The sequence below is a fragment of the Grammomys surdaster genome, unplaced genomic scaffold (assembly GCF_004785775.1).
Source record: "Grammomys surdaster isolate TR1022 unplaced genomic scaffold, NIH_TR_1.0 137, whole genome shotgun sequence".
Lineage (NCBI taxonomy): Eukaryota > Metazoa > Chordata > Mammalia > Rodentia > Muridae > Grammomys > Grammomys surdaster.
This window is the reverse complement of record NW_021604595.1, coordinates 1,579,125-1,651,213: the sequence shown is the minus strand read 5'-3', so window position 1 is coordinate 1,651,213 and position 72,089 is coordinate 1,579,125. Positions and strand designations below refer to the sequence as shown.

The window sequence follows — 72,089 nt, the reverse complement described above, 5'->3', positions numbered from 1 at the left end:
CCACAGACACAGTCTCCGGCTTTGCCTTGGGTGCTTTGGGAAGACTAAGGTATTTCACAGCATAGAGGAGCATGGTGGGGCGGGACACTGGGACAATTCCCAGATGAGGTAAACACTGAGATTAAAGAACTCTAACAATAGATGAATAAAAACAAGGCTGGATTTAGTGAGTCATGCCAATACTCAAGAGGTAGAGGCAGAGGCAGGATGCTCTCTGTGACTTTGAGGCTTGCCAGGAGTACATACTAAAACTCTGCCTCAAAACAAAAAGCTGAGAAAGTACGGCTCTTAGAAATTCGTCACCAGAATGACCCTCTGGCTTCATTTTATTTTGAACCTTGTCTTCCTATGGAGGGGCAAAAATTTATTTGGTCTTCGCAGAACAAAGGAACAAAAGAGCTCACATTTAGTGGTCCTGTGTCCAGAAAACCAGTCCTTCTGTCAAGCGAGCACATGTGGTCCCTTGTGATCTTCTCACTCTTCACAGGACTTGGCTTGGAATGTCCTCTAGAAAAGACCCGTTTCAGCCTTGGGCTGCTGTCTGTCCCCGTGTTCCCGTTCCTGCTTCGGTATGCTCAAGGGTCCCTAACTTCGAGGGGGTTTGGGAGGACTGCAAAGTGTTTCTAGTCAGCCCTGAATGAAGGCCTGGCTGCTGTGTTCAGACCTCTAACTTCAGCTCTGACAAAGGCCCTTCTAAAGCAGCATTTCTCATTAGCCCAAAGGTTTATTTTGCAGGCAGCTTTTCCCCATGACTCAGTTTCTGGCCCACAGCCAGGAGGCCTTGTGTCAGAATTCCTGCAGAGGAGGCCTTGGGCCTTGGGCCTTGGTCTGACCTCCCTCCCAGTCCTGCAGAAGGCAGTTTGCCTGTACCCTTTCCTAAGCGAGGTTAGGGAACTGGCATTCTTGTGCCTTCAAATTAAAATGATGTCAACATTTTAAATCACTAGACCCAAAGAAGAAAATAAAAAATTATGTGACTATCACAGATCTATCTCCTCCGTGTGTTTTAAATATAGAAAGCAGGAAGTCAAACATCTGGCAAGCGAGGCTGTGTGCTGGATGTGTGGTGGCCAGAAAAACCAAGAAGAAAAAAAAAAAAGCATTAGTCAGAGTCCAGAAAAATGATGGTTTACTTTTACTGAGTAATATTTAGAGACAGGGACTGAGGAAGGATGGGAGGCAGCTGTTACAACACAGATTGGTTTTTTTTTTTCTTTCCTAAATTCAATCCTTCAGAAATTCTCAAGAAAAGGAAAACTTAAGAAATAAATTTCAATTTATTTAAAGATATTTTAGAGTATAAAATAAAATAGACCAAGCCTCCTATTTTAAAAACACAGCAAATCGCAGAGGTTCACTGGAGATCCACAACCAGGTGCCAGAACTCAGTTAGAAGGCCTACTTACTTTTAATTTAAAACAACAACAGCAGGAGGAAGAGGAAGAGGAAGAGGAAGAGGAAGAGGAGATGGCCCAGTTGGGAAAATAGGCCCAGGAAAGCAAAAGGATTTAAGTTCAGATCTTCTAGCACCCATACAGGAAACAAACAAGCAAGCAAACAAACAAAAACAACCAGACCTGGCACTGTGTGACTGTCACTCCAGTGCTCGAGGGAAGAGACAGTAGATTCCGGGGACTAGGTGGCCAACCTGTCTAGCCATACTGGTGAGCTTCAGGTTCAGGGAGAGGAGAGTGACTGAGGAGGATACCTGGTATCAACTTCGAGCCTCCACAAGTGCACACTTAGGCGTGTACACACATGGGGGAGGGGTGCAGAGGCAGGACTTCAAAAATTTTAAATGATAAAAAAAATCGAGCAGGATTCACCGTACCAGGTATAGTTGAAGGTATCAAGAAACCTGAATTCTGAGATTGCCAGTGGGGAACATAATGGCCCAATCATTCTGGAACATAGTTTTAAGAGCCATGGAAACACTGTATCATCCAGCTATTGCTAAATATCTATCCAAGAAGAGAAACAAAGCGGGACACGTGGCTACAAAGACTTGAACTCAGGTGCTCATGACATCTGGAAACACTAGAAGCAATGCCAATGTCATGAGCCTGTGAGTGGATAAACGGTTATGGAGTGAGCTGGCATGGTGACACACACCGGTGACACACACACCAGTAAACCCCAGCAGTCAGGAGGCAGATGGGTCTCTTACAGTTCAAGGCCACCCTCGAACTACATAGTGAGTTTTAGGGCAGCCAGGGCTACATAGAGAGACTAGTTAAAAAAAAACTAAAATAAATAAATAAATAGATAGATAGATAAATAAATAAATAAATAAATGTGGGCTATCCACTGGGGGACAATATTATTCATCAATAAAAGGAATAAGCTGCAGGTACTTATGATAACAGGAATGAACTTTAGCCAAATGATGCTGAAACAGAAACCTGACAGAAAAAGAGAACATTGTTCCTGATTCAGCTTAAGTAAAGGTGCAGCCAATCCACCGTCAGGTCTGTGGCTTCCTGATCTGGGGAGGGAGATTCCGCTCTTGTCTCAGGAGGGTCTTAGGGTCCTGGAGATATCCCATATGCTGACTGTGATACTGGTTTCAAGGATGTATACATAGATCAAAGCTCACTGAATTAAGGCTGGAGATGTACTTCATTGAATGATCACATTTGGTGTGTACAGCAGGCCCTGGGCTGGATCCCTGGTAACACGTCCTCATACACACACACACACACACACACACACACACACACACACACACTCTTACCAAATTGCCAAGGATTGTGCGTTAATTCTAACTCACTAAAGCTGTTAAAATGAATAATATTTATAAGTGAGGAAAAAACCGTTCTATCCCAGGACCACACACACGCTAACATATTCTGGAAGGAGGATCATTCAAGGGGTCATGGGATGTCAAAGTTGTCTAAGCTTGTCTGGTCTTTTGCTTTTCCATATACATTTCAAAATCAGTTTTTTCAACTTTTCGAAGATAAGACTGCTGGGCTTTGCTCAGTACTACACTGAACTATAAACCAGTGAGGGTGTGACATTTTGCTAGTCTCAAGTCTTCCCACTTAGAAATAAGGTGCGTCGTTCACTTAGCTAATAGCTGTCTAGTTTATGTTGTGGTTTATCATAGTTTCCAGTTACAATCAGAGTAAAGTGAACCGTGACCCTCACCAGAGCATGCTACCCTTAATTTCATCTGCAGGACCTGGATGGGACCTCATGTGGAAGATAGGGCTCTCCAGATATATTTAAGCATCTTGGAAGCATCATTCTAGGTTACCCAGATGGCCCTACCGCCATAGAGCTCGTGTGTGAGGACGAGGGGAAGAGGCCAGGAGAGAGAGAGACAGGGCCATGGAGAAGACAGGTGTGAAGATCATGGCTATGGAAACATACGGGAGCTAATCAGTATTTTAGCAACAAGCCAAACACTGAGGACGATGGGAGCCAAGGAAAGTGAGAAGGCTTCTGAAGGGACTACAGCCCTCCTAACACGCTACTCAGACTCACAAACTAAGCAGAGTCCTGAGAGAACTCATTCCTGGTAAGTCACGAGGTTTGATAGCTTGTAGCAACTAAGAGGGCTCATACAACAAGCTGTTGATAGCTCCTGAGGTTCATGTCCTGGTATCTTGGCTTTCAGATGCTAGGGTAAGTGGCATTGTCTTTGCAATGTCAAGTTTGGATTGCTGATGTTTGGAAAGGCAGATACAGTGGTGTCTCAGAATTCCTGAGGCTTAGGTGGCTTCAGGCCACCCTGGGCTTTAGAAGGTGATACTCTCTAAAAATCAGAGAAAGGAGGAAGAAAAAGAGGAAGTAAGAGAAATGAGGAGGAGGAAGAAGGAAGGTGGAAAGACAACTGCTAAACTCATTTTTAAACTTTTGTTTGTGGGATACAGATTCTTTTCTCATACAATATATCTTTCTAATTTACTTACTTACTTACTTACTTACTTACTTACTTACTTACTATTTTTTCAAGACAGGGTTTCTCTGTGTGGCCCCATCTGTCCTGAAACTCGAGCTGTAGATCACACTAACCTAGAGATCCACCTGCCTCTACCTCCCAAGTGCTGAGATGAGCACCACCACATTTTGATTACAGTTTCCCTCCTCCCTCCATAAACATTTTAAAAAATTGCAGTATCTCCTTGGCATCACCAGATCTCCTGTGCACGTTGGCATCACTATTCTGTGATGGTTTGTTCACGTCAGGATAAAAATCAGGTCTACACAGGATCTTTCTGATCTGCAGATTCCTCTCTCATTTTCTCTTGCGACTTGTTTATCGAAGGAAATTGGTCCTTAAGCCTGTAGTTTCCCATTGAGTGGATACCTATACACTGTCTTCAATACAATTTCCTGTCCCCTGATAAACTTGATAAACGTGACTCAGGCATAGGGCCTTCAGGAATTCATAATGTCTTTTGTGTACATGTTTGTGTGTCGGATTTGTACATGGGTGTGCATGGATATCTGGAAGGTCTTGAGTTTATATTTGGGTCCCTCTGCCCGACATGTTGAGGCAGGGGCTCCTGATGAGCCCAGAACTTTCTGTTTTTGCTAGCCACACTAGCCAGTTTGTCTGGGGACCTCCTATCTCTACTCTCTGAAGAGCTGGAATTATAGGTGGCACGCACACGCATACACACACACACACACACACACACACACACACACACACACACGCACTCAAGACCTAACAAGATACTCACTTCTGGTACGAGTTGCTTTCAACAAATCTGGTGGCTATCCGGCTTCATTTTCCTTGTAAATGTCAGGGATTTTGTCTGGTTATCTAATTTTTTTCCTTTTTCCTTTGAAATCCAGTAATTAAAAAGAAAATTTTTTTTGAACTCTTATTGGTTCTTTGTGAACTTCACCATCATGTACTGCCTCAACTCCCCACCCTGTCCATACCTACAGCAGCAGGTGGGAGACAGGGCTAGCCCTCCTGCTTTCATGACCCCATGGCCAGCTCTCCTTCCTGCTGCAGGCGGTGAGAGGAAAAGGGGGAGGAGGGAAGAGGGTATCTCTCCCTAGTCCACACCACCACAGGGAGACTAGTGCTAGGACCAGCTCTCCCAGACTTGTATCCTCCGGGCCTGCTCACCCTCAGCTCCTGAAATGCTTTGCTCTCCCAAGTCCTCCAGCTGGCTAGGGGCTGAGACGTCTCTCAGATTCTCAGGCCTCTAGGCCCAGGTCTCCCATGAAACCCAGGTGAGGGGCGGGGCCTGTTCAGCACAGCTCTCAGACATCGACTTGTTTCTAGTGACAGCTCAGACCAAGGACACCTACCTGTCCTTTGGTGGTAGCAGATCCATACTGCTGCAGGGTTGTGGGCTCAGACTTGGACCCCAGTGTCAGCACAGACCAGGACCCCACCATGGTCCTAGGTGGCATCACCGGCTACTCACATCAGGTTGTTCCTCTCCAGCTCTGCCTCTCTTAGTTGTGCCCACATACTTTGGTTTCTCTTTTCTCTTCCATTTCTCCACCTCTTACTTGTTTCTCTTAGCAGCACCCGAGGTCTCTGAGTGTCTGGGTTTGTTTCAGGAATGATCTCAGGAGTGCTATGGCCCCCTCATGCATTATGGCACCAGACAGGAATCATCTTGATATGGTCTGCCCCTTTCAGTAACCTGGGTGGCACCAGACTGGTGGTCATCTTAGGCTCGCTCCCTGTCTTGGTCCCATTGGGCCAGTCTGGTGGATGTGTCAGACCTGCTCTTCCTGCCCACTCAAGTGGCCATCTGTCTTGGGCTCACTCCTGCTGTGGGACCCTTGGTCCCAAGTGGGGTTCTTCTAGTCTCTGGCTTGCTTCCCATCCTGTGAGTCTGTCCAGACCTGCTGGCATTTAAGTGGTGGTTGTATCAGGCTAGCTCCCTGCCTGGGCTCCCTGGTGCCAGACTGGTGATAGTCTCAGGCTCAATTTTTTAAAAAGGAATGTTAGGCTACTAATTACTCAGATGTCCATAGGTCAGAACACCAAGTGTAGACATAGCCTTTCTCCTCTCTGCCACCTGCTGACGCACATGTGACACAGCAGCCATATCTGTAGTGCCTCTAGGGGCGGCAGTAATTTTTCTAGAATATTCCTCATTGTTAGTCAAATGGGTGGAGTGATTTTTTTTTTTTAAAGTAAGAATACAGTTTTAAGTTGCATTTCACCAGATAAGAATTTTTTTTTTAAAGTTATCTTGCTTGGTGGAAGGTTTTTCTTGGGTTAGTTTTGAAATTTTATAGAGATCCTCTACTGTTATGCATCCCTGAGACTTCAGTGTGTGTGTGTGTGTGTGTGTGTGTGTGTGTGTGTGTATACACGTCACATGTGTGTAGATCAGAGGATAATCTCTGGTGTTGTTCTTCAGTCACCGTCTACCTTTTGTCTGAGACAATTTTTTTGTCTCTTCCTGGCTTGGAAGTCGCTGATTAGCCTAAGCTGGCTGGCCACTGAGACCCGGGGAATCCACCCCTCTCTGCCTCCCCAGCACTAGGACTGAGAATAGACACCACCATGCCCAGCCAGCCTTTTGACATAGGTTCAGGAAAATGAGCTCAGGCCCTTGTACTTTCATAGCAAGCACGAATTGAGCTCTCTCCCAAGCCCCATTCCGAGGACTTCACATTTCTTTGAGGTAATTGTAAGGCTCAAACTGTTTCTGGAATCCTAAGATAGCATGTGAACTTTTCGTTCTCATGAATATATAGGGGGGGCTCTCCAGCTGCAGCAAGGCATGTGACACTCTAACAGATCGCACGAGACGGCAGCTAGCTGTGAGAATCCAGCTGTCTTTTCTTAAATAAGAGACTTGGAAAATAATTTTAAGTCATGCTGTTGTCAGCGTCCCATTGCTGGGAAAAAATATATATCTGACAGGATCATTTTAAAGAAAGAAAGATTTATGGGACAAAAGGTCCATAGTTGAAAGGTTTCTATCTCTGGGGACTTGGCCTCACTAGCTGTGTCTGTCACAGCACAGTGCCACAATCTGGAGAGTGGAGGAGGATCTGTTCACCTTGTGTACAGGATGCAGAGACTGAGGAGGCAGATGGACTCTAGCTAGAATCCCGATTGATTATCTCTCCCAGAGACACGCCCCCAGTGCTCTAGCTCTTCCAGAGACACGCCCCCAGTGACCTAACTTCCTTCCATCAAGCTGTACTTCCTAAAAGTTCCCTCAGCCCCCAACAGGGCCTCGGCTGGGGATGAGGTCCTCCACAAATGGGATGGCTGCAGCCATAACCAGTGAGGTTGAGAGGCAGAGGCTGAAGATGAGCTTGAGCAGCAGCCGGAGGCCTGCAGGCATCCAGTTCCTTTCCAAACTACCTCCCCAAGCTTTTCCAACAGCTTGGAAGGTCTCTGAACTGCCTCTTAGCCATTCACACGGGGTTCTGATGAATAGCACGACTAGCATCAGGCTTCCTTCTGGACACATAAAGCTTATCAAGGGTATCTGGTGTGGCTCTCTGTGCTCTGCTTCCCTCTTATGAATTCTGTTTTAAATTATTTCTTCTCCTGCTTTACTAAAAGTAGCTAAGAGAAGACAGGCAGCCATCCAGAACACTTTGGGGCTTGGAGATTTCTTTGACAGAAGGACTCTGCCAAATATACTAGTCCATAATCCCTACATTCTGACTTCTAGAAATGTCTAGAACAGGCTCCGTGCTAGAGTGCTCGGAGATGTTAATATTAGTAGCCAAGCTTGGAATAAAAGCCCCATGCTTAACGACGTTCAGCTCTCAAGAGAAATCAGGACCACTTTACAAATTTCAGTCCACAAAACTGGTGTCACTTATGAATTTAGTTTACTTGCTAAAGTCACACACTGTGAAAAGATACAAGTATCTTCTGTTTCTGGTGGGGCCCACTTACCATATGACCACTAAGAATGAGTTAAGGCTACACCATCAATCATGGCGACACCACTCCAGAACTATTGCAGGTCTTCAATAACCCAGCTCCAGGCTACCTATGCACTTTGACTTGCCATGGCGACATCCTATGGTGCCAGTTTCTTAATAACTAATGAATCATTTTACCTCTGTCCAGGCTGAGAAGTCAGGCTAAGGGGCTGGCCCCTTGTGGGAGGGCTGACTTCTGCTACCAAGATGGACATTTCAACCTGGGGGTGGGTCTTGGGGGGAGGACATGGTGTCTTCACGTGGCAGAGAGGAAAGTAGGTTAGACTACTTTGGTGGTGGCAGGATCTGGTCATGAGGACAGGGCCTCATGATGCAAGCAGCTTCCCAGAGGCTCTCTCTCAGCACGGTTGCTATGAAGATTTAGTCCCTATCACATGAATTTGGTACCCATTTGGACCATGGTACCTTGGCCCTTGGATAAAGGGACTCATGGTTTCCATGTGGCACACAGCCCAGCACAGAACAGGCACAACCAAGTCCCTTACATTTGTAAAGGAAGCCAGTGTGCAAGTGTAGGATGCTCTTTAGAATGACAGTCATCTAAGTTAGACCTTACCAAAACCCAGGGGATAGCTCCCTGCCAGTCACAGGAACATTTAATATTAGGTTGAACCACACTGAACGCCCAATTTGACCATTTCTTCCCTACAGAAATGGTCCCTCTACATGAATCTGCAATCAAAAGCCTGGGTGTTTTTAAATGTTTTCTTTTGGGGTTTGGAGAGATGGCTCAGAGGTTAAGAGTGCTGGCTGCTCTTCCAGAGGACCCCAGTTTACTTCCCAGCATCCATGTTGGCTCACGACTGTCTGTAACTCCTATTCCAGGGATCTGACACCTTCATACAGACAGACATACATGCAGGCAAGACACCGATGTACTTAAAAATGAATTTTAAAAAGATTGTTTAAATTTTTTTCTCTGATGTGTGTGATGTCTGTGCATGGGTTCTGGGTGCATGTGCATGCCTGAGGCTGCTGTTGATAGTCTTCCTTGATCACTGCTCACTTTGAGGAAGGGTCTCTCAAGTGAACCCACAGCTAGCAGATACAGCTAGTTTGCCTAGCTAGCTTGGTTGGGTGGGTCCTATCCCTACCTTGTGAGCACTGGAAGCTCAGAGGCCTGTATGCCCACCCTGGGTTTATATAGTCTAGGGAACTTCAACTTTGGTCCTTATGCTTACTTACATGGCAAGAGCTTTAGCCATTGGATATTTCCCAAACGCCTGTTTTTAAAAAGGAATTAAATGAAAAAAAAATCACAATAAATCAAAGAGTAGAGGGCTGCAGAGTTGGCCCAGCAGTTAAAATAGATTACTGCTCATATAGAGGACCTGAGTTTGGATTTCAGCCCCCATACAATGGTTCAGAGACTTCTACAACCACACTTCAAGATCTAAGGTCTCTTCTTACCTCTATAGGTACTGAACTTACATGTGTAAGCACATGTGTGTGCATGCGAGACACACACACACACGCACACAAGTAAAATCTTATTTAAAATATGGTAGGGACACTTGCCTAGTATGTACACAGGCCTGGGTTTGATTCCCAACACTGCACACACCAGGTATAATCTTAGTCCTTGGGAGGTGTGGAAATAAGCCATGTCTGCAAGGACTGACTGACTGGTTAGTACTGCAGAACTGTAGAGAGATCACAATGTTGCATGTCCAGGGGCTAATTATCTTATCTTGGGCTAAGTTCTGGCCCTCTGGAACAGCTGGTCCTTGTTCCACCTGTGTTGGAACCTAAATCTTGTGACAACAGATAAAAGCCTTTTTAATCTATTAACTTAGCAGACTACTAGCATGCAACAACCCAGAAGCAAAGAGTGCCATCACCTAGAATCTTGGGCCTATAGAAAAGTTCCCCATCTTGTTGTGCCTGCCTTTCTGATGTACCCACCAGTATACATTAAATGTATGGTTTTGTTTTTGTTCTTTAAAACATCATTAAACTGCTTCCCCATTAGAGCACAGAATTTGGAGTGACTTGTCTGTGTTCCTGGGCCATGGTCACTCTCATGTGCTCCAGAATCAACCACGCCTTTTATTCCTTTGAGGTGGATGTCTGAGGTGAGGTGATTGATTGGAAGGCCATCCTCAACAATGTAGAGGATTCAAAGCCATCCCTGAATACTGGACGCTCTCTCCCACCCATTCCATGTGTCCACCCATCAGAGACAAACTGCAGGCTAATGGTTTGGTTATGCAAGTAAAGATGAGTTAAGTGTGAGTCACTGTGGATACACAAAACTTAATTACAAGAGGTGTCAGGATATTTCAATCTTCTTGGCCCCTCACCCTTCTTGCCCTCCTGAAGTCGGGCCACAGGGGAGGTAAGGCACACCTCCAGGTCCTTCTCTATCTCCTTAGGAAACCATCTCCTTTCCTGTAATGATCCCTGTGTCTCTGGACAACTCATTGTAAACGGGCACAAGACCCTGGAAATGTCAGCATCTGCCTGCCTTCTAGACGCCTATCTGTGCCTGTAATAATAACACAGCATATTCACAAAAAACTGGAAAGCTAGCTGAATATACGATCCAGTAAATCAGCACAGAGTATGAGTTATGCACAGAGACAAATTCTGCATCAGGAGTGGCAATTCTTCCCAGAGGGCAGTTAGTGAGTCTCGGAAGCAGCGGAAACCGACAGTATCGAGAATCACCTGCTTCGCTTGGTGAGAGTGGTAGGCTGGATGGAGACCTGCACACGGTGCTGGCTCTGCCTTTTCCTGTGTGTGCTGTTTCCACACTTGTGGAAAATAGGCACTTTTTAATGGAATCCAGGACTCTCAGTGCCCAAGGGGCTCTGGTGTCATGAGGGTACTCTAGACTGGAATGGTCCACCAGTCAAGAGCTTGCAGGCTACAGTGTGGGCAGGAAGCGCACAGTGGGAGTCTGCCTTACTTGGTGTCTTCATCACTTGGTGTTCCCAATGCTGTTCAGGATGCTAAGAGGAATGATGTACTTCCTGTCCTCGGTGAGAAGAGCACACTCAGTATGGGGTGCTCTCAATTGCTTTCTTAAGCCAAATTTGCAACCTTAAAATTTCTTCAATATGTGATGTCTTCATCCTTTTGGCTAGAAAAAAGTTTTTATTCATTTAGATAGAGGAAAGCTAGAATCTTGTCTGCCTGGATTTTGCTTTAAAAACTGTTCCTCTTAGACCCTGCTCTCTCTCCATCATGGCCCACTACACCTGAAGGTGAGCACAGCTAGTTAACTCAGCTGCTAGTTCAGTTGAGAGCAACTCCTTACCTGTATCCCAGGAGAATGCATGATAGTGAAGAACCACAAGACGGGGCAATGGCTGGTTCTTTTCACCTTTATTCAAATAAGCACAATACCTGCACAGAACCTGACCGTGTCTTCTCAGACCACTGTATTTGGATTTTCTGACATGCAATGGTGTCAGCACATGACTGCTGCAGAACTTAAAACAAGTGTTGCAAACGCACAGGCGCAGCTGGCTGTAAGGAGGGAGGGTGGTGAAGGTCCGTGGTGTCACTTGTCATTCAAGGCTGACAAGAGGTGAAGACAAGCATTCCCTTTGAACACCAGCTCTTAGAATGTACACAGGACACAGAATGCAAGGACTTCCTGTTGTTAGGCTAGGCACTTAAAAAAATACTTCAGGACTGGGTACGCTGGTTCATTAACCGCCACCTTATTTCTTTTCCCAAGAAGAAAATTCAAAGTGAAGGAAACTGCACTTGGCCTTTGTCATCAGAGTTGAGGCTAATGATCAAAACAGTTTTGGGGACACTAGACTGTAATTCAGAAAGGCATGGGTTAGAGAAACTTCATTTGTTCTAATTTAATCTTGCTTGTTTCCTAAAATTCTGAGAATCAAAGAGTTACTTCTTTAGTTTGAATTGGTCTAGTTATCACCTTTGTCAAGAAAACTATTACAGCATGGGCTCTGCTACACCTATGTATTGATTTAGTTTAAATAAGGCCTCAATTGCTGATTACTAGTTTAATCTAAAGGAACAAGTTTGGCCAGTCACCTGTCCTTATTTGAAGCCAGTTAGGGTGAGTGCAACCTGGGGTCAAAGTCAACTTAAAAATTATAACCCTTACAGCAAACCAGCCACTGTTTGCGGGCGCCAGAGGTCAAAGCAGGCCCGGGCAAGTGGGCTTGTAAAGGGCAGCTTGGAGCTGGGCACAGGCCAGGCAGTAACGCCGGCCAGCACTCCTAACAGAAAGTGGCCAGCCTGACTTGCTCCAGCTCTGAGCGGCCTGTGCAGGATGGCCGTACTGCCCCCAGAAAGCAGGGCTGGCTAGCAGCCTGCCCCCAGCACTGCTCTCCTTTCTGCACAGTCCCTGGAAGGACAAAGGCCACTTCTGCTCCTTAGCAGCTGCTCACACTGGCCCTTCTGCTCTGTTTCTCTGCACAGCAGTGAGCTGGCTCAGCAGCAGGTTGGGGAAGCAGAATAAGGTTTCTGGGTTGAGAGCTGTTCCCTCCCCTGACAGCCAAAGGAGGATTGTCTGTAAGCCTGACAAAGAGCAGGCTTCCTTTCTACAGGTACAAAACCCCAACCTCTCCAGTCAGTCTAGTAAAGTAAACCGAATCACCAAATCACTGAAAATAATAGCCTTTGAAAGATTTTGCCACATCTGTGAAAAAGAAAAGAAAAACAAAAAGCTTCAAAATTTTTAAAAGTCATTTCAAATGTATTAACAGCCTTCTTAGTAACAAATATAAAACAGTTTAAGACACTTGGTGACTATCTTAGGTCATATCTCTGAGGGAGGGGAGACATGTCTTGGGATGGATACATAGCGAAGTTTTACTACTAAAATGATCTATTTGGTAAAAACGCCACAAAGAGTTTTGTCAAAAAAAAATAATAACTGGTTTGAAAGGGTTATATTTTTTTCTCCAAAATGTCAAAAAGAGTAAGGACACAGATATACTTAAAATGTCAACACAACGATATCAATTCAGTAAATAAATAAAATGGCACCAACTTTATGGCAACTTTTCAAGACACAGCTCAAAGATATTTTAAAATAAATAACAAAAAAACAAACAGTCACTCTCAGCACAGGAGACAGAACTGACGAGGGACGGAGGCAAGGAAGCACAGCCAGCTTTGGTCCACGCAGAGCAGAAGCGCCGCCCTTAGGAGGGAGGGATGCTTAAGCTGGATGCTTGTCCAGAGAAGGAAGCCTCAGAGGAGGCCAGGCCTCAGGCTGTCTTTTGCCATTTTTCTCTTTTCTTCCAACGTGTGCTTAAATATTTTTTTCAAGGTGTCGTAAACTATTGGTCCATTTTCAGAATCAAAATTAACCTGGTGACAAAGAAAATAAAATTAAGACACTGTAGTAAAAAAAAAAATCTAATGAGTTTGTTTGCAAAGAAAAGGATTTGGAAAAAAATAACAATAAAGATTTATATAAAATACATATAGCTAAACATATATGCTAAGTTTCATGCATTCTAGCTGGAAGACTATATTACAGCTGTCAACCACACCCATACTAACCTTTGACTGAAAACTCATTCGATGTCATGCCTGGAGTTTACTACAATCCAGGCAGGAGACACCAGGGACGTCAGCAGTGCTGTGAGGCTGGGACCAACCACTGATGCTGCACAGGAAGTTTCCTTGTAAAGGAGGCACACCATGTCCAGAAGCCCTAAGGCTGCACTGGACTACGAGACCCAAACAGTGTGGCTTTCCACCTGTCACTATGTAGCTCTGTCCTTTATCTAATGTTTGTGGCAATGGTCCTCAACCTTCCTAATGCTGCAACCCTTGAATACAGTTCCTCATGTTGTGATGACCCTAGCCACACAATTATTTCATTGCTACTTCATTTCTGTAATTTTACCACTGCTGGGAAGGCATGGTTTACACACCTGGGGCCTCTGCCACACCTCTCGCTCTCTACTCAGGAGTGATGGTACAGGACAGAGAACCCTGCACTGTCCAGAGGAAGGTATGTCCTACTGAGAGGGAATCAGGGTCCTGGCACAGTTTCTCCCCTCTACAAACTTCTCCTTCTTAGACAAATTATAAAAAGGAAAAGGCTGTTCACTTCCTCAGCAACAGAAAGGATGCAGGATGCTGTTCTACTTGTCTGCCAGTGTCTTGCTGATGGTGTCCACAAGGCTCATAGGTCAGAAATAAACAACTGCATTTCTCCTAGAAGCATGTATTTCATATTTTTGTGGGTACTAACTTGGTAATTTGGACGTTTAACTCTGCTTAGATGATTCTTGTTTAAACCCAAGGTGGAACTGGCTGGATATACAAATACCTCGGACTCCTATAAACAGGATTTAAAAAGACTTGCTGAATACCCAGCTGTTTCCCTCTTTGCTCCCACATTATCCTTCAACAACCTGACAGGTCAGCTTTGTCCTGATACCACTGCTAGGAAAGTCTGTAACTACTTACAAAGCACATTTGCATTACAGGGAAGGGAAGTCGACCTTTGGATCCCTGACTTAGAGGGGGTGTGACTGGTGTGGAGGACACAGGGACTCACCTTTGTGAAAGCTTTAATGGCGTGTGTAAGGCAAGCTTCCTCCAGCTCCACCGGAAGCGTCTGCAGGCTCACGATGCAGTGCAGCACACAGAGGATGGTCTGGTACTGCCCCTGTGGACACAGTCATCATTACAGATGGCTCTAGGGGACCAAGTGCATGAGTTTCGCAGTAGGATCAAGTCTGATCTCACTTAGATACCGGCCATAAACCTCGAGCAAGCCACTCGCTCTACCGTGCCTTGTCAGTAAAAGGGGTCCTTCATCTCCAAGTACTATCAAGATGGACAGGGGTGAAGGTGGAATTACTTCCCCAAGGGGTTGGTCACAGCTGCCCAGCAAGGTTAATCTCTTTCCTTCTCTACTATCTCTTGCTTTATCTCTGTCATTTAACCACTGAGAAAATATCCTAAGAAAAGGATTCTACACACAGAAAAAAGCCTTACCTTACAAGATATACACATAAGGCTGGGAAGATGGCTCAGGTAAAGAACTTTCTGTGCAAGCCTGAAGACTGGAATTCAGATTTCTAGAACCCATGCAAAAAGCCTGATGGGCATGAGGGGCCTGGCTATAAACACAGCCAGGGAGGTGGAGATATGGCCCAGTGGTTAGGAACATGTGCTGCTCTTGCAAAGGACCCGAGTTCAGCTCCCAGAACCCACAGCATGTGGCTCACAAGGCTTGTAACTCCAGCTCCAAGGGAATTGGATGCCCTCTCCTGGCCTCTGTGAGCATTGCATGCAAATATATAAACTTGCATACAGACCATACACACAAAATTGGGGGATAAAAGAAAAGAAAACCCACTGAATTAGACATAAATAGAAAATTCATTCTGTTGGTAATGGATTTTTTGCACATGTGTGAAGCTTATATCGAGGCCTTAATTAACTTCATTAGCTGGTCCAATTGCTACTTTACCTTCTCTAGTAAAAACAGGGCTTCAGCAGCATCTGCTTGTCTGTGGACCAGCATGTCCACATCCTCTTTGGTGATTACAGGCTCTTTCAGTTGCTCCACCCAAGACCACATCAAACTGCACAAGATGAAAGGGTCTCTCTCACCACATATTCGTTCCCAGGCTCCCTCTCGGGAATTCAGTTCTTTCTACAAAGGAAGAGAGAGAGAGGGATGGATCTGGGGAAAGAGAGGTGTATGGACCCTAACTAGAGGATCCTTAAGCATGTAAGAGTGAAGGCTCGGCTCTGAGGTGCAATGTGGACCTTCCCTGGGGCCTGCACCTCTAGATAAAGGTGCTTGAAGCCACTGCAGTATGCAGCCCTTACTGATTCAGAGACCATAGAAGTAGTTCAAGACGGTGCCTTCTTTCTTGAATACACATAAATAAATAATTAAACTCATATTTGAATTGTCTCCAGATATTTGGGAGTGTTTACACAGCTTCTCATTTGATTTTAAACTTCCCAGATCTCAGGGTGATGGGCGTGTTACCTGCTCTATAGGATTCTGACAGGCACTTGGAAAAACACATACCACATTTACTGGCTTTAATGCAATATTCTGTGTGTGTATTCATAGTTTGGGTTAAAAGGTTTAGCTAAGATCCCAGACTAACTTATACATGGTCTCTTATTTTTAATCTGCCATTTTACTTCATTTGCAGTTAGATTTCTGTTTTGTTTACCAGATGCCGGAGAAAGAAGACTTGATCTTGAACTACTTCTATGGTCTCTGAATCAGTCAGGGCTGCGCAGTACAGTGGCTCTTCTCTCAGTAGTTAGCTAGCCCTGTTTGTGGCAGGGTTGACCCTGGGCTTGGGGAAGCTCCTGTGGGTTTGTGTGTGTGTGTGTGTATGTGTGTGTGTGTCTGTCAGACTCAAGCCAGGAGGTACTGGTCTTTAATGAATCACACTGCCAGCCTCACATGAGATCTTAAGCTTACCTTATAAAAAAAATGAGTTAAAACTTTTCTGAGATCAGATTTATGTTTTGTTAAATTGAATAAAAATTTTCAATTGTAAAAAACCAAGTAGTTATTAACCCCCATTTAGTTGTCCAGTAAATGCTTGCAGCATGTACCACAATGTGACAGAAACAGTAACACAGGACTTATGTCTAACCTCACAGCAATCCCACAGGGAGGCTCCTCACAGATAACACCGAGATGGAAACAAGCTCATGGCCTGAGAACGGTGGGGAAGTACTCCACTAGCTTGCCTTACCCCACGGCCTATGGCACAGGAACCTGCCAGTGCTGGGCTTCCTATTCTCTCCCACACTTGGAGCGGTCCATACTCTGGCCTATCTCACACACTGTGTACAGTACAAAATAGCCTTTAATCTAAGCTTATGGATATATGAGGAGATAAACTGGGCCAAACAAAAACTGTCTTGTGAAATAAGCAGTGCCCCGTGATGCTGGCTGGAGCTTCCCGCTGAGGCATAGGTGTGACGAGAGACGGACTAACCAAGCTGTACTCTAGCTCTCCCACGCCAACCATGGCCTCCAGGAAGCCGCTTGACCTCTGGAGTCCTTAGTTTCCTCTTCTGTGACACGGAGTTCACGGAGGTAACAAGGAGTCTATAAACAGTCCACCTGAGTCTAGGGTTACTGAAGCACATGGCGTATTCACAAATGGGCTAGCACAGGCACACACAGCGTCACGCTGCTCAAGTCATGGTCATTTTACCACTGCCCAGAGTTGGATTTTTAGGGACTCAATGTTCTGAAATAAATCTAAGAAGGTAAGAAAGTAAAAGGCTCGTGGCTCCAGAAAATGTTTTTATACATGAAACAACCTGTCTCAGACCAAACCTGTATCGTGTGGCTATTGTTTGAGACAGGGACCTGGGTCTCTCGCTGCAGATCACAGAACTTGTAAAGATTCGACTGCTCCTGTCTCACGGGCCTTGATTAAAGCTCCTGACCCAAACCGTATTAAGTCATGTGGGCACTTGGCTGAGAGACATGCAGGGCTGACCCAGGAGTGGCCCCGTGACATTCTTAACACAAACATCCTCCTATTTGCTAGTTCTTAACATAACAGTAATGCATGTGAAATATTTGCTGACTGGATGAGAGGCTTTTGGGTTTTTTTTTTTTCAGTTTATAGTGAGAAATAAAGAAAATGTATTTGGGAGGAAAACGGTTTGAGTTTCATTAGGTAAGCACTCTAATCCAGAAGAGCTTTTATTTGGTTCTCCCCTCTGTGGTACACTGTAAGTCTGCATGAGGTCCAAACTTAATTTCCTGCCTCTGAAGATCTATCTCCTAGCTTTTTGTTTCAATGAATGGTGGGAGTGGAAGAGTAGCAGATACTTTAATACCGAGGTCTGGAGAGATGGCTCAGGGTGAAAGCTAGTGCTTCCAGAAGGACCCAAGTTCAGTTCCCAGCACTCATCGGCCATCTTACAAATGAGTGTCATTTCAGCTCCAGTGAAACCAGACATGCTTTACTGATCTCTGAGGGCACCTATGTGAAACTGTACATACCCTGCCCCCAAATACACATAATTAACAATAAAATAAATAAAGTCTTTCAAATAATCCAAAGAAGAGTATGGATGCCTATTAAAGATTTCTCTGAGTCAAAAAGACTATCAGTCCCAAGCTGGGGCAGGTTCTATTTCTCTGACTGAGTTTCTAGGGGGCCATCTTTTCTCTAGACAAGGTACTTATTCCAAGTAAAGAAAGTACAGCTAAAGACTGTCTTCCCACTAAAAGTAAAACAAAACAAAACAAAAAAAGGAGTTAGAATGTAAAAGTCCACCTTCTAAGTAAGAGCCAATAAATGGCTTCCAAGTCCTCCTGTCAGATGTAACAGATGCACATGTATATTTAAATAAAATACAAATACCTGCCACATTTCCACTTTCCTTTTCACTTCCTCCTTTTCAACAAACTCAGTTAAGTTTGCCAGGGCTTTGGCTGCCAGTATTCTCCTTGCTTCAGCACTCAGTTCAGGCTGCAGACCAGCATGTGGCACTGCCTCCGACAGGTATGTGCTGTCCTGGGTTTCCTGTCCATATGGGAACTGCGCCTTCGGACTGGAGCCACAGTTCTGAGGGCTGCAGGGGCTCCTGCCCGTCTCGTGAACAGGGCCTGGAACCCAACCACCAGGAGCCTCACACTGGCAGTGGGTGACTTGCTCTGGATCCTTATGGATACTTGTGAAGTTGGGTGGCACTGGTTCTCCAGGATTGTGTGAACAGGAAACACCCACAGAGAAGGTTCTGCTTCGCTGTACTTCCTTCAGAATATCCTTCCTGCACAAAAGCAGTGATCCCTCATCCTTGAGTCCTTCTAAGCCTCCACACTTTGATTGAGTCCAGAAAGAAAATGTATTTTGAACCAATGCATCCTTGTTAAAACCTAGCTCTGGTGTCGGTGGCATGTAACAGTGGCTCGTGGGCTTCTGATGCTGGAGACTATGGTCTAGCAGCTCCTGGGCAGGCACTGTCCAAGGCGTCTCCCCTTGCTCCAGGATGGCTTTGGCCTTCTTTAAGTCTGAGTCACTGTAGCTGAGCTGCCTTTTCAGATGTGTCAGGGGCTGAAGGCACTCAATATTCCTCCTCTTCCAGAGGGGGTCAAACACATGCTCATTAGAAAGAATCCCATCCTGATTCTCTAACTCGGCCACCTCTGCAGTGGGGTTAAACGGGTCAGGCACATCACTGTTTTGCCTCAGTAACTCTTGATCTAGTTGCATTGTGACCATCTCAGACACAGTCTTTTCGATTTCAGCAGAGAGTTCAGGTCCTTCTAATGTGCTCTTCATCACTATTGGCCTGTTCTCAGCCAAGTCAAGCAGCAGTTTGCAAACTAGGTGGATGATCTTTGGCACGTATTTCAGAAGTCGTGCCTCATAACCATGAAGCAGATGACGCTGGCGAATCAGGTACTGGGCTAAGGTAATAGCATGTGCTTTGGGGTCACAGCAAGAGAAAATATTACGGAGTGGAGCCAGAAACTGGGTGAATTCCCGTACACAGAGCAGCTGTCCTCTGGTTTGTATGGAATTGGGGCGTTTTGCCCGCACAAATATAATTGCTTGGTCAGCAGTCATCCTTGTTGCAAAAACTAAATAACACGCTATTAGCACACCTGAACAGTAAAGAAGATTAGTATGAGAAAGGCCTCAACCATCGTCAGTCTTTGATGATTTAAAACTTGAATACTGTTAAGAAATCATGTAAACACAAGCACATTGGACGTGCAGTAACAATGACCCTGACAGTGTTTTGCTGCAGGTTTTCATACAGGCCCTCATGGAACCTGGGCTGGCCTTAAACTCTGTACATAAGCAAGGGTGACCTTGGACTCCTGATCTTCTGGCCTCTACCTTCCAAGTGCTAGCATTGTACGTGTCCATTGTCAGGTTGGGTTTATGTAGCACTGGGCATCAAATCCAGGGCTTCATGTATGTTTGGGTAGCACCCTACCACTTGAGCTAAATCCCCAACCCCTCAAGCATTTATTACTGCCAAGGCTTTAACATGCCTTTGTGACAGTTCTCTCATGTGACTGAGTCAGCTCTGCACCCCAGAGATGCAGGTGAAGGAGTGGCAGGAGCTAAGGAGCTGCTCTAGCTAGCCCCTCCCCCAATGCTGGCATGGCAGGAAGCCAGATCCTGAGTCTGTTCCAGTGTCAGCCGCTCCTGACGTTTCCATCCAGTCCACGACTCGCTCTGCACGTAGGACTTCCTGCTCTGTCATCTCGGCTGCCCACTGCCGGGAGATCCTTGCTGGGCCTTCTCCCAGGTCGGGAAGGGTTTGCTTTGGGATTATCTACATTCACAGCCTACATCTCTGCCTGACAATTCTTCCAAACTCCATCTAAAGTAGTGTTTTACTCCAGACTACGAGATAACTCTGTCACATAAGCAGATACTATTGAGGATGTCAGCTGCGACAGTAGGAGGACTGTTATTTTCACTAGTTACTCTTGGTAAGAATTCATAATCAAGAAATTATAACACAATAGCCAACAGATCTTAATATAAAAGGCAAATCAAAAACACCTATACGATTCATAAATCTGTGGACATCTAGTTACATGTGATAACCAGAACCTCTGAGAATGGCATGGCCTCCAGTTTTCAGTAACTGTAATGCATCTTTCTCATGCAGCTAGAGCACATCTTTAGGATAAGGATAAATACCTGTGAGGTATAACATGCAGTGTCCAGGAACGAGGACGTCTGCTTTAACCTAAGAGTTATCAGTACCTACATGAGCTGTACTCCAGCCTAGGCTGCTCCTAGGCAGGCAGGATATCCCAGGCAGCGGGTATACAGTGAGGAGGTCTTGTCTGACTAAATCACACCGCAGTGAAGCTATTGACCCCCTGCCCTTTACTTTTTGTTATCAGACCAGCAATGTAATGAAGTTTGCTGAGTATTTATATAAACCAATGACTTACGTAGAACTCGACATGCAAACAGTCTCCCTTTGAGTAATATGCCAAAGTAGACAGCACACAGAAGATGAAGCCAGACAGCCACAGATGTAACATGGACCCTACCTCTCACTAAACATAGCAGATGACTTCATTTTTCTTAAACTACAGTCTATCCAACTCCTACAGTTGCTAACTACTTCAAAGACAGCAAATTCATAAATATTTAAAACATAGCAGGTGAACAGGCTTGCTACTTCAGTTGTTCTTTCAGTTAAGAAAAGTATTTTGGGGCTGGAGAGATGGCTGGGTGGTTAAGGACACTTGCTGCTCTTGCAGGGGATCCTGGTGCTCACAATGGTCTGTGGCTCTAGTCCCAGGGGACCTGACACCCTCTTTTGACCTTCATGGGCACAGAGCATGCACATGGTCCACAGATGCACATGCAAGCAAACATTCGTAGACAGAAAAATCAATCTTTATAAAAAATAATATTTAAAAACACTATTTGTTAAAATAAGGTGCTCCATTTAAATAAGCTGGTCAGTTAAGTATTTTTAGAAACATGTTTCAACACAATGAGTTTTCAGCTCTACCTAAATTATTCAGAAACACTCTTGTCAATACATGGTTATTATACAGGCTTAAGATACTTCCAATGTCATTTATTTCTTTAATTTCAAAACTTTGTTATGATCCAAAAAATATTTATCTTTAGAATTAGGAAACCTTATTCCTACTTATTTAATTATCCTCACAAAACAATAATATGCCTTCCTAGAATTCACCTGTTCGCCCGAGCCCTGCGTGGCAGTGGACAGCTACTTTTCCTTCCTGTAAGGCAAATGTCATCACCTTTACCATGTCTAAGATGGCAGTGAGGGAAGCCACGCCATAATCCTTCCACCCGAAGTTGTAGAAATAAACTAGGCAGTGAAAGGAAAAAGAAAAACAAAATTAATATGCATGAAAAATACTTACAAGGACAGTCAAAAATCAGTTCCAAGACATACATGGAGAAATGACTGAGTGAGCAGGCATGCAGGCATTTATTTATTTATTTATTCATTTATTCATTCATTCATTCATTCATTCATTCATTTTTATTTAAGTTTTTGAGACAGGGCCTCAGAGTATAACCCTGGTTGGCCCGGAGCTTTATATTCAAACCAGGATGGTCTTGAACTCACAGGGATCCACCTGTCTCTGCTTCTCAAATGCTAGGATTAAAGGCATAAGCCACAATGTCCATCTAACAGGATTTTTATATTTCTAGAAAGTTTAACTTAACAAGCACATCCTTTATTACCTAATACATTTTCTGTGAAACTCAGCTAGAAATAATTATAACAGAGTGAAATAAAAATTAAAATGGAGGTAAATAACATGTACTCATGTTTAAGAATAGAAATTCTCTAAAAGGTTAATGTATGGCTACAGAGTTTATATAGACATATATAAAGAGTCTGATTAGGGTGGAAAAAAAAGCCAGACAAATAAGTCTCTTAAGAACATGTTCCCAGACCGTGTGCTCATCCTGCTCACCATGATGAGCGAGCACACTGATGACTGATGGAATGACCACACTGACAGGACTCCCGTGATGAGCTCTGGGCTCGCCCTGAGGACATGTTCTTAGGGGCAAAGTTATTCACCTTCCAATCCTCACTGGTCTCTTTAAGCTATGTGACAGCAGACAAGTTGGTGACTCTAAGTTTAGGATGTGTGGTACAACTCTTAAGGCCAAAGTGAGGTTGTCATTTTACCTGACAGGGTACAGGCACTAACTGAATGGAGCCTTTTTGCTTCAGCATCTCCTCCCAGCTCCTCTCTCAGAGGGAAAAAGAAAGCCTGTGCTCACAACAGCAACATCAAAAGTAGCACCATTTAAAGTCAAGCTCAAACCCCATAGCTGTGCAGGCTCTACTGCTAAGTACTGACTTGCCAGTACTCCTACAGCCTGGAAGTCAAAAGCATTGTCCTTTCAGAGGGGGGTAACTCAGGGTGGGGAGAAACTTACTCCCAGCCTCCATGAACGCCTCAGGAAGGTATGTGAAGCCACTCTCTTGTTCCAGAGCGTTCCCACAGCTGGCGTGCTCTCCAGGACGCTGCAGGTTGATTATTGTTTTTATGCCTTGACTTCAAAGAAAAAAGAACAATTGGTTATAAGGAGCTGGAGTCATGAAAAATCGGATTTTAGCATTAGTAAAACATTATTAATTACTCTCAAACTTTTATTTGAAATCAGCTCTTCACTGCCTGTGTTTTTAAGTGAAGCCCTTTTCACTTGATCCCATAATCAACTAAAGAAAAGCACGTTGAATTGGTTCACCACGGCTGTGGGTGATACAGTACTTACCTGAGGAACTGCTCGATGATGTGATACTTCTGCAGCAGCTCAGAGGACGGACGAGCCATGGCCAGGATATTGTCAGTGACCCTGAAGATGGGCACGGGACAACTGAGAGGCACAGAACTCAGGAGAGTCTACATTACAGGATTAGTAACTTTTTTCTTCAATGATTTTAACTTCTATATTCTTACATCAATCTGGCTTCAACTCTACATTACAATCAGAACTATGAGAAACCTTGCAGCTCCTTAAATCCCTGGGAAAAAACTCCAGGACCTAAGTTATTTATTGATTCTGACAAAATGTCTCCAAAGGTTCTCAACAGATTCTAGTGGACATAAAAGGGAACTTCACCTTGTGCCCAAGTGCCAGTCTACCAAATGGAGGACAACTGGGAGGCTGGCACTGGACAGCAATTTGCTGAGATGGCAGAGGGGCAGTAATGCCAGACACATAGGGCTGCGTGAGAAGTCACTAGGATGTTCGTGTACAGCTCACCTTTATCACAAACCCTGGACAATGGCTATATAAATAAATACTGATGTGCCGTAATTTAGCAAAAGAAGGGGGCAGCATCCAGAATCAATTGCGCCTTACTTTAAATGCTGTTTTGTTTTTTTGCTTATCTATTTTATTTCTAGAAATTAATTAATCCCTCTGGATTACCAATAAAGTGGGATCAACATCTCACAAGGTTTTATGAAATGAGTGGTAGCTGAAAGCACCTAGTGCAAAGGCCCTCGTCCTACAATCCAATCGATGTCTATGAATCAATCAATGACAAGACAGAAGGAGTCAGAGAACACTTGGCCAGAAGAAGCCTGTCACTCTCGTTAGACCTCCCAGCCTTACTCTGTTTTCTTCAACTTTGTCATCAGGAAGCTGGTAAGGGACATGTGACATAGTCTATTGCAAGCTGTGGCTCATATGCACCTTAGAGGACTAACAGAGACAGGAGACCGACAGGTCAGTCACTCTCAGGAGCAAAGTGTAAAACTTGATTCCCAAAGACTTGAGATGCCAAAAGGCACTGGTGAGAGCAGCAGAGATGGGAAAGGCTCGCATGAATGAGCTGACAACTAAGCAGTGTTCATGGGAGCTATGCTCCAGCAGACGTTTGCTTGTCTGGTTTGACTTGGGAGTACCTGTCTCCTCATAGCATTAGGGTTAGGCTTGACTATGGTGCACACAGAACACTAGCAACAGTGTACCACAGTACAGAGCCACGTTGTAGTGAAACACAGTAAAGGAGCCTTGTACTCACAGAGATCTAAATGCCTCTGCTCCCTGAGTGCTGGTATTAAAGCATCATCACACTCAGCTCAAACACAATTCGATTATCAGTATTTTCCAAATCACAAATACACACCCGACTAGCTCATTGCTACTACGTATGTATGACTTAAGGACAGAATGGATTGCACTTATGCACAAGAAACAATGGCAGCATCTTATGGGTTTCCTGATGAACTAGCAGCCTAGGCCACTTCAGTCAAGGAAGACTGGAGTACAATTCATAATAGCATACAAATGATGTGAACACAGACCTTATCTGAGGTACATCTGAGGATTATACATGGACCACGTAATTTGCTCATACTTACAGCTGACCATTTTTATTACTTCCAGCAAATTTTGAAATTTAAGAGCTATCTAATTATCAATTAACTTAAGACACTTCATACATATTTCACTCAATGTAAAGCTTTGGGCTTCATCAATTCCATTTTGTAAGTGAGAAACTAAGGTTGAGTAAGCCAGTATTGTATCCCACAGCTGGCCTACTGGTAAACCCCAGGATGTGTGTAAGATGCCCTGAATTCCAGGCCTACGTCTCTTCCACAGACCCTGCTGCTGGCTCCTAAGCATTCTTGCTTCCTTCCACCCCACAGAGCTGTGCCAGACCCACAGCCACTTACCAGGATGAGTAAACTCCCTTAATGGCTTGCTCCTGCTCACTCCAGCGGGCTGGGTTCTCATACTTACATGCTCTCCCACCACAGGCCATGGAGCACGCCATGTGCCCGGGGATGACATGCCGTAAACGTTCTCCCACTTTTGTGTATTTTGGAGTTGGGCGTTCTGAATTTTCTAGAATATACAAGGAAGGTCAGGGTCAAGATTCTATCCTTCCAATAGTATGGTAACATGGGAAACAGTTTCATTTTCCCTCAGGATTGTACATGAGCTGCTGTCAATCTGTTCATTTAATATTAAAAAGGCTTTCACAGGCAATAATTTCTACATATTAGGTTGATAATGAGAATAAAATGCAAAAGCTCATCTTTTTCAAGAGGATGAATTTTGTTCAAAACTATACTTTTAACAACAAAAGAAATCCACAAATCATCCCACCATTTATCCCCTCGTACACATCCATTTGGTCTTAGCATACACAGAGTAAGAAGCATAAACACAATTAACTGTCAACATTCTAAAAGTACAGTCATAACTATCTTACACTTAGACACAGGGGTAGCAAATTATAAGAAAGAGTTTTACTTTTTCTCTCCGGGAAACTTGGAGTCCCCTGTGTACGGCTGACAGAAGACACAGCCACCATCACCTGAAGAGAAGATGAAGACAGCAGCTTGGTGGCAGAGCCAGAGCCACGCCGGGCTTGCTGTAGCCTCACGACTGGGTCAGACGTGGAGTGCCGGCGGCCCTGCAGAAAGGCACTGAGGAAGTGCACGGCCGAGGGCCTCCGGGATGGGTCCTGCATCTGCATGGCACTGGCTCCAGACAGGCAAGAGTAGGAGGCAGGCAGAAGCCAGCTCTGGCTTGCTCAGTGAGTAGCTACACTGAGACACAGGCATCGGTCTGTATGATCTAAGAGCTTTTCAGGATAGGCTGATTCGTTTCCATAGTGACCAACAAAGAAACTACTGATTCCCACTTAGATCTGAACAGGCAAAAATCCTACACGAGCGGATTGTGTTTTGGACAAATTGTTCAAATACTGGGAAGAATAATATGCATTTAAAGTAGATTGTTTTTAAATCTAGATTATTTTGCTTTTCAAAAGCATTTAAAGATCTGACTCCTCAAAAATTCACTTCCAAAATACTGTAATGAATTTTAAAATGTTTTTATGATAAAACACTGCCTTTTACACACATTAAAAAGTTTACATTTTGTTATGCTTTTCATAGCTTGTCCAGGTATTTTAAAAGAAAATCCTTCTACTTTTCTTTGGAACAGGATAGAAAAAAGTTTATTGTGATACAGAGGCATATGCTAGATCCTACAACATTATTAAAAGCTCATTCAATATTTCAGAGCCACTGCCTTCCTCTGCTTTCTTGATAGAAACACTTGGATGGAACAAATAAAGTCATTTTAGAGCTAAGAAGACGTTTCATTTTTTTACTTTGAGAAGTGAAACCCCGATTCTTGTTTATACGCTGTTGCTGGAAGCAACTTAGTTGTGAGCCAGAGTAATTATGAGCAGGCATGCCTTTCCAAAGTTCAAAACTGTAATTCTCTGCCTTTCGTTGCTAGGGGAGAAAAACTGCTTCTGAGTCTTGGTGGAGGCATCTGAATAAAATTCACTAAAGTATCACATTTTTAAAGGCACTGGGTGAGGGGGAGGTGGCAGTTTGAGAATAAAGGATATAAAGAAAACAGAAACTCAACAACTGCAATGCACTTATTGTCCGCCTCCTCTCTTGTTAATGTCAGGCTGTGCCCGCGCTCTCTCCTGTGCTTGCTGCACAAAAGTACTTCAGTGGTATGCGGATGGAAACATAACTACTGCTATAGATTAGGCTCCAATCTATGCTTTTAAAATTCCACCCTCATAGCCCTGGCATTGTGTACTTTTGTGAAACAAGATGGAGACAGAGAGGTCTAATTTGACGCTCCAATTGTTACTTTATCTGTGATATCACACGGAAATGGAAAAGGATTCTACCTGCTCCCCCCTTTCAGGAAGCAGTTATTCTGCCTGGAAGAATGGCCTGAAAAATATTCTCAACAAGGCCTACTAGACCCTTAGAATTATATATGGCAGTTCCATGGAGTTACATGAGAGGAAAGCATAGAAGATACTGGAAGAAACCAAAGAGGGGCCTGCAGGCAGGAGGCCTAAGGGCTGTGCTTGTTCCTGGGGTGACAGAGTCTGAGAAGACCTCTGAGCAAACCCCTGGTATTCTGGGCAGGCAGGCAGCACATGGAGAGTCTGAAAGAGACAAGTATGGGAGCTCCCTATGACCTGATGAGGACGGGAGCTATGGATGGGAGACCCTGCATGGGGTGGACTGCCGCGGTGCCACCATGGAGCTGGGAGTCCAGCTCAAGTGACTAGCAGATCTTTCAGCTGGTTCACACAGAACTTATGTACAGGTGGTGGGAGAAACCTTCAAGCTCTGTGGCAGGCACAGATATTTAAGGCAACAGGGAGGAGGTGCCAGTCAGTGAGTGATTCCAGAAAACAGGCACTGAAGGATGTCTACAGAGGGAACTAAAAGTGGCTCTGCTCCAAACTGTACTAAAATCCAAAGTGATCTGATGCAGGGGACTTAGCTAAGGAAGGGATGGTTTCTCTATCACCTCAGAGACAGCTTCTGCAGCTCACCCATAGCTCAGGGAGCAAAATCATGTTTGTGTTGTAACTTGTAACTCCCTCCCAAGTGTGAGATACTTCAAAATGAAAACAAACTCTCTAAAAGATACTGCAGTTAAAACCCAAGGGTCTGTGATATGCACTGCTCAGCAAATACAATTGTAGAGTCTACTGTAAATGGACCATCAGAGACGCCAGCGAGAACAATTCAGTGGACCCCAGAGGCAGAGGCCAGAGTGGATGTGAGATTAGACAAGCAACAGAGAAGGCTGTGAGAGTCAGCAGAGGTGTGATTAAGACTTAGCTGTGACAGGAAGAGAAGGGCCTCAGAAGAATTATAGTCAAAAGTCTAGAGACAATCACAGGTAGTAGGAATTCGGGGGGCAGTGAGTTAAAATCAGGACAGTGTTGGAGAAGCTCTGTCTTTAGAGATTTGAAAACATTGCAAGTTCAAGGAATGATTCAGAGGAGGAATTAGAATTAATGCTGATAGAGAAACAGACTCTGACCCAACAGCTAGTTGTTTTATAGGAAGTGAACCTCCTATCATATGAAAGGAACGCAAAGCTGGAAAGTCAGCACCACAGGCAAACTTTGCCTGTGGCTCATCTGGGGACCAAGAACATGAGTGTGTGGACCTCTGTTCCCCTAGACCACCGAGAAGGCTTCCTGCCATATGGGTTTGTCTGAACTGGAAAGAGCCCTTGCTGAAACCCTGAACAAAGAAGAAAACGCCCAGTCCTTGGAGGGCTAGGCCTGCCTGGGATGCTTGGATGCTTGGGATGTGACCCACCAACTGGAACAATCAAAGAGGTAAAGCCAAGTACACACTTGCTACTCCTGAACTGGCTTGTTTTCCTTGTGCTGATCAAGAGAATGTATAATTTTGCATTTTGTATACGATATCTCAGTTTTCTCTTAAGTATTACTCTAAGCTTGGTTCTGCCTAGCTGCAAGCAGGCGGTGGTCACACGAGCCGTTAGCTCCGACCCTGGCCAGGCATCTGCTGTCACCACACTGAGGCAGTGGTTGTGGGAGGAGCCCAAAGGCACAGGATGGTCCTGTGGATTACATCTAATTGTGTTTCTCTGCTTTCTCTTGTAGCATGCCTTCTTCTTCTAACAGTAGCATGTTTGGAAGTGGAGAGAGGAGAGAGATGGCAGCCTAGTGTCCTGTGCTTTATGTTCACAAAGTGAAGGAAACCAAACATTCTTTCCTGCGTGCTTCTTTGGACAAAGCATTGTCAGCAGAGAGGGAAGCATAGGTGAGTTGTTAGAGGTGTGTGAGGATGTGACATCGGTGTGGTGCGTGTGATCTGCACATAAATTCTAATGATGAGGAAGAGGGACACTCAAGGATGAGCAGGCTGTACAGTGCTAACTTGCTAAAGATTCGCTCTGCAAACTTCTTCACCTATGAAGTGTCTAGAAAGTATGGCTCTTCAAAAGATTACTCTCGTACTAAAATACTTCCATGTTATGCAAGCCTTGAAATGGACACTGAAGTCGATTTTTGATTCTGTCACCTATAACCGTGGCTTTTGGATTAAAGTTTGTATGTGGCCTAAGGCACAGACCCAACATCAGTCGTTTGAATGTGAATAAGCCAGTGTTTCTGTTATCCTTTGTCGAGCAGAATACCATCGCATATGGAACTGTCTTGCTACACTCGTCATACATTCAAAGATGATTTCTGGCTCTTCATTCTATTACACTATGTTTGTCTTTATTTTGATGAATGCAGCATTGCATGAAAGTTTTAAGACTAGGAAATAAATCTGTTTTGTTATTTTTCAAGATCATTTTGCCTGTTTGGAGGGCCTTTGAGGTTCTTCCTACACTCTGGATGGATTTTTCTTTCCTATGCCTAGGGGATTTCAATAGGGATTGTGTTCACTCTTTAGATCATCAAAACATCAAAACATTGCTGCCTTCTGGCCCAAGAATAGCCAGTCTGGGCCCTTGGTTCTCCTTACTAGTCTTCTCCATTTCCAGTGTAGCATACTGAGAATGTTAAAGACCGAGTCACCCTCACTCCACTTCGTCTGTAGGTGTGGCATACCACCTCAGGAAAGCCATGAAAATCAGACACTCTTGCCTGTGCTCTGTGAAAGGCAGGAGCGTTACATGTTACAGAATCAGCCAGTGCTCTTGTCCTAGGCTCCAGAACCACAGCTAGGGGGTTCTGCTTAGAGGGAAGCAGACTTTAAAAGAAAGGACTCAGCCAGAGATGGAGGATCTTGCCTCTAACCATATGCAAGAGGCTGAAACAAAGGATGATTATGAATTTGAAGCCAGCCAGTGCTAAACCTTTCCTTAAAGCAAACAGCAACAACACCAATAACAGCGAATGGTAGAGCTCCTCCCAAAGCAACTGTCTCCATCTGAAACAATGTATGGGAAATTCAAGCATAAGGTACTAGCGAAGGTTGTGGTGTTAAAGGTGTAAGAAGACCCCTGTAGCTTATGAGAACAAGATAAACCACACATCAGTTAGCCTGTCAGAGAGAGAGAGAGAGAGAGAGAGAGAGAGAGAGAGAGAGAGGGAGGGGGGGGGGGGGAGGGAGAGGGAGAGGGGGGGGGGGTGGGGGAGGGGAGGAGAGAGAGAGCTAAGACGTGATCTACAGAGTATAAATCTACAAGGCTGGCTGCAAAACTAGCACTGCTCAAGCTGGGGGGTGTAGAGGTCTCCGAGTGTGGTTTAACATGACACAGTGATCTAGACTCTCATAGTGAGGGCATTAACAAAAGTCTGGCAGCAAGATGTGTGAAAGACAAGACAAGCAAGCCCACTGAGACCACTGTCCTCTAGGAGAGCTGACTTTCCCAGGCCATGGGCTACTGTGAGGCTTCAAAGTACGGGCAAAATGGACTTGACGATTAAGGTCTAGTCAACTCTCAAACCAGCCAGCATCTAGGGGCATTAAAATAGGGAGATGAGAACCTGGAGTTCAAGTTCATTGTTGGCTACACAATATACTGAACGCCAGCTTTGGCTATGGGAGAGTGTTTTTTGTTTTGTTTTTAAAAAAGGATGATAATGGGGGCTGGAGAGATGGCTCAGAGGTTAAGAGTACTGACTGCTCTTCCAGAGGTCCTGTGTTCAATTCCCAGCAACCACATGGTGGCTCACAACCATCTGTAATGGGATCCGATGCTCTGTCTGAAGACAGTGGCAGCGTATTCATATACATATAATAAATCTTTTTTTTAAAAAAATAGGATGATAATGTTTCATCAGATAAGAGTTATTAATAAAGACACAGAAAAGTATTAAAATAAGCAAATCAAAATTCAGAGGTGTAGAAGTACAGAAACAACAAAATATATGTACTTGTGGAAATCAACAGCAGACATAAACCCAGAAATCAGAGAACTTGAGGATAGAGATTATATACATGGAAGAACAGAGGGAATAGGGAATAAAGAAGAATAAACAAAGCCTCCATACAATGTGGTCAGCACTAAGTGTGCCAAGGCATATACCAAGATTGCACCAGGAGAGCAGGGAAGACAGTGAAGTGAGAAATCCCGATTCAGCACCGCAGATGTGGTGAAGACCAGGGTCAACACGCTGAGGGGCTCGGTGGGCTTCAGGAGGTAAAACCAGCTCCACACAGAGGTGTGACTCTGCAAGATGTCTCAAGATCAACATTGTCTCCTCACATACAAGAAAACCCCATGAAAACTAATACCAAATTTCTTATCAGGAACAATGAAGGCCTCAAAATAGAGGGACACATTCACATTTCTGAAAATAAAACACTTAAATTAAAAAATCTTACAAGATCATCTTTCAAAAATGAAGTAGATATACAGGCATTCTCAGATAAACAGGAACAATTTGCTGTGTGGTTGGCCCACTTAGGAGGTCCTAGAAGTTCTTTGTGTTGAAAGCAAGTTACCCAGGTTAGGAATAAGACCTACATAGAAGATGGGGCACTGGTAAACTGCAGAAGTTGGTGAGATATAAAAGAAGTATACAAAACAGCATGCATGTGACTGCATTCATTCACTGTTGGTCATACAACAGAGACATGTGACTTACATTAACAAGCACAAAAGAAGTGGGTAGGAACAGAAATTATACCCAAGTAATGAAGCAACACAAGATAACACAAAACTTACAAGAAAGAGAATGAGAAAGAGCAAAAAGAAAACATGAATATAGTAAGTTAAGAATCCAAAGAACTCTTACAACAGACACAACTCAACAACACAAAGACCAATAGCCCAACTCCAAAACTGACCAAGAATCTGAACAGGCATTTCTCCCAGGAAGTCAAAGAAATAGCCAACAGGTACTTGAAAAAAACATTCAACATTATTAGTCATTAGGGAAATCAAATCAAAAACATTTGGTAGCTTTAATTCTTCAAAATGTTAAACATGCAGTTACCATATAAATTCTCAATTTTACTCAAACACTTACGCCCAAGAATAAAAAAATACACCCACAGAAAAATACGTATACAAATATTCATAACAACATTTACTCACAGCAGCCAAAGCAGAAACAACTCAAGTGTCCTTCTACCCAAATGGATTAACAAGCTGTGCTATATTCATATAATAGGATATTAGTAATAAAAAGAATACGGTACTATTTGCTTAAGCGAGGCTGAAGATTGATATTAAGTGCAGACACAACAGAGCGCATGCTGCATTGTTTCCTGTATCCTAAGTACAAAGATCGATTGGCAAATCTATAGTGATCGAGACCTGAGCGCTGTCAGGGAGCAGGGAGGCAGCGGAGTGGAAACCAGCTCCTAGTTACGCCAAGGTTTCTCTCTGGTCTGATGAACACAGGGGTGAATAAACGTCAGCTTTATGTTTTACAATAGCATCCAATGGCTTCTTTAAAAGAGTGAAGTTTTGGTATGTAAATTCTATATTAATAACTTAATAGCAAGTAATTTGAATAGGAATTTCTCCCAAACAGATAGAGAAATTATCCACAAATAGATTAAAAGATGTTCAACACCACCAGTCATTAGGAAAATGTTTACAAAAATCATGACAAAGTATGTCTTCTTCACCCCTCCCAGGATGGCTATAATGGAACAGGCAGGTAAGTAAGCTCCAAGTGCTTGTGAAGAGAGACACACAGGGAGCCCCTCCACGCTGCTGCTGGGAACTCGCGATGGAACAACCACTTTGGAAAACAGTCTGGCAGCTCCTTAAATGATTAAACAAAGTGACAGGTGAGCCAGCCTTTGACTCCGAGTTATAAAGCCAAGCAAGAGAAAACACTCTACACACAGCCCTGTACAGAGTCAGTACTTACAACAGTTAAAACGTGGGGACAACCCAGACACTCATCAACTGACCCACTTACAATGTGGGACCTCTGCAACTGAAGGTCAGAAGTATGAACACATGCAGCATAAATGAACTTCAAAAACCAAGCCAAGTGAAATCAGTAAGTCACTAGACCACATACTGTATACTCCTGTTTAAACAAAATGTTCAGGGAAAGGAAATTTCTCTGTGGAGACAGAAAGCTGACTGGTGGTTCTTAGGATAGCTGAGGAGGAGGAGATCCAGGGTTGGGGACTGACTGCTCTAATCTCTTACTCTACTTCAGAGGGACAAAAAGGAAACTGCTCGTCTTCCAACCTCTCAACTCTGCAGAAAAGGAGGGTGGCAGAGAGGACTCAGCAGAGCACTAATTTTCTGTATCCTCCTTGAAAGAAGGGTGTGGCACTTTGGGTCACCTGCTGGGGATGAGGTAATAGGCTGGGTAGAGAGGTTTTCCCATCCTTACCAGGGACAAATGGGCAACGCTGAAATTCTCCTGGCAGGCAGGGTCTGGGTCTACACTTGCTTTGCCACAGCAAGTCCTAATGGCAGCCTGACACACAGCTAGTCAATTCCAGACTCAACAACCCCTCCCACGCCAGTTCCCCAGCTGAGCCTCAATTCTTAGGCATCAAGGAACCTGGAGAAAGCAGTGCTAGTCATGGCCGGTGAGTACTCTGCTTCCCCAAAGCTTTGGTCCTAGTGCTGCCCCCGGTGGGTGGGGGGAGACCAGCCTACACATTCCCCTGATAGAAACAAGACTGAACAAGGAATCATGAAGCAAAGCTGGTTCACACTGCTGCTTCCAGGGTCAGGGAAACCCAGAGTCTCTCCACCCTAACCTTCCATGAATGAGAAAGAAGGGGATGTGATAGATGGTGGTCTAGACTCCACCTTTCCTATCCCCTGGTGTTAGTGAGATCCAGTGGGGAGCTGAGCCCCCCAGTTCAACTTGGTATCCATGAGAAAAGAAGGGTGGGAGATTAGGACTCTGGCATGACGCCTCCCTCCTCCTCTTCTGAGACTCACAGGGCACAGCAGGGAAATGAAGTGCAACCACAACTACAGCAGAGCGTGAGTCCCCTCCCATCTGCCCTAGATGGCAGTGGGGCCCAGATCTGCATTTCACTGCTGAGGAGCTAATCAGACCCAATTCAAAGGCACCCTGATCACGCCAGGCAGAGCTCTGAGTCTCCTGTGCAGGTGTCAATAGCCCGGTGGGAAGCAGGGCTTCCACCCCACCCACAATGCCATGAGGCTGTCCGGGTGGTAGCCAGCGGGAGGCTGAGCAGACAGATCTCACTTGAATCTGAAGCTGACTGCCCATGAGGAAACTGCCTGCTAAGTAAGAAAAAACAAAACATAGGGGCCAAAAATCTGTCGTAAATCTTTTGTCACACAAAGAATTAAGAAAATCACAACTTGACTGAGAAGAAATTGATCAGCAGATGCGTAACACTGAAATTATTCAATAAGGACTGTAATTACAAAGTGCCCTGGCAGTCATTTTTAAAGGAACTGGAACCTTAGAATGTTCTCTGAACAACAAAAGAACTTAAACTAGAAATCAGTAAGAGAAAGACAAGAAGAGAAACTCTAAAGACTTAAATGTCAAAGGTATAAATTAATTTGTGGGTTAAAGAGAAAGTCTTAAAGGAAATTAACATAACACAGAGGTTGAGTCAAAATGAAAATGAATACATTGAATTACACAGCACAGTAATAAAGGAAATTTATACTGCTCTAAAGAAGAAAGGTCTCCAATCAACAACCAAGCTCCAGTCACTGGAAAGGTAAGAGGAAAAAAAAACCAAAAACAACAAACAAAAACAGAACATAAAGCAAGCATTAGAAGGGTCACAAAGGGCAGAAGTAAAAAAAATCAAAAAGGGAAAACAGTGGCAGTTTTCTAGTGGCTCCATGAAAATATTAATGTGACTGATAAACTTCCAGAAAAGCTGACACAAACTATAGAGATAAAAAGGTGAGCTGTCACTTCAATCTGCCACTCATTCGCATGTCTGACCTTGACAATGTGACACAATGTCATATACAAATTCACATATCACACTCAAGAACTGTGCAGTCAAGTTACAGCGCGCACATACACACACAGACACACAACTTAAGCAAGTTCACAATGCTGTGTTAGGCCACAATCTTAGCTATTCTTGGTCACCTTTACCCTGTGTGTCACAGGCTGGGCACACCTGAAAGGACAATACAGAACTAGTAAGAACAACACTACGCTCATAAATTTGACAACTTAGAAGAAATGTACAGCTTTTTTTTTTTTTTTTTGGTTTTTTCGAGACAAGGTTTCTCTGTATAGCCCTGGCTGTCCTGGAACTCACTAGGTAGACCAGGCTGGCCTCGAACTCAAAAATCCGCCTGCCTCTGTCTCCCAAGTGCTGGGATTAAAGGCGTGCGCCACCACTGCCCGGCCAAATGTACAATCTTTAAATGCTTCTTAAAGACTCTAAACTACCAAGACTCAACACAAGAAGACCCACATAGTGGAAGTAAAGAAACCTAGTTCATAAAAGGTTCTTTAAAAAATTCTCCAGGCTTACATGACTACTGGAGAATGTTGCCAAACATTAAAGGAGAGTAGCACTCTTACATAATTCCCTCTAGGACATGACAGGGCACATATCCAATCCCCTTTTATATTGCTAGGGTTTTCTGATTCAAAGACAGTATAAACAAGATAAAGTATCAGTCCTCAACATCCTAATTTAAAAGATATCATCAAAGAGAAAATCCACTAGGTAGAACTAAACCAGGGCTATCCAGCAGAGTTCAAAGTCAGGGTGGGGAAACCTGGAGCCTGAGTGGTTACGGCCCTGTGTAGGGAAGACAGGTGCTGTCTGGGCAGGGCTGGGAGTCTGAGAAAAAGGAGGGAGGACTGAGTGGAGACATAAGCATGCTGGGTAAGTACAGGTGCCTTGTTCCTGGACAGACGAGTTATAAAAATGGGGACAACAAGGATACTATACTATTGGATTACACATGAAAGTAACAATGCCAACTTGAGGTTTTCAACACTTATGCACACACACATATGTATCACTAAATGTAAGGCGTAAAACAGGTGTATACAGAGTGTGTGTACACATTCCTTAGCTTTGCCTGAGGCAGCTTGGGAACCTCAACACAGCAAAAGCAATGGGCATACCCAGATTTTTGTTTGTTTGTTTGTTTTAGATTTATTTATCTTAAAATTGTGTGTGCATGCCGGCATACACTCGAGCATGTGCATGTGTGTGTGTGTGCATACATGTGCACATGTGTGTGCTGAGGCCAGATGGCATCAGATCCCTCGGAGCTAGAGTTATAGGCGATTATGATACTACTGATGTGGGTGCTGGGAACTCAGTTCCCATCCTTTGGAAGAACAGTAAGTACTCTTAACTGCGGAGTCACCTCTCCAACCCCAGATTTAGGTTTGTAAGAGGGCCATTTCCCACTAAAAAGAACTAGGACTTCTTGGAGAAATGTCTGCTTTCAGAGTGAGGACAGAGATGGACTAAAATGGAAGATCCTGCAGTGTCTCAGGAATGATGGAGACACAGCAAAACATCTAGCAGGCTCTGGCTGGTTGAGTGTAGGTAGCTGAAACGTCAAGTCAAATGACAGGAAGATCAGATTCCATTGAACAAAATACAAATCCACTGCAATAACTGAGCAAAGAGAACACTGTTCTTCACAGTAGAATGCCACTTACCAAATACAATACCCACCACAGTGACTCAGGAGGAACATCATTAGCGCTGACACTACTGAGTCAAAGGTGATACAGAACAGGATGTTACATGGCTTCAAAGCATCTTTCTATGAACTACTAACTATGAATGGAGAAAGGATAACTTATATTGTATAAATCTTGGCAGGGACCAGCTTAGTGATGTGATCCAACTTAACAGTCCCAGTGATGAAGCGCAATGATAACTTGGGTCACCTGAGGGTCACGGTGAGAAATTCAGAGCCACTTCTGTGAGGCTTCTAACGAAACTGCAAAATCTCAGACTTACTGTTAGGGAAGAGCAGACAACCCGGATGCATATGCTACAAAAGAACTAAGCCATGACTGTAAACAAACTACAGTCATAAGAAAAGGCCCAGGGTCCTTGAAAGAGATTTAAATCCATTAGAAGGCCAAGACATTACAGTATGTATAATTGAGTGCTTGGGAGATCAAGGCAGGACTGACAAAGTTCAAGGTCGCTTGAGAAACAGAGAGAGTTTGGGGCTAGTCAGGGCTGAATGGCAAAACCTTGCCTCCAAAAAAAGAAAAATAAAAAAGAAAGGAAGAAAGAAAGAAAGAAAGAAAGAAAGAAAGAAAGAAAGAAAGAAAAGGGAGAGAAAGAAAAGAAGACCCTTTTGCTGTTAAAAGGTATTATAGGCACAGCTGACAAAACTTGAATGGTAATCTGTGGTGTGTGTGTGTGTGTGCATGATATAGGCTGGAGGTGTCATCCTAGGAGCATCATGAGATAATGAGAAATCTGAACACTACAGAGAGCTGATGGTATTATGAATTAGTTTTTATCATGGCAGGAGGTAGTTGTTCACTGAATAAAGTGACACCTACCGTGAGCGCAGGGAAAGTGATCAGAGGACGTGAGCGACTGCAATTGTCGCTGGCAACTGTGTGTACTTTCTTTTGTCCCCTGTGCTTCCACGAATGTCTGAAATTCTCTGCTCATAGCTGTTGTTTTTAAGTGGTCGAGCCAAGATTTAAACCTAGGTTTATCTCATAATAATGCTGGGTTTTGATGAATTTTTCTACTTTTCTCTAAAAGTAAGAATTTTATTTATGTACCTTGACATTAATCATTTTCCAATGATTCATTAACCAACATTCAAAAACCTATTCACACTAAAATAAGATAAAATATAATTGCCTTTTTTAGATATTAAGTTTTATTTTTCCATACTTTTTCTAATAAAAAATTAGCTGTATTTATGTGAGATACATTTAGCATTAATAAATTATTCAATTAAAAATTTTGAAAGGTTAAAAAAAATCTCTAGTGGATCACAATGGTCTCCCTGCCTCGGATGTCTAGGAACGTGTAGAGTGTTTTTGGTGTCCCTAAGACCTGGCTGTCTGGATTCAGTAGCTGGAGCCCTGGTTCTCTCCTGTGTGATGAGTTCTCCCTATCAAAGCTGACAGAACCCAGCCAGAGAGAACTCCACTAGATGGTAAGCCAGATGAAGGAAGGAGGGAAGAAGCAGGCTTGTGGGCTGTGGCCTGGGTCACACTCAGGGGAGTACTCTACACGGGAAGCACAGGGTAGACACTGTCACTGCATTTGATTTTGTTAGCACTTCTCTCTAAGACCAAACAATGAACAGGTGAGAGGACTGTCCCATCAAGTGTCCATAAATGGCAGGTACAAAAGTAGTTCCCTTAAAGCCAGACACCCAGACAGACAAGGAATCGACAAAGCCTTGGAAGTCAGCCATGTGGGAAACACTGTTTCTCTTGATGTGAGAAGGGCCCTCCTAGAGTGGATAGATTCCAGTAAGAACACAATACACTGAGAGCTGATTGTTCCCAGTAAGCACTGAAGGAACACTTGTGCGGGGCGCGCGCATGTAGTCTCGCCGGCGAAACCGTACACACACGAACACACACACACACACTAGAATCCTTCCGTAGAAACACGTTTATTCCCATAAACCAAAATGGTGGTAGAAGAAGACGAGAAGGCGTGGGAAAGCACTGCCTATATACCCCAGAGCGGGGTATTCACCCCCTGATTGGCTGCTTACTCGTAGCGCGCCAAACGCTGTGGGATGGGCTTAGTTTTGGCGGGCTTACCATGGCACATGCGCAGTTTACTTGGTACTAGGAAGAATTACGGGCGACAGCGCCACCTAGCGATGGCGGACTTTGTCAGCTCTCGTGGCGGCTCCCAACAAACACTTTGTAGCCAGAGCCTCCTCCTTTACTTTCTGATCATCTAATCCGAATGTCTCTTATTCAACTGCACTAAAGTCAACTTGCTAGAAAATCCTGCAAGAGTACTGCCAAGAAAATGTTCACGAGCTCTTGTGGCTATCACCTGACGGCAACAGGGTCTACGTTATGGTTGGGATCTTAAATGTCCCTCTCTGGCCCCTATGCTCATAGCTTGGTCAACACTCTGTGGTGCTATTGAAGGGTACTGGAACCTTTAAGAGGTGGATTCTAGAAGTCAGCGGCTGTGAGCATGCCCTTAACAGAAATACTGGCACTCTGACCCCACCCTTTGCTCCCCTTTGTCCAGTGAGCAGCTTTCTCTGCCATGGATTTCCATTATATTTGACCTCACACAGGCGCAAATGAAATGGGCCAGCTGGCCAAAGACTGAAAGGCTTGAAACCATGACCCAAAATAAACATTTTTCTTTTTTAAATTGATTGAAAGTTTTATTATATACTAAATTAATATATATTGGGGAGGGGGAGTACAGAAGTATGGAGCTCAAAGGACAACTTGCAGGAGTTGGTTCCCTATACCAGTGGGTTCTGGGGTCAAACTCAGGTTCTCAGGCCTGGTCCAAGTGGCTTTCCCACTGAGCTCTCATCTCACTGGCCCCTAAGCTGATTTTTATTGGGTATTTGCCACAGCAATGGAATGATGCCTAACACAACCAAGAAGGCCAGAGTGGAAGCTTTCATCCATTTCCTGGCTCAGAACTACAAGAGGATGGAAGGCAAGCACAGCAATAGGAGCATAAGTTATGGCATGCTTCCTTGCCTGGGTACCACAGGAAAACACCGCACAAAACCGCTGATAGAGCTGGGCCTGGGCACGTCTGAGTACGCTTTGCAAGTGACTCCTGCATGTAACTGCAGGAGAAAGAAATGAATGGCTGCCTCCCAGGCAGCCGAGTAAGGTCAGGAACAGATGTGTCATCTCAGCCTAAGATGATAATGCAGGAGACAAACAGTTTGCCACACCTCTTTTTCAAAAGGCCAAGACATTATTCAGGGTTTTGTAAAGGAATTCTACCAGGCCAGTCAGTGAGGCAAAAAGCCAAGGCCATGAACAACACCTGGGCCCAGGCCGCTGAAATGAAGAACAGAGCTTTTCCTTCAGAGCCTTTCAATTCACTTTTACTAAGGATAAATTTCCACAAAGCGACAGAAAGTACACTGAGGAGGGTATTACCATCCATGTGTGCAGCATGCCCACTGTTATTCACCAACGTGGAATATGGTTCTTCACTCTGCGGCAAGACTCCTGCAGCCATCCTTGTCTGTTGGAAAATTTAAAAAAGATCATTACTTAACTAATCATGTTAGACATCTGCTGCCCAGTATAGCAGATGTTAACTATATGGCCCTTTCATTTTCTCTCCCTTCCCTGTATGGTTGAACTCAGGGTGTCACAAATGCTAAGTTAGTACTCTACTACTGGGCAACATCCCCAGATACCTAATACTTGAAATATAGCCAGTCTAGGTTCAAATGCACTGTTTGAAAATTCAGTACAAAGAAAGACAAACCAAAGTTGGGCATAGTGGCACATTCCTTTAATCCCAGCAAGGAGGAGGCACATCTATCTCTTTGAGTTTGAGACCAGGCTGAGTTCCAGGACAACCATGGCTATGTAGAAAGACTCTGTCTCAAAAAAAGAAAAGAAGAGAGAAGAGAAGAGAAGAGAAGAGAAGAGAAGAGAAGAGAAGAGAAGAGAAGAGAAGAGAAGAGACAGAGAGAGAGAAGTATAAACTATCTTACTAATAACTATAAAAGTTTGTTCTTTGACCTCCACATGTGACCTTACATGCACACATCTACATACATACATACATACACACACACACACACACACACACACACCATACATAGACACCAAAAAAGTCAAAACGAGATGCTGATATTGCACAGAAATTCTTACATTTTAATTTCCAATTATTATAATGTTAAACTGCTTTTCTTTGTAACATTTAGACTTAATGCTTTATGTTCCTGAATTTATACTGAAAATTCACATAAAAATAAAAATGCAAAACTGCCCATATCTGATTTATGTTCCCTGTCTTTCCACTCACAATCATATAGTTGGGTACATTTTGATTACTTGGGAAGAAAAAAATACTCTTAACAGGAAGAATGGGGGTTTTGTTTTTGTTTTCTAAAATGAAATATTTCCACCATAGTGGCCTCTGAAGCAGTTTCCATTCTCTACATGATCAGTGTGCTAGCCCCATGTCTCTGGCTGGCATGACTGCCACATGTGTGGCTGGGACCGCTCACAGATTGGTGTCCTCAAAAGGGCCAATCACACAAGAGGCAGGCAGGAGAATCTCAAATTTGAGGCTACAAAATGAGGTACTATCTCAAAACAAATCCCCCCAAACAAACAAACAAACAAACAAACAAACCTCTTGCCTGCTTTGTAGCACTAACACTGGGCTCTGGCAGAGCACATCTCTGTGATACAAGAGATACACTCCAAGCTAGAGCACTAGCCCAGAATGCTGGAAGCCTGGGTTCAATCCCTCTCACTGTAAAAAGCCCACCAAAACAAAACAGTATAGAAAAATAAAGTTTGACTTTAATTACTTGTATAATTACTTGAGTTACAGTGTCAATTTTCACAAGTCTGAGATATGTAATAAAAAGTCAGTATGAAAAACAGACTTTAAGACCCTCAATATCTGGTAACAGAAAATCAGCTCTGCCTGTATCTGCACAGCCCTTGAGTGTGCTATGCAGAGTCCTTTCTTTCTTTGTGGTTGTCAATCTGCCTTTACCTGGCAATCTGCTTACCTCAGACTCACTGCTTTGGAATTTTAAGTTTTCCTCTTTGCCCAAATAGCTGTAACCTTTCCTCCACATCCCCCTTTAGACCCCTTCTCGTCTACCTTCCTCAAGAAAATCCTGGTTATATTTCCATCAGGTCTTAACTATCTACTTTTTATTAAAGGAGTTAATTGGTTCCTTTGGAAATTTCCTTTGATATTTGTGTTGGGAGTGCTCCCTGGCCTTGACTCTGGGTTAGTTCAGATGCACTGCTAAGGCTAACCTTTCCAAGGGTTTGCAGTGAGGTGAACAGAGGCCTTCCCACTCTGGTAAGGGAGCAGAACTACTTGCAGCCAGCTGACTTCTCATATTTTTCTGGCCTCAGATGGTTTGTACACACCAGTACCCACCACACTCTGCAGTTCAGCAAAGCTCTAAGGGTTTTCTGGGGTGAGGTCTCCCTTGTTCTCTCCGAGACCTTATCTATGCAAAGCCTTCCTCTGAGTTCATCCCTTTGTGCATCTCTGAAGGCCTGGTCTTCTCCCTAAGCTAAGTCTGGAAACTGTCCCCAAGGAGGCAGCTGGTGCAACCTCAAACTTACCCTGCTTACATCTCTAAAAGCCTGAAGCCTGGCCTGCCTACTTTCCAATCATGTTTTATAAGGTTGTCTAGAATTTTAGTTAGGGTAAGAAGAATACATCTGCCTTAGTATCTCTTTGGAGCAGATATCTGTCCACTCATCTCTGAAATTCAAATCTTAGGTCTCTGAAACAACATCTACTGTATGCTACCATTGCATAGAAAGACAGTACAATTATACATAATTGCTGATCAAAATATCACGATTTAAATATATTACAGAGTCAACGTTCTGCTTAAAACTTAATTATTCAACTGCCAACTATATGAACTAGTTTAAGCTTTGACTGTTTTGCAAAATGAGGATTATGTATCTACCTTCATAGGTTGTAAGGATAAGAAAGATTGAACGTTTGTGTTTTAACACCACTAAAGCAAGGCCAGACAGGAAAGCAAGCACTTGTTATTTTACTTTGCAACACTGTAATATTTTTCCATTCCTTCTAGGCAACAGTCACTTCATTTTGCTCCTACCTTAAACAGTTTGTAAGAGATCCTTTGCATTACCTGTCTAATTATCCTGCCAGTAGTAACAGCTGAGCTTCCAAGAAGTCTTAAGGAAACATTAGGTCCATTCACAACTGAATTTATTCATATGCCTACCTACAGAACAAGGAGTTTCAATTTTAATCCTGACTTTCACTCTGTGATCACACATTATGTAACTTCACTTCCTGACTCAATGACAAGTCTTTTGCTCACTATATCCTACAGTTCTTTTATCCCTAAAATCCCCGCAGATGACTCAACTGTTCAGAATTAGTCACACATTTCACTAATTAGTACCTACCACTCAAAGCTTGAGTGCAGGGTGAAGTATTACTCACACATCTGAGGAGAACAGTTAGGAAGTAATGTTCTACTTCATAAGGAATTGGCTTCACAGACGAGGTTGTGAGGTACTAGAGAATCCTCAGCTCTCTCCTCTCTTCTGGTTTCTGGATGCAACCGTGTTCTGCATATTTTTCAGAGAGAACTTGTGAGGTTTGCACTCAGATGTGCTCTAATCCTTCCCTGATTCTCCCAGCTCCAGCACTGCACCTTGGGCGCTCAGGACGCTCTGGGCACCTGTGGAAGTGTCTCCTTGTCCCTGCTTCCTAGTGTCTGATCCAGGGGACACTCAGATATTACTCTCTGCCGTTCTCATGTGTGAGGTTTTGCTCACTCTTAAGTACAACATTGTCAATGTGCTAATGTCTGAGACAATAACCACAGTCAGGAATGTGAGTGAATTTAAACAAGCTATGTAAACATTATGATGCTCAAATGAAAGCATGTTTTATGCTCATTCATAATATGATGATGTGGTGGTTTGAATATGCTTGGCTCAGGGAGTGGCATTACTGGGAGGTGTGGCCTTGTTGGAGGAAGTGTGTCTTTGTGGGCTTTAAGACTCTCTACCTGCCTGAACACTGCCATGTTCCTGCCATGATGATAATGGACTGAACCTCTGAACCTGTGAGCCAGCCGAAATTAAATGTTGTTCTTTATAAGAGTTGCCTTAGTCATGGTGTCTCTTCACAGCAGTAAACCCTCACTAAGACAGATGATAACCAAATGATACTAGCTCCTTCCAGGTCAGGAATGAATCCAAATTCCTTTATATATCTTTATTTCATCTAATCCTTATCATACCCTATTACATAAGACGGCACACTTACTCCTACTCTCAGTAGCCTTTTGTTTTTTATGTTTATTTAGTGTGTATGCACAGGCCACAGCACACACCTAGAACAATGCAAGTAAGTACAAGGACAGCATCATACTCTCCGTTTCCTGGACACATTTACATCTCTAAGTTCTTGTAAATCTTTCATCTTGACAATCTTATGTTCTTTCTGAACCCTCAAGAGATTGGATCTGTTTTCTTCTCAGCCCCAGTCCATATTTTCTCTCTGTTATGATGCCTTCCCAAATGCCAACGATATGTCTGACTCACATCTGAGGACGGGCTTACCTATGCAGGCTTAGACACTCACAACAGCTGCCGGCAATCCTCAGGGAGAAGCTGAAGGCCATCTTACAAATATGATCTATTTGGCAGCTTCTGTGATCTCACACCTTAACTATACCTTAGGGAAGTCTGCAAGGGGACTGCAAAGTTCCCAAGAGACAAGACACACACCATGGAAAGACAATACTCCATGAACCCTCCTATTTCATCATTTAAAGAAACTGCTGCTGAATTAATATTCTTCAGGAAAGATTTCACAACAAACAAATGAGGTAAACTAACAGCAACAGCTGACCCTACCCCATCACCACTAGAAGCTGTCCGTAACAAGTTACCTCCAGGTCTGAACCAATCTCAAATTGGCACGAATACATTTGTTCTTGAAGACTGAACGTAGTCCAGACATCAATTCTCCCCCAAACTCACCAAAGGATTAAAGTACAGCCTTTAAACCTTACCTGGGTTTACACACACACACACTCAAAGGATTAAAGTATAGCCTTTAAACCCTACCTGGGTTTACACACACACACACACACACACACTCAAAGGATTAAAGTACAGCCTTTAAACCCTACCTGGGTTTACACACACACACACACACACACACACACACACACACACACACTTATGCTAAAATTTACATAACAAAGAATTCTCACTAGCCAATTCACCAGACTCAAGACTTACTATAAAGCTACAGCAAGAAGTAGAGAGAGGCAGAAGACATCATTCAATGTAACAAACCAGACTGCAGCAGAGTAAAAAAATACAGTTAAGCAACTAAAAAAAACTAATTTTATAAATGCAGCGAGAGAGAGGAGGGAGAGAGGGGAGGAGGGAGAGAGGGAGGGAATGGCGGAAGGAGAGAGAGAGAGAGAGAGAGAGAGACAGAGAGAGAGAGAGAGAGAGAGTTTTGTAGCTACACATTGGTATGCACATGAGAGAATGCAGGATGCCTGAGGAGCCCAAAAGAGATCCTCTAGACAGTTGGGAGTTTCAGACAGTTGGGAGCCACCTGATGTAGGTGCTGAGACTTAAATTAGAGTCCTCTGCAACACCAGTATCTGTTCTTAACCAACTCTCCAGCGCCTTAAATTCCTTTTAAAGTTTCTAATTGTATTATGTGTGCAGACGTAAGTGCACATGTGTGGTGTGAATGGGAGGAGGGAGGTGGGCGCCGCACGCTCCTGTGGAGACCAGAGGGTGCTTTTGTGGCATTGGCTCTCTCCTCTCACTTTCATGTGAACTTGTGGGCTGGATCTCAGGCTGTTGAGCTTTTGTAGCAAGTGCCATTACCTACTGAGTCATCTCCTGGGCCCCCAAACCAACTAATTTTTGAAAAAAGTGCACAGATAACAGGCCAGAAAAAATGTTTTATAACAAATAACACTAGACAATTCCAGGTCCATATGCAACAAACTATCACAAGGACAAGATGGCATTTCTAAAATACACAGAATTGGGTTGAATTTTAACATACAACACCTAAAAATTTAAAGTTGAACTTAAACATATAAAGGTTTCAGGCTAGACAGCCCAGAGACCTAGGGTAAAACCAAATACTACTGGAAAAAAAAAAAACATTAACAACAAAATGACTCTCCTAATGATATTCTGCTATCCTCATAGAGTGGTACCTTATTCAGCCATCACCAGAGAAGCTTCCTCCTGCAGCAGATGGGAGCGAATACAGAGAACCACAGCCAGACAATGTGCAGAAAGAATGAGACCTTGGAACACACACAGCTCTAAATGGGCTGTCTCCATCAAATCCCTCCCCTCAGAGCTCAGGAATCCCTGAGGAAGAGGAAGCAGGTATGAAAGCCAGAGGGATGGAGGACACCAAGAGAACAACTGAATCAGCTGAGAAGGGCTCATATGAGTTCATACAGACAGCAGCAGCAAGCACAGAGAGTGCTCGGGTCTACACCAGGTCCTCTGTGTATGTATTACAGCACAGCTTAGTATTTTTATGGGACTCCTGAGCATCTGAACAAGTGGGTCTCTGATTCTTACGCCTGCTGTTGGGGCTCTTTTCTTCTGTTGGTTTGACTTATCCAACATATATGTGAAGGGTTTGTTTTTATTATTATTACTATTATTATTATTAGATTGTTATTTTGTTACATCTGGTATATCTTGGAAGCCTGTTCCTTTCTAATGAGAGACAGAAAGGTTGTGGATCCAGAGAGGAGGGGAGGTGGGAGGAGCTGGGAGGAGTGGAGTTTCATGGGAAACTGTAATCAAGATATATTGTATGAGAAAAGAATTTGTTTTAAATAAACAAAAAAACATTCAAACTTTCTGTCAAAGACATTAAGAGAATGAGAAAAGAAAACAGACTAGGAGAAAATATCTGCAAATTACATAGTGATAAAGGTCAGGCATCCAACTCAGACAACTTACACAAACAAGTTAATTGAAAATGCTGTTATCTTTGTTGTAAAAAGTAACCTGGTAATAATGAGAACATTTTGGTAAAAAAAAAACCTTGAGTAAGTAGTAGTAGATACTGGTGTAGTCACTTGTCTACAATGCAGCACAGGAGGCAGAGGCAGAAGAGGCAAGTTCAACACAGCAAGAACTTGTCTTAAAAAAAAAACAACTGTCAGGGCTAGAGGACTGGCTCAGCGATTGAGAGTACTGACTGCTCTTCCAGAGGTCTTGAGTTCAATTCCCAACAACCACATGGTGGTTCACAACCATCTGTAATGGGATCCGATGCCCCCTCCTGGTGTGTCTGAAGACAGCTACAGTGTGCTCATATACATAAATCATTCTTTTTTTAAAAAGTGGCAAGAAAAATTATTTTTTAAAAATTATTGCATATAATGCATATAATTGTGGAAATTTATCAGCCTGAGTAGTCACAGACCTTGTAAATAGGTAGCCTTGACAGATAATACCAACTTAGATAAGGTCAAGCGAGTCATAGGCAGAGTCATAGTGACCTGTCCCCTGAACCTTCACCCAGCCAATACCCTGTTCTGAAAGATATCTGTACTCCCCCTGAACACCCACACTCCAGTGTCATCCCCTTCCCCATGTCCTGCCTTTCTGTGTTTATAACCCCTGTGTGAATAAGTAAAAATTATGATTTGATTAAAAAAATTATTGCATATAATGCATATAATACAGAATACAAATCAGTTATGTTTTTAATCAGACTTATACATAATGACCTGGGAATTTGGCTGTAAACAAGTTAAAAGGTAAAATTAAGTTGCAGCGTAATGATTTTTCACATAACTATATGAAAAAAATTGCAAAGCAAGAGAAAATGCCATTTTTATTGCTAGAAGGAGAACAATGACATAGTTTGAGGGACTTAGGTTCAGAGCGAAGACAAAATATATTACACTGCATTCCCTTTACACATTACTGCATTGTTTGAACTTTAAATCAACTATAATTTTGATTCAAGAGAGGATGAATAAATAAGGAAGAATAAAGTAAAGCCAAATTTGTGTATGAATATGACAAAATGAAATGCATCAGTCTGTATGCTAACTTAAAGAAGAAATAAATGGTCCAGTACCTGAACAAACAAATGCACACACTTAGACAAGCATTTGGTAGTACACTCAATGTAGGGAAAGGGAAAAATAAGCCATAATATATACCACTAACCATGAGTTAGCATGGTTACAAGGAAAAACAAGTAGGAGCCTGGGCTGGCAACATGGCTTGGCAGACAGAATCACGTGCTGCATAAGCCTGACAACACGAGTCCAATCAGAGCTGACACGGTGCAAGGAGAATGGACTCCCCAAACTGTCCTCTGCCTCTGCATACATGCCATGGCATGCACATGTGCATACACATGTAACGATAATAGAAAACAAAAGTCAAAGAGTACAGATAAGTCCAACAGTAGTCTATCCAGTGCTGGCATAGACGGAGAGTGACGGCAGCACTCCTTCACTACTGGTGAAACAAATACAAGATAAAGAGAGTTCAGCAGTTGCTTATAAAGCTAAACAGAGTGTTACATGAAATCTGAAAATCACGTTCCTATCTGATGTCCGTCACTCAAACACCTGCCCGTGAGTCTGCATAGCAGCATTGTTTATGAAGGCACAAAGCCAGATGGAGCCATGACGTCACACTGTACTAGGCATGCTGTTCTGTGACTGAAATGAAAGAGCTGTTTATCTGAGGGACCTGGGCAAATCCTAAAGGAAATTGACTGTGTTCTCCACATGTGTTCTGGGATTGTGCTAAGTGAAAAACTCTGGTTTGAGAAGGTTATATATCATGTGAATACATTTGTAGACTTTCTGGAAAAGACAAAAACTATACAGACAGAAAACTGGCCAGTTTTTGCAAGGGTTTTTTAGAAGGGTAGAGGGCTGACCAGGTACAGCACAGATTATTTTCAGGACCAAAAAACTATCTTATTTATTAGTATTATGATAAATACATATAATCTAGTTACCAAGGACCATAGATTTTCACAACAAAAAGAATACTTACCAATGTATTTTAAAATTCAAGATTAAAAAAAAATTAACCAAGAAGGGTGTGGGTTGCAGCACAGATCCAGACAAAGGCAAATGAATTTAATCACATTGTAAAGGAAGGAGAGAAGCTCAGGGAGGGAATGGTGAGAAAGAGGTACAAGTAACCTTGGAAATGAACAGAACTGCGAGAGAAAAGGAACCATCCATGTGTGCCAGGTTCTGCTTCTACAGAGGACAAGCTAGCAATCCTAACTCTGTCTCGTGTACGCCAAGACACAGAACACAAGTGAAAAGATGGCAAATGTAGGGTGACCCAGAGCGTGGACTAGGAAGTCACAGGTGAATATGGAGGACGGGATCCATGGCTGCAGCCATGGCACTGTGGGGACCTCCTGCTCTCCCTTATCTGCAAGGACATGTTTCCATGAAACCACGCACAGTAATGACTACAGATGCCCTTCACTCTTTTTAATGCACGCACATTTACTATAGAATAATTTATAAAATAGGCAAATAAAGTATTAACAGTAACTAATAAAATAGGACAATTGTAACACTATATTGCTAATAGTTATGTAACTGTCTCAAAATATCTTACTACATTCCAGCTACACTGTTAGACAATACAATGCCTGCATGATTAGATGAAGTGAGGTGAAGGACACAGGCACTGTGATGCAGCCATTAGCCTGCTGCCAAAGGTACACAAGTACTGCTGTATAATTGAACAGGAACCCTGTGATGGCCTATGAGTAAGTGACTAATGAGTAGGTGGCATTCACAGCATGGATCCACTGGACAAAGGGATGACTCATGCCCAGGGCAGGAGAGAGTAGAGTGCAAGACTGCATCATGTTGCTCAGAATGGCACACAATGTAAAATTTACAACTTTTTTTATTTCTGGAATTTTCCACTTCATATTTTCAAACCATGGTTAACTAGATAACCAAAGCCATGAAAAGTAAAACCACAAATAAGAGATCACTGCAATAGGTGCATATATTTGTGTGTGTGTATGCATGTGTGTGTATGTGTGTATATGTGTGTATGCATATGTGTGTGTGTGTATTATAATTCTAGTCACAGTCAGTCGGTTACCTGAAAGCAATAAAACCCTATGAGCATATCAGAGCAAATCTAGTTTCTAATACCATTCTCCAGAGAAGGGACACAGGAACTTGTTGAACCGACTCTTTTTAGGGAATAGTCAAGATAAGCCTAGATTATCTTGTAGTGCTACAAAGTGGGTAAGAACTCAAAACTCTGACAAGAATGTCAAAGGGATGGGAGTCAAATGAAAGCATGCTTGATGGCAAAGCTGGAACAGAGCAGAGAAAGAGAGCAGAGCAGAGCAGGGAGAGAGCAGAGCAGAGAGAGAGACCAGAACAGAGAGCAGAGAGAGAGCAGAGAGCAGAGAGAGAGAGAGAGAGAGAGAGAGAGAGAGAGAGAGAGAGAGAAGAGAGAAAACAGAGCAGAGAGAGAGAGAGAGCAGAGAGGCAGCAGAGAGAGAGCAGAGCAGAGAGAGAGAGAGAGAGAGAGAGAGAGAGAGAGAGAGCAGAGAGAGCAGAGCAGAGAGAGAGCAGAGCAGAACAGAGAGCAGAGAGAGAGAGAGAGAGCGAGAGTGAGAGAGAGCACAGAGAGAGAGAGAGAGAGAGAGCAGAGATAGCAGAGCAGAGAGAGAGCAGAGAGAGAGAGAGCAGAAATAGAGAGAGCAGAGAGCAGAGCAGAGAGAGAGAGCAGAGAGAGGGAGAAAGAGGGGGGGAGAGAGAGAGAGAGAGAGATCAGAGAGCAGAGAGAGAGCAGAGCAGAGAGCAGAGCAGAGAGACAGCAGAGAGAGAGAGCAGAGAGAGAGAGAGAGAGAGAGAGCAGAGAGAGAGCAGAGCAGAGAGAGAGCAGCAGAGCAGAGAGAGAGTGCAGAGCAGAGCAGAGAGAGAGAGAACAGAGAGAGAGAGAGAGCGCAGAGAGAGAGAAGAGAGAGAGAGAGAGAGAGAGAGAGAGAGCAGAGAGAGAGCAGAGCTGCCGACACTGGCCAGAAGCAATATCCCCTCACATGTACAGCTATGAATTCAGCCCATTTGTGTTACAGTTTATCAACTCTTGATAATATAAAATGATGTCATTGTGCTGGTATAGTTTTGCAAAGCAAGAGAAAGGCACATACAGAAATAAAAATTCAAGGGGAGGCAGACATGTTCAGAGAAGAAGAGACCATGTGACAGGCAGACATGAACCAAGTCAATCTGATAAATACTTGAGCCCTTGGCAGGCACCACAAAAACCATGGTATGCAGGGTAGTGGAGTACAAGGATGAATAAAATAGCCTTTGTCCTTGAGGAAGTATGTGCTTAGTAAAAGGGATAAAAGAGTACATCCTGGAATTAATAAGTGCAGATACTCTAATGACTGTTGTAAGCAAGGGAAATCATCTGATATGATCTGAAGAACATTCAAGAATAAAGGCAAGGCTAATCTATAATAGGCTGCATTGGGCTCTAAAATCTCTCCGTCACATGTCTAACACTGACTTTAATGTAATATGTCACTTTTTAATTTATGAGTGTGCAGACACACATGACTCGGAGTATACGGGTAGGGATGAGAAGAGAAACTCAGGTACAGCTCCTCGCCTTCCACCTTGTCTGATACAGTTCTTTGTTTACTGCTAGCTATGCCAGATTAACCAGTCTGTGAGCTACCATGATTTCTTGTCTCTAGCTCTCATCCTGCTGTAGGAGCACTAAGATTACTGAAGTCATATGCCACCTCATCCACCTGACCTGAGATCCAAACTCAGATTCTCACGCTTGTAACGCAAGCCTTACCCAGGGCCATCTCTTCAACCCCTCATCTTAATTTATACAATACAACACTGTTGTTACTCTATAATTTGAGATCATCTAGACAATTTTCTAAAAATAAACATTTAGAAGTCTAAATTTGAATTAGAGAAAAATAGTTCAACTTGATTTCTGTGTTCACTTATTTGAGGAGTTGATTTGTCTGTCAAGAACTCTACACTGATCTAAGTAATAGACACTCAGAAAACAAACGGGAGGTCTAGGCAGGCTACAAGTATTCTGCCATGCATTTATATCAATTAAAATCCTTATGGGAATTCACCCTTCAAAAAATCTACAAATTTTCAGTAGCATCTGCTTTCCATATTTTGAACCATGTCCTCACAGAGAAGGATATAAATGAGAATACTTTCCCCAAGTGTATCGGAACAAGCATAGCTAATTGCAGAGAGAAAAACCCTCCCCTGTGGTTGGTCCTTATCATCTTTGTTTAGAAAGCTTCTGCTCAAAGGAAAGCAAACGCAGAACTAAAGTCTGCTATTCGGTACAGTCCTTGCCTCACTCCGTCAGTCAGGACAAGATGGTGGCACGATAGGACCTTTACAAATCAGGTACACAGACTTTCATGACTGAAACTAGCTCAGCTACTGGGTAGAAAGAAAGACAGATTAATAGCGTTCAACAGGACATAGAGAAGTAAGCTTGTTCGAGGATGCTGCTGACTCAAAGAGCCAGGAAAATGAGAAGTATTCGGCATACGACAATGATGATGATGATGAATTATCTACTTAGGACAATCAGCATACAGAAATCTCATCTAAGAGTAGTTGGGAAAGATATGTGTTGGCATTCACTATGGCATATTATTTTGGCAATACACTAAAATATGAAAAATCAAGGTATAATGCTACAAAATTATCTAGAACTCAAAGGAAGTCAAATATAAAATTCTATATATGGAAGGTAAATGTAAATGTGCATAGGAAAGGGCCTTGCTGTGTAGCAGCTGGCCCCGGCTCTCACTTGTCCTCTGCCTGCCTTTTGTTCAGTGAAACCACATCCATGCTTCATCCATACCTCTGGTTTCTCCGATGTTCTAAGCCCCAGCTCTGAGGGGCAGCAGCGATCCAGAGGTCTGAGCCAACCTTCCTTCTCCTCCACCCTAGCCTGAGACTATGGGGCCAGCCCTCTCCTTTGGATATAGAGGATTCTGAATAAAGACCTAGAGCTGAGCAGTAGCCAGTCTGCAGTAACCATAAACTCCGGTGAGAGACCTGCAATCTGGCCACACCAAGGGCTAGGCAGTCAGGAAATGCTTCTGGGATCCCCAAAGCTAGGAAATGCCAGGTAGGGCAATTTTTCTTGATTTACTCTGGCTATGGGGATTGACCTGGTCCTGTGCTGCCTCCTCAGTCATGGTACCCAGCCTGAGGCTGGACCCACATATGCCAAAGGCAGTATGGAGATGATCTGTATAGAATCAGGCAAGCTCCGCCTACCTTTACTCTCCAGATGGGTGCTGCCTCAAACATTTTAGACAAAGTTCAAAGCTAACAGGGCAGTTGTTAGGATTGGGTTTTTCAAGTCTAAATTAAGTCAAGCATTTAGCTTTTGTTTTCCTTCCTTCCTTCCTTCCTTCCTTCCTTCCTTCCTTCCTTCCTTCCTTCCTTCCTTTCTTGTTTGTTTTTCTGGTTTTTCGAGACAGGGTTTCTCTGTGTAGCCCTGGCTGTCCTGGAACTCACTCTGTAGACCAGGCTGGCCTCGAACTCAGAAATCCGCCTGCCTCTGCCTCCCAAGTGCTGGGATTAAAGGCATGTGCCACCACTGCCCAGCTAGCTTTTGTATTTCTGAAGTCACAACTTTGATACAAAGTTAATGTTTGAAAAAGCAAATTCTCCGTTTAAATTTAAGTTAATAATTCACACAGATGGAAGTAACAACTTGTAGCTTGTGACCAAGTCTGTTGATTACTATGGAAATGGGGCAGTCTGATGCTATCCTGTGCTCAGCACTTGTGCTCAACAAACAACCCTGGAATTCAGAAAAAGGGGAGGAGGGTAAGAAAAGAAAAGGAAAGCTTTAACCACTTACATTTCTACATTTTACTCTACATAATTTCTTTATGTTTTATTATTTTATTCAGATGATAGAACTAGTTTTTGAAAGTTAGTCACCTTTCTTCAAAAGTTCAAGATGACCCAGATATCTGTAGATATCCAAAACACCATCCCTTCTTACAATGGGTTAAAACTACTTAATGGCCGGGGTCCAGCTCACTGACACAGTACTTGTCTAACAGGCGCAGGCCCTGGATTTGGTTTCTAGCATGGAAGTGTGAGTAGGGGAAAGGATGATACACTTAACACATACATAGCCAAGGCAGACAATAAGAGTGGTAGATTCAAACCTGCAAGCGGTCAGTGTTGTAAACTATGCTCTTGTACTAGGCCCAGTAGTCCAGGCCCAGCCCAAATGCTCATTTGCACTAGACGTCAGGTTGTCAAACAAAATTCATAAGGTACCAGTCTTCCAAAGAGAAGAGTAAAAGAAGCCAATCAGAAGGAACTCAGTTTGCCTGAAACGGAATGATACACAAAATCCCATTCTAAACCCACAGGTTACCTCCAATGACCAATCTGGCTTTCCTCCTTTCCTTGCTTTCCTCCTTTGTCTACCTCTAAAGCCAACCTCTTCCACTAGCTTGAGCTATAGGAGCACCTTTAACTAGGATACTTCTAGATTAAAGAATTTCTAGCAGAGCCAACTACATCTGGAAAACATTAGAAGAAAAGTACAGTGTTGATTATGTCTCTGATTAAATCTCCCTTCAGGGGTGCCGCCAACAGAACCCCACTGTCTCAGGACTAAGAAAGTGGAAATGGGGCAAGAGTTAATGAAAGAACAAGAGAAGAGTCTTTCATTCCCGGGTCAGCAGTTGAGGTTTCTGAATCTGTCCTGTGCAGTAATTTAGTACGGGAGTCTTCTAGTTCCAACTCTAGCAGGAGAGCAGCTGCTGAACAGGACTCAGTCACGTCAGTAAGGAGCAAGCTTATCTGCCATGGATCATCAAATTAAAAACTATGTCACAAAATATAATACACAGGCTGGTGAGGTGGCTCGGTGGCATAAAAGTGGTTGTCCCTTCAGCCTGCTGACTTAAGTTCCATCCCTGGATCCTACTGTTGAAGGAGAGAAACAACTCCTAAAAGTCATTCTCTAACCTAACACATGTACCCATGACATGCGTGTAGCCACATTCTACACACACTACAGTAATAATACAGTTTACATACACAGACACATAATATAGAGTATACCTCCACTCTACATATAACACACAGATAAAGACTGAAAGAATGCAAAAATTAAAAATTGATTATAGATTTTTATGTTCTTTTCTGATTTCTGATTATTTTCAAAATTTGATTATATATTTTATCTTTGAAGAAAAACATTTTATTTATAAAACATGATTATATTATACTTCATACTTTTTGGGGAGCAGTATTGGGAACAAAATAAAACCAGAGCTATGACATGATTTAAAAAAAAAAAAGCAGTTAATCCCTAAAACAGAAGACTCAAGGCAATGGTGAAAATATAAAATCCCTAGAACCAGGTATTTAAAACAGGTGATAGATAAGAACTATCAAAGTCTGACTTGGCAAAGTTATGAATCTAAATGGAAAATGTTTCCATAAGTAGGTGACATCAGAGTCCTTCTTAAATACATAGGAATTTGCTATAACGTCCTGAGGTACATTTAAACCATTATACCTGGTACACAGTAAGTATTCAAAAATGGAGATCAGCACTCTAAATGAAACAAGCCAACTTCTGTGGAGAGAAGAGTCACTTACATACTCCCTTATGGAGCATCTAGGGATGGGGGTTAGAAAGGCCATGAAAATAAGGGATCTGTTAGAGATGTGGAAGAGGAAAGTGGGTAAGAAGGGAAACAGACAAGGAGGATGTGATCAAAGTGTATCATATACATATATATACATATATATGTATGTATATATATATATGGAAATGTCATAATAAAGCCTGTTGTATCATATAATACACATTAACAGGAAAAAGCACAAGAAAAATTTAAAATTGTAATGACCTAAGAGTTCTGTTAGGTTCTAAAGCATGGTTAAGGAATAATCTAAATAAACATATCCTTACATGTCCACTGACACTTAACAAGGGCACCAAGAATACACAATGCAAAAAAAGATAGTTGTTGTTGTTTTAACTTAAGGTTTTGGGGAAAACTGAATACCCATATATAAGGACGGAGACAAAAAAGTGAAAAAGGAAGAAAGGAAAAGAAAATTACACCACTTATAAAAATTAACTCAAAGCTGGGCACAGTGGTGCATTCCTTTAATCCCAGCACTCTGGAGGCAGAGGCAGGGGATTTCTGTGAGTTCAGGGCTAGCCTGGTCTATATAATGAGTTCCAGGACAGCCAGAGCTATATAGTGAGACCCTATCTGAAAAAAAAATCAAAACATATCAAAGACTTAAATGGAAGCTGTAAAACTGTAAATCCTAGAATTGTGAGGCTAGAACTGTAATTCCCAGATTACATTATGGCGGTGTGTCAAAGAAAGTGCAGGTAGGAATGAAGAACAGGACACTCATGAACCCTCAGGAGACACATGCATTGCTCTTAGCATTACAGAGAAAAGTAGGGGCAGTACCTCAAAACACAAACACACTAGGTCTGAGTATTTACACAAAGGTCTGAAACCAGTTTGTCAAAAGAGTTATGTGTACTTCCATGCTCACTGTATACTACTCACAGTGCATATATGCACACACACATATACATATGTATATATGTACAAACACATATACATATGTATATGTGCACCCACAGACACATATATACATACATATATATGCACAAGGGAAGATTGCTGTTCTGACTTTAAAAGAAGGAAATCCTATCAGTTTCAACATGATGGCTGGAGGTAGAAAACACAATGCTAAGGAAGTGAGCCGAAGACAAAAAACAACAGAGGAGAACAGAACAGTAGTCAGACAGGTTGTGGGGAAGACTGGGGAGTGGAGCGATGATTGTCAGAAGGAGTGCTAGAAAACTTCAAACAGGAGAAATAGGGGTTTCCCCTCAATTGTACAGCATTAGGAATACACTTACTACTAGTGTGGTGTATGTTTCCAAATCGCCAAGTTTCAGATGTTCCCACCATGAAAAATGAAACAGTGGATGCTAATTTATTTCACACCACAGTCACAAATCATAACATAATTTTATATAGCAATATATAAGATTATAAATTGTCAATTTACAATAATTTATAGAAGAAAACCTCAGAGGAACAGAGATAATAGCATGTTAGTAGAGCACTTTCCCAGTGTGTGCAAGGCCCTGGGTTCTATTCCCAGTACTGCGAGAATACACAAACAAATAGCAACATCATTAGCCAAACAAGGTACCTGAGGTAATTAGTGTTTAAAAAATGAAATCCAAGGTGTGCCCCTCTCTCTCTCTCTCTCTCTCTCTTTCTCTTTGTTTGTGTGTGTGTGTCTGTGTATGTGTGTGTGTGTGAGTCTGTGTATCTGTTAGAAGTTAAGCTGAAGAATATTGGCAGTTCATGGAAGAATTTTAAAATTATGTCTCTTCTAAAACATTTTAGACCTGGGAAATCCTTAACTATATTCTTACTTATTTTCCTTCAATTCTGTATTCTCTGACATATGATGAATTTTTACTGACACTTACATGTTTAAGACTTTCATATTACTTGACCATGTTAGTTTTGTGGATGTTAGTTAGATTTGTCACAATCTATAAATGCATGGCTTTATTTAGTGTTTTCTTCATATATTAATTTTTATAAGAACAGGCATCTTGAAGATTCTCTTCAAATCACCAATATCAAAGGCCTGAAACATAAGTGTTCATAAATATTTACAGAGACACTAAAGATATGATTTTGGTCATGGGAAGCAAAACATGGGAAGATCTAGATGGTCATTTTGCCTTTAGTTTTCTCAGAATCTTTTAAAAATGACCCATTATTTTTAAAGGAATTTTTAGTATCTCACATACAGTAAATCCTCTATAAATGTATCTTTTTGTAAATAAAAAAATCTTAGGTATTACAGAGGGATTAGAATTATAAATATGCCCCTAAAGAGTGAAAGAAATCATGTTAACAAAAAGATAATTTAGTTTAGCAATCTACTGAGGCTGCAATGTGCTGTTTTACATGAATGCCACAACTCTGTTCCCATCTAAAGGTGAAGTAAAAACGAGAGTGAAAAGTCCCTGCTCCAAGGTCATAACTAGAAAGTGTAACAATCGGGATTAGAGTACCAATCTTTCCTTAAATCCAAACCCATGGTTTTGTTTTTAATCTCATGTTGCTTCTACAGGAAACAGAAAAATGAAATACTAGCTTTATCAGTAATATAGTCAATGCATCACATTATCTAGTTAATACCAACCAAGAGCCGGCTTATTTTTCTACTTACATCATTGTAAGAAGAGGAAACATAAACATACATATTTTGATTGAAGTTAAAGTGATATGAGAAATGACAGAAATAGTCACTAACAAAGATGGTTCATAGAAAAGATTTCAATGGGTTTTCATACTCCCTTCCCCCATACTTCTTACTTTGGGGGAAAAGAAACCCTTTGGGCTGGGGGTCAGATTTTGGTTTGAAAAAAGGGTTGAAATGTGCTTTTAAGAGAACAGTAATTTGAAATTTATCCTCAGGATAAGTTTTAGATTTCTTTCCCCTCAGATTTAGAACTCTCAAGTTCAATCTCACCTGTGAGAATGTTCTAAATTTATGTGACATCAGGGGCATTGCGAATAATGGTAGAGCAAAATAAAGATCACACACATCATTTTGTTAGACTGACGATATTACTGGTAAATTGTGACTTTTACTTTCCTTCATAGGGTTTAACAGTGACTTACATTCACCTTTTTTTAAAAAAACATATTCAGTAGTGCTCAAAGAAGATCATATAAAAAGAGAGAGCTATTCGATAGTGCTCTCTCTATTCTCTTGGATTCCACCAACAAAGGATTTTCTTCTGAAGAAAACCATCCTCCCTTAAAAGGAAATGGAAGTACCCGCTTGAGATGGGGAATCTGAGTCTCCAAAACACAACGCTATGAAAGCACTGGAATCAGGTTAGGAATTAGTTATTGCTAAGATGAACTATGGACTACCAAATGGGAATCATCTGTGAGGTTTTAGGCAAATTTCAGGCTGGTCCCAGTTTTTCTCCAAGACCTCGGTATCCACACTTTTTAAAAAGCCACAGGTGGAATTCCTGGGTACAGAGAAGTTTCGCTACAACTGAACAGGAAATCCAGAAACCACAGGGTGGTGGGTGAGTGGTTTGGGAGCCATACATTCGTGTTTACATCCCATTTCTTTCCGTTAACAGCTCTGATTGTGGCCAATCACCCAAGCCTTCGGCTCTCTCAGAGGGAAAAACAAAAACAAAACAACAATAACAACCTGGAATGACATTTTGTTGTTAAAATCAAATACGATTATGCTGTGTGCAGCTTGGGGTTGGGGGGTGATGTGGAAGCAGATGTGTACATATTCACACAGCTTAACGGTGCCCCCCCATGCTAACAGCTTCTCAGGTTCTTTCAGCTCGCAGTCAATGAATGATAGTTTGTGTTCAGTTTTTAGCATAGACAACTCTTGCTGGAATACCTGATCAGCTATTTCTCTAAAGCACTGATTCTCAAGCTTCCTCCCCCTCCATCCCCGCCCCCCTTCTCCCTCTCCTCCCTGGTCCCTGGGCCTTCTTTGTTTACTATATTTTCTTTTCCGTTAAAATTTAATACCACAGGTACGGTGTGCATCTATGTTGTGATCCTCGGAAAGGCCACAAACCCTGTATTATATAAGAACGAACGAACACACACACACACACACACAGACGAGGGCAGGGACACATCATCAATATTGAGAATGCATGTCAGAGGAAAAAGTGACTTGGTCAAGGTCAAGTGACTCATTTACTGGCAGAATTAGGTCTGAATTAGGTCTGATACCAGCTTGTGACTGTCTTGTCTAGTTTATTTGTAATGAAGAACTGTTGCCAATATTTCTAATCAACAGATTTCAACTAAAACCCCCAAGCAAGCATCTAGCTTGCTGGATCGGGCACTTGAGCAAGACAGGGGCGCCTGGTGGCCCTGGTCCCCCGCCCCGCCTCGAGGGATGCGCCTCCAAAACGCCTCCCTGGATAACCCGCTGCGTAAGGACAACCGTCTGGGGACCGCTCGGCGGGCGCCTAACTGGCTGCGGACTCCGAACCTCTTGGCGCGCTTCGCTCTCCGGCTTCGGAGCCCTGGAGCCGGCGGGTCGGTCTCGCACGTCTAGGGCCGGGAGGCGCGGGCGGAGAGGACCGGCCGGCCCAAGGCGCTGCTCGGGTTCCGCGGCGCCGGCCTGCCCGCAGGCCCGCTATCGCCCACCGGCTGCCGGGCCCGGCCTCCCCGCCGCGCCTCTGAGCAGGGGGACTCCCCGCCGGGCGCGCCACACAACGTCTCCCTCTGGCGCGCGCACGGGCCACTCCACAGCCCGGCAGCCGACGACGCCGCGTCGCCGCCGCGGTCTTGCGCGCGCCCGACTCGCCAGCCAATAGCCGGAGCCGCTAGTTTCACGTGACACGAACCAGCCAATGGAGACTCGAGACGGCCCGTGACGCGACCTGACAGCTCCTAAGGTTTTCAAACCTGCGGGAGTGGCGGGGAGGCCGATCTGGGGCTGTGTGGTCGCGCGCCGAGTCTACGGCGTGTGCACGGAAAGCCGGGGGACCAAGGGAGGGCGTGGTTGCCAGCCTGCAGCATGGGGGCACCGACTCCCCAGCAGCCCCGCGCAGAGTCGCAGGTGAGTAAGGAGGAGCGAGGACAGCTCTGAAGCGTCGTTCACAGAACCACGTGTTCCATCGCAGCGCCCAGAGAAGAAGAAAAGCCCATATTATGCATCGAATGTCTTCAGTGTGTACCTTAATATAATTGAACTATTATATTTAGTATTGTCTAATATATTCAATATTGTCTTGCAGTGTGATAGTTTAAATATAAATTTCAGCCCTAGAGTTGTACTAGTAGGGGAAGTTGAATTATGTAGAGGGAGAAAAATGGAGAGCAAGTGCTGTCACAAGAAATGGATCCCGAAGGTATCTGGTGAAACAACTGTGCCTGCAGCGATCCATGTTGCTAATGAAAGTCCCGACTGCCACTCGCTTCTGTAAACATGCTTTAACTGCAGTAGAAATTTCCCCTCGGTTGTCTTGAAAGTACCATCTTCAAATGTCCACTAAGGAAATAATTTAAAGACACCAGCAGTTGAATGACCAAAGCTGAAAACCCATAAATACTATGTGAAACTTTAAGTCTTTCCACTGTAGGGTAGGCTAGACTAATAAATCTGAGAGTGGTGTTTGTTTCTTCTTTGGTCAGTTTTCCATAACACCCAGAGCCGCTTCCTTCTGGTCTCCTGCAGTTCTTAGTTTTTCTTTGTCAAAGCCTTTCCAGCATCTGTACTTCTGGTGACTCCAGGTCTGGAGAAATCACCCAGGAATAGAACTCATGGATAGGAACGAGGCTCCTGTCGTTAATAGTGGCTGATTGGTCTCTGCCCTCTTATAATAGAAACCCCAGGTTCCTAAACCCACAGGCATGCCTTCTCATTAAAGAGTTAGCTCTACCCAGGGATCCAAACATTCTGCTTTGTCACCGTTAAAAATCAGGCATCCTTTCAACTTGTGTCATGGGTCAAAATGGTAGATGGAGCAGCATCTATCATGTCCTTATTTTAATAAAGACCTTTCTAGAAGCCTACCCAACAACTTGATCATATTATAGATCTTACATACTCAGACTCAGTAACATGACCTCCTGTAGTTGAGAAATGTCTTCACTAGGCACATGTCTGTTCTTAAGGAAATCCTGTACCAGAAAGTGAGAGATGGATCCAGATAAGCCTCTAGCAGCTTCTGCTGAATCCATGGTTTCAAACTCTACCAGAAGCCCTGTTATCTCATACAGCTCAGTAGAAATGCAGGACACTTTGCTGGGTAGATTCTGTGCCGCTCTGTGCTAGATGCTTTACATATGTTTTCTATTTTGTCCATGCCATTACTAGCTTTGTGATGATACAAATGACATCAAATATTGTAAATGGTGACAGACTAGCATGGCAGAGGGCCTTTAGGTATACTAAATGAGTGGTCTGGTTTCAATTGGTTGTACAGTGCTTCAAACACACAAATATAAGGAATATAAATCTGTATTCAGTTAACAAAGTTCTCTGTCTAAAGTTAACCAGGATCAACAAACAGTATAAGGAAAAAAATATCACCTTATAGCCCAGTAAGCAAGCCTCATATAAATATACCAATACAAAAAAATTTTCACATTAAATTATCAATTTGGGGTTTGGAAAACAAATATTTTTGTTCAAATAAAAAGTAAGAGCTGATATGGAAAACATGATTTTTAGGGTTGGCATATCTAAAGGGTTTGTTCTTTATGTGTACTGCTGCCTTTTTTTGGTGCTTTTTTTTTTCAATACAGGATTCTGGGTAGAAAGTCATTTTCTCTCAGAATTGTCAAGGTTGTGCTTCATTGTATTTCAGGGATTTAGTGTTGCTTTTTTGAATTATTAGCTTTTTTCCCTTTTAGAAATACTGTCTGTGTAGCTGCATTTGGCCCAGAATTGTCCTAAAACTTGGGATCCTCCTGCATCAGCTTTCTGAGTTTAGAACTATAGATGTGTGCCATGACAACCAGCAATTCTAGCAGTTTACTTTAGCTATCCTTCAATGCCTTCCTTGGAAGCTTTTTAGAATTTTTTTCCCTGCATTTCAAGAATTGCAAGTGTGCATTTGGATAAGTCTTTCCATTCTGAAAATGAATATCAGAAAATAACTGATGACAAAAGCTGGAGACTAATGTCTAAATGAGAATGCACACTGAACAGCCATTATGAAAACCAGTGTTGTGGTTTCTGTTTCTCTGTGGAGCCCTGGCTGTCCTAGAACTAGCTCTGTAGACCAGGCTGGCCTTGAACCCAGAGATCCACCTGCCTCTGCCTTTTAAGTGCTGGGATTAAAGGTGTTCACCACTAGGCCTCACAAGCTAGAACTTTTATATGATCCGTTTATATCACTCCTGGACCTCTCCCCGAAAGATTGTATCCTATTACAAATACTTGTCTATGTCTATTGCTACTGTTTCCACAATAGCATGGGAATATAATAAACGTAGATGCCCATCATAGAAGAATGGGTAACAAAAATGTGGTACATATATACAATGGAATTTTATTCATCTGTAAGGGAAAATAGAATTATGCTATTTTTAGGAAGTATATTAAACTTGGACATATTTTAAGTGAGGTGACCCAGACTTACAAAGACACACAGCACATCTTCTCTTATGTAAATCTTACAACTTTTTGTATATACATATATAGGTGGGAGGGAGGGCAAATGCCAGAAAACTAGAAAGGGGCATATGAGAAGGGGAAATAATACTTCCAGCAGAAAATTACTCTATAAGTCTCAGGAAATGATATCTAAGCTATATTTAGGAAACCCTAAAAGCCGTGGATTGGATTAGCATACTGCTCATGAAAAATCTTGAATTTCTGATTATGTTCTGTTAGAGCTAGTTTAAGTATGTTTAAAGACTAGAGTATGTTTAAGTATGCTTTGGATGTAATTTTAATGCTTTTGATTAGTAATTTTGTACATTTTGCATATTGAAGTATCTTCATTTAGTTTTCCTTTAATTTTGATCTTGCCACCTTTCACTGTTCATTAGTTTTTAAAATGTAAATTGAAATCTTTCTATAAATTGAAATAAAAATACTAAAAATCAAAAAAAAAGAAAGTAAGAGCTGAAATTGACTTGGTGTTTCTTATTATCCAAGTAAGAATAGTGCCTACATTTGAGTTTTTTAATGAGAAACAAGACTGGTTTATGCTTTAATAAACAATGCCTATTATATACTCATGCTACATTGTAACATCAAAATTAGCCTTCCATGTGACAAGTATAGAGATAAAATGAACATGTGGAGATTATTTGTAAATTGGTTGTGTGGATGAGAAGGATCTCAGAGGAAGAAGAGAGATTTGTCAGAGAAGACTTGCTAGGAAATGATAACTGAGCTAAATCTCCATGAAGACTTGAAAGAATCTGTCCAGAAAAACAATGGTTGTCGAGGTACTGAGATGAGTTATTACAAAAGGATAGCATATATGACTGATGGATATAAACAAGAACACAGAATAGCAAACTGAAGAGGCAGACAATATGCTCTCACAACAGTTGTACACTACCCTCCTGGAGAGTTTGTATTCTTTGGCCATTAGTATCCATTCTCTCCCCTACTTTGGTGCTTCTTGTGTGCATTTTTATGTGGCATTATGATGCCTGTGCCTCCAGCCAATGGATGGTAAGTGACCAGGGAGGCAATCTTGTTGTTTGTCAAACATAAGGGAAAACATGGGATAGAAGATAAGAACTGTATAAATATGCTGTTGTGTAGCAGCAGTTTCTTACAAATTGAAGCATCCTAGAGGGAGGCTCATTAAGACTCAGGGAGTAAACAAACTTCTAAGATCTAGAAAGTAAATAACTGAAAATTCTTAAGAAGTTCCTGAAACTTACAGGACCCACAAGGGTCATCCCACGTCAAGATCTAGATCGAAAGCTTGTGTCTTCCAGTTTCAAGATCTGGATCACTGGTATGCCTTCCATTTCTGGATTATAGTTCTTTGCAGATATAGTCACATTGACAACTGAGAATAATCATCACAATCCATTTCATGTCAACTTGACACACAATCATACTTCCTTATGTCCAAATGAAAACAATAACTAGGCCATAATAATGTCTAACATGATATAACTATCCCTCATACAACTACAAACACATAGTAAATTTAGAATAGATGACAATGTCCCTTTTATACTATACTTTTCACAAAATGGAAGCTTAGCTGACCTTTGCCTAAAGGTCACCACTCCCTTAATGCATTTATTTCCTTGAACACCTGATTTAGCTCTACTCCACTTCCTAGTGCCCCTTTAATACTTGACCCATACATTTTGTATTTTTCCTATCTAAGCTTGCTACACTGGATCAATATATTCTTCATAAGAGTAAACCATAGGACAGAGTCTATGCTAGGCTGTTTTGAGATTTCCTTCCTCAATGCAATTAGTCTAAATCTCTTTACTTTAACCTCGGGCACACTCTTCAAACAATGTCAAAAGGCAGCCACAGTCTTCATCAAAATATTACAATAGTGATCTCTAGGAAATATGGTAAAACTCTTCTCTGAAACCTCTTGAGCCAGGCCCACACAGTTCAACTCACCCTCAGCAACAGTGTTTTCCATATTCCTACTAGGATAGCCCATTAAGCCCCACTTAAAGCATTCCACTGCTTTCCAAATCCAAAGCCCCCAAATCCACATTCCTACAAACAAAATCATGGTCAGGCCTATCACAGCAATACCCTAGTCCCTGCTACCAACTTCTATCTATGTTTAGATTTTATTGCTGTGAAGAAACACTGACCGAGACAACTCTTATACATAAAACATTTACTTAGAGCTAACATACAGTTTCACAGATTCAGTCCATTATCATCATGGAGGGATGTATGACAGTCTGCAGAAAGACATGGTGCTGGAGGAGTCGAGTTCTACATCTTGATCTAAAGGGAGCAGAAGGAGACTGTCTTATTCAGGCAGCCAGGAGGCTTCTGGATCACACTGGCCAGACTTGAGCATCTGTATGAGACCTCAAAGCCCCATACAAGCCCAAGCATGTTCAAATCTCCACAACCTTAGGGTTAAAAGAAATGTAAGGGTTAAACCAATGGTGTATGGAACACAAGGGATGAGAAATAGAAGGGCTAGCATCCAGGTATGAGCTAGCCAAGCTGATCAGATAAGAGGAAGGACAGGGCTCTGAACCAGTCAGGAGGTCAACTGGCTCCTCCAGAGAGCCCTGAAAAACATACAGAAAGCACTGCTGCTCTTACATATAATCTTGCCTCCAGTGCAGCTAATTTTAATAGACTCAACTTCTAATAAGTTTCCACCTTTTCCAAAAGGGATATCACCCTAACTATCCCACAGACAGGAGTTGAATATGCAGTAATCAAGAAAGACTACAGCAATGTCATGGTGGCTATGATGGTTGGCTACCCTGCCGTGGGCCTAACAATAAGCTGCTGCCACAAAGGCAGCACAATCTTAACAACCAGCAACTTTACTGACACCCATCCCCTCACTCCTGGAGGCAGGGGATGGAGACCTCAGGCAGCACGTGAGTGCAAGGGAAACAGACTCAGGAGACAGGCTTCATTGAGACAGCTCATTTTAGTAGGCAGGAACAAAGACTATTTAAACCTTTAGGGGGTGAATAGGGGCTCTCTGGTTCAGTGTACATCACTGGCTGGGGCCAGGATGCTGGGGATGCCTCATTTGCATAAGGAAGAGTTTCAGGCACTGCTAGATATGACCTTTAGGGGAGAGGAAGTTTAACCTGGCTATGTGGGGCCATGTGCCTCTGGTGGGGAAAAGGAGGGTCATAGCTGTGCGTGCTCTGGAATATGAATCAACCTCTCTGTTGCTCCAGGCCTGCTCACCATGGCTCCATAGATTCCCTGACCCCACACCCCACAAAGGCTGAGACTAGTAACACTGTAAGATCTGTGTGATTAGCATGATTCGAGCTAATGGCCAGCAGGTTAACCAACTGAGTCAGGCAAACATGGTGGCTTCAAAGCATGACCATTCCCCATCTTGAGTAATCGACTTTGTACCATCATCTCCCTGAAGGGGCCAGAGGGACATGTACAGAGCTTGTGGATTCTCTATTGGCTCAGTATGCAGTGTTCTCAAAGAACTAATCAGTCTCAACAGAAATAACACCAGTCTTCGTTCAGTTTCCACAACAAGTCCTATAAAAAGCCCTTGTACTAACAGTAAGATGTTTTTTCCTTCTCTTAGGGCACAGTCTTAGAGGTTGTATTGCTGTGAACAGACATCATAAAGGACAGCATTTAATTGGGCCTCACAGTTTCAGAGGCTTAGTCCGTTATCGTTATGGCAGGGAGCACGGTGATACTCAGGCAGTTGTGGTGTTGGAGAAATAGTTGAGAGTTCTATATCTGGATCTGAAGGCAGCAGGAAGAGAGAGACACTGGGCCTGGCTTGGGCTTTTGAAACCTCAAACCCCACTCCCACTGACACACTTCCTCTAAAAGGCCACACCTCCTAACCCCTCTCAAGTAATGCCACTCCCTAATGACCAAACATTCAAATATATGAGCCTGTAGGGATTCTTCTTTTTTTTTTTTAAGATTTATTTATAATGTATATGAGTGCTCTATTTGCATGTACATCTGCATGCCAGAAAAGGGCCTCAGATCCTATTATAGACGGCTGTGAGCCATCATGTGGGTTCTGGGAATTCTGGAAGAGCAGCCAGTGCTTTTAACAGCTGAGTTAACACCCAAGCCCCAGGGGACTGTTCTTATTCAAACCACCACAGGCCCCCTCTGGAACTTTGCTTACTTTCTGCAATAGATCTTTCTGCCTATAATAAAAACTCCTTTTAAAACTCACCGTTCTGATCTGTGAATTTCATTCTTTATGTTTGAGAGACAAGAACTCCAGAGTCAGTGGCTTAGTTGGTTTGTGAGTGTCCAGCAGCCTACCTTCTAAAGTAAGCCCACCCAAGTTGAGACAGTCTTCTCCCCACTGAAGTATACTCTTTCCTCAATTCCTTGACCCTCCTGCCTACTTCTGGAGTGCTGGAATTATAGGCATTTTCCACTGTGCTTGGTTTCCAACCTTTCTTCGAAGCTTCTATGTTTTATCAAGAAAGGACACCTTCCACTAAAACTACATGAACATATCACCTTCACAAAGTGTCTTCTAACATCTCCATGATGATTTTGTTTTTTTTAACTTTGAAGAATTATTTTAATCAAGACTTTTTAGTTGGTACTTTTGTTACTGTCTAACCCCCTTACAATGTATTCAACAGACCTATTTATATTCAATCGTTCTAGAATTACTGTGTTGAGAGAGAGAGACTAATTAAGGCTTAGCAGCTGTGGGAGGTGGGGTTTGTTTACCTTTTTTCCTGTTTTATACGTATGGGTGTTGTGCTTGCATGTATGTGTGTGTATGACTATGCACCATGTGCACACAGTGCCCTCAGAGGCCAGAAGAGGACATTGGATTCCCTGGGACTGGAATTGGTTGTGAGCTGCCATGTGGTGACTTGAACCTCTGTAGTCTAGAAGAGCAGTTAGTGCTCTTAACTACTTAGCCATCTTTCCAGCCTCAAATTTTTAATGTTGTTGTTGTTGTTACTACTACTACAAATGGATGACTCCAAAACAGTTTTAAAAGTGTCTTGTTGGCTGGCAAGATTGCTCAATGGGTCCAAGTGTCTCCTGCCCAGCCTGACAGTCTGAGTGTGACCCCTAGAACCCATACAGTAGAAGAGAGTGGATTCCCAGGAGGTGTACACACACACACGCACATGCACACGTGAGCGTGCACACACACACACACATACACACACACAGAGCACTGGCACATGCATACTCCTATATATACACATTAAATAAAATCATAATAAAATAAAATGAGTGTCTTACTGAAGATTTGTGGGAAATGAGAACTGTGGAATGTTTTTCTCATCTCGAGGTTCTCTTCAATGCCTATATAAAGCCAGGAATGTCTTCCTGACATCTTATGAATGTGTGTTATCTAACAGGACTTAGCACAAACTGTCAAAGAGGAATAAATTTAGTCTTACTGACTAGGAGGAGATGAGGACCAAACTATAAAAGCCCTTAACTGGAGGGCAGATAAGCTTGGCACAATACAATTAATTACCTTCTAAATCATATACTGAGACCCAGGACACCCACACTTCTAATGAGAGAGTGAAATAGCTCATCACTGCCAATGGGCTAATAAGGAAGAGAAGAAAAGACGGCCAAGACAGAGCTCAGGCCCAGCTGGGATAGAGGTCTCTGAAGATGCTCTTCTACCCCAGTGAGTTCAGAGGAGAGACTCCAGTCATCAGAGACCACAGGAGCTTCAGCGACTCTGATGTCTCTTGAAGAACAAATATGTAAGGGAGGCATCAGATTCAAAAGCCAAACTCAATGGCTGGGATTCCGGGTGCGTGGTTCCTTGTTCAATGGTGATTGCTGGTAAATATTCATGTCCTCCTGCTTTCTTCTGACCGGTCTTCTTTGTCTACATCTCCATCATCCAGCAGTGACTGGTAGATAGTCATGTTATGAATACTTTAGAAATGGCTTTATATTTAGGTTTCAAGACTATACATGGAGAAATATACTGTGTTCATTACTCATTGTATCACAGAGCACCTGACCAAACAACTTAAGGAAAGAAAGGTTTATTCTGGCTTACAGTCTGAGGCCTGAGACCATCACTGTGTGGGAGTTGTGACCACAGAAACATTAAGACAACATCTACAGTCAGGAAGCAGAAGGAGAGCTTTAAAAAAAAAATCAGTCTGGGCCACCAGCCCATTCAAAGTTTTCATCCGTATTTAGAGGACTCTTTCTACTTCAATTAACCTAATCAAAATAATGCAGACACGCCCAGAGGCTTGTTTCTACAGTGATTCTAAATGTCATCAAATAGACAATCAAGACGAAGCACCACATATCAGTGTTCCCAGTATCCCACTTGTTGACTGTGTTCTATGCTAGGCACATTACACATGTCTTGGAGCTTCAGGGTATCCACACAAATTTAACTTTTGTAGAAAAGATTTATTTTTATTTATGTGCCTGCTGATGTGGATATGCACGTATGCACACCAGAAGAAGGTCTCAGATCTGGAGCTGGAGTTGTGAGCTGTCTGATATGAGTCCTGGGAACCAAACTCCAGTCTGGTCATCTGCTGAAGCATCTCTCTGGTCAACTTCTTATCCTCACCATTTCTTCCTCCCTTCTCTTCCCTTCTCTTTCTGGTGTTGCCTAGGCTGATCTCTAAAGCATGAGCTTACATGACCTCTGACCTCAGCTTCTGAAATAGCTAGGGCTATGTGCAGTGACACACCAATCCTCTTCCATTTTACATGTGAGGTAGAAGGACCCAAAGGGATACAGTTTAGGGATGAGTGGAGGAAATGAAGGGTTAAAAACCTTGAACGGAGTGTCTACAATGTCCAAGTCGATTTTCAGTATTACAGTGTAGCTTCTTAAAAGTCCACAAATCACCTAGCAGGAGAGCTCTAGTCATAATCTTGTCATTAGCACATGAGGGACACTTCCAGTGGGTGTTTATCTTCTAAATGGAGGAGACTGTGCAAGCTGGCATGAGCCAGAGAGGGCTCATTAACCTCCCTGACTGCCGTCCGCTCCAGACGACAGAGAAGCAAGGCAGCAGATAGACAGCTGCTCATCTCAGCTGTGTGGCTATTCTTCATCTTTATACTATTTATTTAATCTTCGAAATTTCCATGATGTTTAACGTGTTTTGCTCATACTACTCTCCCCTCTAACTCCTCCTGGACACCCAACACATCTCCCAACTTAATGCATGAGTCCAGTTGGTGCTCTCCATGTGTACATGTGTGTAGGGCTGCCCATGAGAGAGTGGACAACCCTCCCGGGGGCTACAGCCCAAAGTAAAATGACTTTTAACCTTCTCTGGCAGCCATTGACTGCCAGTAGATTCTTAGATAAGTGTAGTGGGTCATGAACCCCTCTCCTATCCTGCATGGCTATTTCTAGAGGTAGTTTTAACTAGTCAGGCCAACCTGGATCCCCTCCCCCGACCCCCCTTTTTTTTAGCTTGTGTGTATGTATGCATGTGGCACGGTGCACGTGTGGAGGTCAGAGCCCAACCTTTGGGAGTGGGTTCTCTCCTTCCCTCTCCTTCCCTCTCCTTCCCTCTCCTTCCACTGAGTGGGTCTCAGGGATTGAACTCAGGTCATCAGGCTTGGTGTCAAGCACCCCTAGCTGCTGACCCATCTCCCAGGTCCAGTGATGTAAAACTTCTAGGGGCTGTTGGAGCCAGCACATTTAAGTTATCGAAAGCCTTGACGCTTGCATTTTATTTATTGAGCAAATGCTTTTGTATGTGCACCAGTGTATGTGCACGGGTGTATGTGCACAGGTATATGTACACGGGGGTATGTGCATGTGTGCATGTATGTAGATGCCAGAAGGCAGCCTTGGGTATTGTTCTTTAGGAGCTGTCCACCTTGCTTTGAGAGATGAGAATCTCTCATTGGGACCCAGGGCTCAGTGGGTTTTATAGATGGATTGGCGATGAAGCCCCAAGGATCCTCCCTCCTTCATCTCCTCTGTGCTGGGATTACAAGTATGCACAACCGCTGGGCAGTGGTGGTGCAAGCCTTCAATCCCAGCACTTGGGAGGCAGAGGCAGGTGGATTTCTGAGTTCGAGGCCAGCCTGGTCTACAGAGTAAGTTCCAGGAAAGCCAGGGCTACACAGAGAAGCCCTGTCTCAAAAAAAAAAAAAACCTTAAAAAAAAAAGTATGCACAACCAGTATGTCTGGTTAACCAGGCAATCCCTCAGTCCCCACATGCTTCTTAAAATATACTCACTATGTGAGAGGTTCTGTACTGTGCTTTACGGGCATTTAGCTGGAAAGTGCTGAGGCAGCAGTAGGTGGGAAGGCTCTGCAGGTAAAGGCACTCGATACCAAGCCTAACATCCTGAGTTTGATCCAGAACCCACATGGTAGAAGGAAAGAATCAGTTCCAGTGAGTTGTCGTCTTACCTCCATATGCTTGCCATGCTGTATAGACACACATTCATACACACACATACACACACACACACACACACACACACACACACACACACACACACATGCTTTTAAAGAAAGAGTTGAGGAAGACATTACCTAATAATTTTGTTTTTTAAAGAAAAGATGGGGCTGGAGAGATGGCTCAGTGGTTAAGAGCACCACTCCTCTTGCAGATGATCAGGTTCAATTCCCGGCATCCACGTGGTGGTTCATGATCGTCTGTAACTCCAGTTCCAGGGGATCTAATGCCCTCTTCTGACCTCCATAGGCACCAAGCACACACGTGGTGCACAGACATATAAGGCAGGCAAAACACTCCGACATAAAATTGAATAAATTTAATTTTAAAAACTTTAAAAAGGAAATAGGTCTGATAAAATGTCATCATTCTCAATGACAATACATCAAGGTCTGAGTGCTTCTTCCTCGGAAAGCAAGCTGCATTGTGGGAAACAAACACACAGACAAAAGGAAAGCTGGGGTTTCATCAGATGCTTGTGCTTCCTTACAGACCACAGAGGATCTTCCCCTCGGCGTTACAAGTGAAGAGTTTTAATTAGATGCTGCTGCTGCTCACAATGTCTGCATGAAAGACGGTTCACAGGGGAAGCAACATAGATAGGCCGTG

The 72,089-nt window shown here is 43.1% G+C and overlaps 1 protein-coding gene and 1 non-coding gene across 2 annotated transcripts; both read right to left on the bottom strand.

Annotated features, from left to right (window-relative positions):
* Nucleotides 1-5,924: 5,924 nt before the first annotated feature.
* LOC114617695 lies at nucleotides 5,925-6,056 on the bottom strand. Its single transcript, XR_003710845.1, has one exon. It is a non-coding gene; the product is annotated as a small nucleolar RNA SNORA17 (small nucleolar RNA).
* Nucleotides 6,057-12,565: 6,509 nt separating this feature from the next.
* On the bottom strand, nucleotides 12,566-60,008 carry Ptpdc1 (protein tyrosine phosphatase domain containing 1). Its single transcript, XM_028763270.1, has 10 exons — nucleotides 59,907-60,008; nucleotides 40,150-40,237; nucleotides 25,040-25,211; nucleotides 23,127-23,207; nucleotides 22,788-22,906; nucleotides 21,556-21,693; nucleotides 18,228-19,474; nucleotides 15,332-15,517; nucleotides 14,411-14,521; nucleotides 12,566-13,206 (listed from the first exon to the last, which is right to left on the bottom strand). The coding sequence occupies exons 2-10, from the start codon at nucleotides 40,229-40,231 to the stop codon at nucleotides 13,087-13,089; spliced, it is 2,256 nt and encodes a 751-aa protein (XP_028619103.1). The 5' UTR covers nucleotides 40,232-40,237; nucleotides 59,907-60,008; the 3' UTR covers nucleotides 12,566-13,086.
* Nucleotides 60,009-72,089: the final 12,081 nt, after the last annotated feature.

Coding starts and splice junctions, on each gene's coding strand:
- Ptpdc1 (XM_028763270.1), bottom strand. CDS start 40,231: ATGGCTGCAGGAGTCTTGCCGCAGAGTGAAGAACCATATTCCACGTTG. Junction 22,907..23,126: donor ATCATCGAGCAGTTCCTCAG/GTAAGTACTGTA, acceptor TTTTCTTTGAAG/TCAAGGCATAAAAACAATAA. Junction 14,522..15,331: donor CCCTGTTTTTACTAGAGAAG/GTAAAGTAGCAA, acceptor CTGTGTCCACAG/GGGCAGTACCAGACCATCCT.